At 36.3% G+C, this 72,089-nt stretch overlaps 5 protein-coding genes across 7 annotated transcripts in view; 4 read left to right on the forward strand and 1 right to left on the reverse strand.

Annotated features, from left to right (window-relative positions):
• The first annotated feature begins 14,503 nt into the window (after positions 1 to 14,503).
• LOC114179952 (ras-related protein RABA1f-like) lies at positions 14,504 to 17,933 on the forward strand. Its single transcript, XM_028066470.1, has 2 exons — positions 14,504 to 14,889; positions 17,290 to 17,933. Exons 1-2 carry the CDS (start codon positions 14,669 to 14,671, stop codon positions 17,720 to 17,722), a joined length of 654 nt encoding a protein of 217 aa, XP_027922271.1. The 5' UTR covers positions 14,504 to 14,668; the 3' UTR covers positions 17,723 to 17,933.
• A 10,065-nt stretch (positions 17,934 to 27,998) lies between these two features.
• Positions 27,999 to 28,808, forward strand: LOC114175149. Its single transcript, XM_028059919.1, has one exon. The coding sequence runs from the start codon at positions 27,999 to 28,001 to the stop codon at positions 28,806 to 28,808; it is 810 nt and encodes a 269-aa protein (XP_027915720.1).
• A 2,359-nt stretch (positions 28,809 to 31,167) lies between these two features.
• On the forward strand, positions 31,168 to 31,581 carry LOC114175150. The gene has a single exon (XM_028059920.1). It carries the CDS (start codon positions 31,168 to 31,170, stop codon positions 31,579 to 31,581), a length of 414 nt encoding a protein of 137 aa, XP_027915721.1.
• An 11,988-nt stretch (positions 31,582 to 43,569) lies between these two features.
• On the forward strand, positions 43,570 to 45,641 carry LOC114179086 (transcription elongation factor 1 homolog). The gene is made up of 6 exons (XM_028065301.1): positions 43,570 to 43,661; positions 43,755 to 43,785; positions 44,483 to 44,605; positions 44,783 to 44,853; positions 45,179 to 45,200; positions 45,308 to 45,641. Exons 3-6 carry the CDS (start codon positions 44,493 to 44,495, stop codon positions 45,369 to 45,371), a joined length of 270 nt encoding a protein of 89 aa, XP_027921102.1. The 5' UTR covers positions 43,570 to 43,661; positions 43,755 to 43,785; positions 44,483 to 44,492; the 3' UTR covers positions 45,372 to 45,641.
• Positions 45,642 to 70,532: 24,891 nt separating this feature from the next.
• The window catches only part of LOC114177695 (transcription factor VOZ1-like), a 5,740-nt gene continuing 4,183 nt past the window's right edge, over positions 70,533 to 72,089 (reverse strand). For all 3 annotated transcript variants that reach the window (XM_028063164.1, XM_028063166.1, XM_028063165.1), the window contains exons 4-5: positions 71,663 to 72,089; positions 70,533 to 71,537 (exon numbers count right to left, since the gene is read on the reverse strand). The exon at positions 71,663 to 72,089 is cut by the window's right edge and continues 72 nt beyond it. In XM_028063164.1, coding sequence (XP_027918965.1) covers positions 70,984 to 71,537; positions 71,663 to 72,089 — 981 coding nt within the window. In that variant the 3' untranslated portion in view covers positions 70,533 to 70,983. The remainder of the gene's footprint in view (positions 71,538 to 71,662) is intronic.

Genomic DNA, 72,089 nt, shown 5'->3' on the forward strand with positions numbered 1-72,089 from the left:
AAGCCATGATACCCTATGACGACCCCATCTACAGGTTCTCAAGAGAGTAAATGTGAACCAAAGGGTATATAGATCTGCATACGGTATTCCACGAAGGAAACCAAGACAAGATGATACCAATGCGTTAGTTAGTGGTCGAAGCACATACATCCTACAACGTCCTGTTGGGGAGACCACCTCGCTATGAAGTTCACATCAGCATTCGGAGATATCATCACCATTAATGGAGAAAAGTTAGCCAAAGAATGCTATATTGCTTGTTTGCGGCCCCAAGAGCCAACGCTAGTAGCAAGCAACGTTGAACGGGCACCTGACGTAGGAGCCGCCTTGGACCTTCGACTAGGAAATGATTCAAGAATTGAACTTGAGGAGAGAGTAAAAACTTTTCTTTATTCGGGGAGAAAAGCTTGAAAGTCGGATCAACTTTAAGTCCAAAAGGAGAAGCAATAATCAGCCAAACCTTGGTGAAAAATACGAATATTTTCGCTTGGCAGTCATAAACCTACTCGGAGTTGACCCCCTGGTAGCCATTCACAAGCTATCCGTTTTCAAAGAAGCTCGATACTTATCCCAGAAGAAAAGAAAGTTAGGAGAGGAATAGAGACAGACAACTAAGGTCGAGGCTGCCAAACTTATGGATGTCGGATTTATAGGGAAAGCCCACTACACCACCTGGCTTGCAAACATGGCGTTGGTAAAGCAATATAGCGGCAAATGACGAATGTGTGTTGTCTACACAGAACTAAACAAAGCATGCCCTAAGGATGCATAACCCTTTGCAAGACCCACTAAATTTAAATAATTAAATAATTAATTATTTAATTAATGCGAGGGAGAGAAGCCTTTATGACATTAAATGCTAACCTTCATGACGTGGAATAGTACTAGCTCAAATGGTTGAGAGTACTTTAATTGTGTGAGAGGACTTGGGTTCAAGTCCTAAGTATGCCATTTGTAGGATTTAATTCTATTTATTTCTTTTTCTAATTTGTATGTGTGTGAGTAAGAAGATGGCAATTGAGTTATACTAATTGGCATGAAACATGAATTGGCATGATGGTTTGATATTGATTTGGCAATTGCATGGTTATGGGTTCTAGTCTTAGGGAACACCTAAATTAAACTTTATATTTTTTTTATGGTGGATTTGGGTGGAATGGGAAGGGTTAGGGGAAACCCTAACTGATCTAGCAGCCAAGGGAGGCTGAAAAACAATCATGAAGGGGGTCATGAATGGCCATTAACCATTAATTAAGGGAGAACCCATTTTTGCTTGATTAACCTAAATTTAAGCACTACTTAAAAGGAAAAAGTGGAGTATTAGGAAGGGTTTTGCCAAGTCTGAGTCTATACCAGAAAGAGAGCACGAAAGGAGAGTGATTGTGAGTGTTAGGAGAGGTTTGGGTCTGAATTGGTAGAAGAGCAAGGAAGAAGTAGCACATTTAACAAATTGAGCAAGGAATCGAGGTTAGGGGAGTTCCTACTAATTGTTTGATGTTATTTTTATCGAATTTTTATTGAATCTTGATGTTTGAGGGGTTGGGATTGTAATTCATCTGAAAACCATAGCTGAAATCGGGTTTCTGGAAATTTTCCATAAACCGCCTAACGGTCACGCACGACCCGCTAGGCGACACAAGTGATAATACTGGTTTCTGGGATCTTGAATATGAACCGCTTGGCGACAGAGGATGATCCGCCAAGCGACACGAACACGCTTGCACTATGTTTGGTCATTTTTGGTATTTTTGGGGTACCTGTGATGTGGTCGTGATGTCTGTATGCTCGAATGTGAATTTTGATGTTTTAATAAGACAATGCGTATGCTGGTTTTGTTGGAAGGCATGACTGGTTGATCTGAAATTGGGGGGTTAGGATTATGATGGCCTTAGTGATAAACAACATAAATCATGTGAATGCTTGGTGGGGTTGGTTTTGCAGAATTGTGATTAATATATTTGATGTATGAATTCAGGATGATGCTTTGATATAAAATTATGTTTGTATGAAAGGGAAAATTGGGATAGGCAGGTGTGGGTGCGTTTCGGTGCAGGAAAATAATCTGGAGATTTCCAGATATGTATGCACCGCCTGGCGGTGCGTGATCTGTCGCTAGGCGGTTTGGCAGTGCAGTGGGTGATGTACAATTTTAAATGGGCGTCATGTCATTGGGGTTTAACCGGCAAGTTATACGTGTGGGATTTAAAGAAAATTTAATAGGAAAGGAAAATTTGAGTTAAATGGGAGTCAGGGGGAGATTGAGATAAATGAAGATGTGAGGTATGATATAAATAGTAATGTTCTTTTAAACGTGTGGGCGTATGTGGTAAGACAGACTCAGATGGAATGTTAATTTGAATGAGATGGGGTATATGAAATGGTATGATTGGTGTAATCTTTCCTTAGGCATGTTTTGTGGTTGTGAACTATTGGTATGGTACATATGGATTAAAGTGTGGTGTCATGCTTTATATAAATTCCAGAATGTATGATTTTATGATTGGGAGTATGCGGAATGTATGAGACATATTTAAAAGGGGTAAACGGAGATGAGTATGGATGCATGATAATATTGGATTGGTTGGCATGTCTAAATGAGTGTGATGTAATTTGGTATAGATATATGACTGGTAAATCATAATTATGTTATACTTGGGTGATTGGTATGTTTGGAGATCCTTTGGGATTTGTTTAGGTGCTAAAAAACCAGTAGCATTGTGCTATTGGTATAGCGCCTGGTGGTGTGAGCGAGCCGCCAGGCGGACGAGAAAATAAATCAGTGACAGTGGTCACAGCGGGAGCAGAGCGCCAGGCGGTGGGCGATGGATGCGCCAGGTGGTGACGACGAGGCAAGGCGCCTGGCAGTGTGGTGGTGTCCGCCAGGCGGTGGCGGTACTATGAGGGTATTGTGGGCGCGTGGCGGTGTGTGATGTCCGCCAGGCGGTCTGGAGCTAAGTTCCGCCTAGCGGCGTGTGATGCTCGCCAGGCGGTTTTGGTTCAGTGATAGTGCGCGAGGAAAGGTTTCTACACAGCTTTAGGTGAGGTACATGATGCGAGGCTTTGGCTGGGGGTCCAGTTACGAGTGTATCTTGTATTGGGGTAACACGTGACCACTATAGGTTGTAGCCTGGTGGTTTAGGAAGTCCAGTGGAGTGTGCGAGTTGTTGCTCGTACGGCGAGGTTCGGGTGATTTCCCTTTTCAGAGTGATTCTAATAGAGTTTTGGTAGTCTAGAACAGCTACAAACTTTATGTTTGTTTCGGGGAGCTCCACTTGGTGTCACGGTGAGATGCTGTGACAATGTTATTCCCACGTGTGAACTATCAGGTGGTGGCCTGTAGTCGGAGGGGCGAGTGGACACTCGTGCAGCGAAGATCGGTCATTGTTCTCACTTAAAGGGTATAGAATTGATAGACGTCTAAAGGCAAGTGTTGGAAGTGAAGTTGTGAAAGGAAAAGGGGGAAAGTGTACTAACCTGGGTTTATATTTGTTAACATGGTATTTAATATTATATTGTTGTTTTTATTTAAATGAGCTCACCCTATCTGTGTGTGTGTGGCGATGATCATGTAACTTGTTACATGGGAGCAGATATTGATGCAGGTGAGCCAGCAGATGCTTAGAGACGGAGTGGGGATATCTTTGGGATTTTATTACTAGTTACTAAGTTGCACTATGGATTTAATTATAATAATTTTTAGACACTTTTGTTGGTAATATGAATGATGCGACTCGTCTTTTTATTATTTGTAATGGCGCGTTGGATTTCTAAACTAAATTTTTCCCGCATTTTTGGGAACTGATGATAAATAAATGAGGTTGCTATTTTATTTATATTTTTATTTATTTTAGTAAGTAATTTCCGGCTAGGACGTTACACCCTTGCCCAACATATATAGACTAGTTGATGAAGTAGCAGGAAACTGCGTCCTTAGTTTCCTGGAGGCTTATTCTAAACATAATAAGATTCTTATGGCACCAACCGACATGGTCAAGACCTCTTTCATAATAGAAGAGGCAAATTATTACTATAAGGTCATGCCCTTTGGCTTAAAAAATGTTGGGACAACTTACCAAAGACTGATGGATAAAGTTTTCAGCCATTTGATATGCAAAATCGTTGAAGTATATGTAGATGATATAATGGTGAAATCCGCAAACCCAGGGCAACATTTAGCGAACTTAACTGAAGTGTCCTTAGCTATAAGAAAATTTAATCTATGGTTGAATTCGGAAAAGTGTGTTTTTAGGATAGATGGTGATAAATTCCTAGGGTTCATGCTAACGAAGAGGGGGATATATTTAACCTACAAAATTGCAAGGTCATCATCGATATGTGAAGCCCCAACAATGCCTAGGAGATACAATAATTGATAGGGAGGTTAACGGCGATATCACGATTTTTGCCTTGATTGGCTGACAAGACCAGAGCCATGATTCAGCTTCTAAAAAAATTGACAAAGTTCAACTAGGGAGATGAATGTCAGAACATGCTCGAACAACTAAATGAAATATTATCCTCTGCTCCAATCCTACGAAAACCAGAGTACCCAACCCCTGCTTGTCTATAGCAACAACATAGTACACGGTAAGCGCAACGCTGGAACAAGAGATTGATGGAAAGCAACAACTAGTTTATTTCGTTAACTAGACCCTACAAGATCCAAAGACACGATACCGAATGGTTTAAAAGATAACCCTATTCTTGGTAACCACGCCAAAGAGACTCAAACTCTACTTACAAAATCACTACATAATTGTAAAGACCGATTACCCCATCCAAAAGATACTGCAAAAACATGATCTAGCAGGAAGAATGTCATCTTCGGCGATAAAGTTGTCTGAGTTCAACATTTGCTACGAACCCCGCAAACTTATAAAGGCCCAGTGCCTGACTGACTTTGCCAATGACTTATAAGTGGTACACATGCCCAACAAAGAATGGCAGTCGCTGTATGTTGATGTGTGGGTAAGAAAAGCAGCGTGATACACACTAATAGGGGGAGAACTATACAAAGGGGTTATAGCCAACCGATGCTACAATGTGTCACGAAAGACCAAACAAAATACATAATAAAGGAGATACATGAAGGGATTTGCAGATATCATTCTAGATCACACAACATGAAAAAATACATCTTGTATTTTTTGTCAAAAATGGAGGAAGATTGTCATGATTTTGTTAAAAACTGTATACCTTGTCAGAAGCACGACAACATCACTCATATCAAACAAGAAGAGCTCCATCATGTTTACTCCCCTTGGCCATTTGCCAAATAGGAATGTACTAGGACCATTAACTACTAGAAAAGGACAGGTCAAATTTCTCATAGTAGGTATTGACTACTTCACAAAGTAGATTGAAGCTCAACCACTAGCCATAATCACAACACAACAAATACAACAATTTGTATGGAAGAACATTATATGCCAATATGGGGTACCGCATACCATCATTACATATGATGTTTGGTAATTAATTAATAAGGAAATAGCTAAATTTTATATAGGCTTGGGCGTAAAGCACATCACTAGTTTTGTGGAGCTGTAATGTAACAATCAAGTTGGGGCCGCCAACAAAGTAATTCTATTGGATATAAAAAAGCGATTGGATTCCTCGAAGGGGGGGGGGCTGAAGAATTGTTAGAAATCTTGTGGACATATAGATGTTCCTCCCAATCCTCGATCAACGAATCTCCATTCAGCTTGGTATATGACACAGATGTCAGGATCATGGTTGAAATTGGTGAGTTGTCATTGCAAAGGTAAAATTACCATGAATTTGAAACCAAGAAAGTCTCAATACCAGCCTAGATCTTTTGGTTGAGTTGAAGGAGAAAGCACAAATTAGGAACATGGTGGTCAAATAGAGGGTGACGTGCAAATATAATTCCAAACTCTAGCCACGAACATTCGTGAAAGGGGATATTGTATGGTGGATGACGAGCAACATAAGGAAAAAGGATGGCAAGTTTTTTTGCTAATTGGGAAGGACCATTTAGAGTATGTTGGAGGCAGAGCATATAGGTTTGAACAATTATCTGGTGAGCCTATACCAAATACATTAATTGTAACACACCTGAAATTTTATTTTAGTTGAACATTCATTAAGAAACTATAAAGACAACACCAAATGTAACCTTGGGTGTACTCTTTTTCCTATCAAGTCTTTTTTCCCTAAGGAGGATTTTGGCCAAAGTGTTTTTAACGAGGCACCCCATCAATAAACAAGTGGTTTTTGTAACATCCCAACCGGATATTACGGATTTAAATAATAAAATAAAGAAGAAAAAAATAAAACTTAATTTATTATAACTGATATTCCCAAAACGCGGGAAAATTAAAACTTTTATTACTTTCAACAATAGTAAATTGACCTTTAAGGCATCACCAAAGCTTTGTAGATCACGGACATCAAGAATAAGAACACCAATACCGTTGCAGTACAATCGCCTGACAGGGGACACGTATCACCAGGCGGTGCCCGCTTTCAGACCGCTTGGAGGTATGATGAGTCGAACCTTTGCTCACATTTAATAATTAAATTTTGGGAACTTAATATTATTTTTACGCTTAAAAAATTGTATTTATTTGCATACTATATTATTAGACATCCTTAAATTTAATAATGCAACTGTAATTTAATTTAGGTCCTTAAGAGTGTAAATAGTGAATATTTTAACTCGTAATTTAAGTCCCAAAATCAAAATTTTGGAGAGGAATAGTTCAGGTACTAAATGCACCCCCAATTTCCATGTTTATAACCCCCTTTTCCAATTCAATTATCTATTTCTGAAAAAACAATATTTCTGGAGTTAATTGCACCCCCTATTTTCAGGTTTACACCCCCTTCTATAATTGGACTTTCTATTTCTGTTCTGCACCCCTAATGTCACTTAAACTTCAGTCCACTAGATTTTGCCACGTGGCAATCCTTCACTTAGTAGATTAACCAATGAAAATAAGCCACGTCCGCAATCTCCCACTCACTAAAATAACCAACTAAAATAGGACACCTCATCACACTCTCTCTCTCCTTCACACAACCAAAACCCTAACCTTAAACTCCTCTCTCTCTCTCTCTCTTCCCCACCAACCCACTCCGCAGTCGCCACGACCACGTCCGGCCACCGTTGCACACTCCAAAAAGCAGCCGCCCGTCGCGCCCTCATCGGAAACCGCAGCCACCGCTACTGCACCGTTGGAGTTCGCGAGATTGCATCGTCTCTCCGAGCATCCCGCGGCCACCACCGTGCTCGTGCCTGCATATGCTGTGACTGCACTCGTCGGGACAACAACCACCATCTTCTCCGATGCCTCCCGTTGCCACCAACACTGCACCAAGCTCGAACCAGCCTCGCCGCCAGTCACTATGTCGACCACGTTCACTCCTGCGCCATCGTCGACGTGCATCGCTTCCACGACAGCCACCACATCGCACTCGCGCCTCCTTCTTCCTCCACCATTCCGCAGCTAGACCTGCATTACTGAATCTCTCAAACTCGCACAACTTCATGTTCCGCACCCGCAACTTGCCAGAACGGCCCTAGACTACTAGTAGTCCCACACCAATGCGTACCACCACACTCTCGCATGAAACCTGCACCCACGTTGTTGGGAAACCATCATTTTTGCTGCAGTGCATACCTCGCACCATCCGCACCGCAACAACAATAAACGAGACACCAAACAGGTCCTCTATCGGAGAACTAGTGGCCCCAATCAGAATCTGCGAAATGCCCCTTGCAACAACCCTCACAACAGCCAAACCCTAATTGCGGGAAGAGAATTCTGGCTTAAGAGAGATGCTTTGATACGTGGCAGCCTCTCATTGGTCAGTCAACGAGTCAACACTGGTCAACCAGTCAACTCTGGGTAAGGGCGGTCAATGTTGGTCAAACAGGCTATTTTTACATTATTTTTGGCAGGTGGTTCCTTTACAGGAATCCTAAATGGACTAGAAAGGAAAGGATCGTTTGGCAGCAGTTCATCGCCAACCAGACTGTTTCTGGAAATTTCCCAAAACAATAAATTAAAAGGAAATAAAATATCAAGCATGATCATACCAAATTCAGCATACCAATCAGACTTAAATTAATCAACGCATGAAATTACCCTATTTAGCATGTCATTCCAATTTAAAATAAAGGTAATGCGTAAGGTTACTCTATTTAGCATGTGAATTAGGTTTAAAATACAGTTAACGCATAAGGTTACTCTATTTAGCATGCGAATCAGATTTAAAATAAAGTTAAAAGCTCCCCTAACATGGTTTCCTTGCTTAAAACGCAAATGCTAGAGCTCCCCTTTGATCACCAAAGGTATCCTTAGCACCACCTCAATTTAACTCCTCTAATTCACTTACTAATCACTTACTATTCTCTCACAATTTGTCTTTAACGAAAATGACATTAAGACTAATTTTAATTCTCATTCAAAGTCTCTTATGGACTGTTTTCCCAGCCTCCTTTGGCTGCTCATTCATCTAGGGTTTTCTCCACCCTTTCACCTTCATGCCAAAACTAATTTTAGCAAAAAGGAAGTTTAATTTAGAATTACGAAGGTTCGAACCCATGACCATGCTAATGTTAAATCAATGCACAACCATTTAACCAATTCATGTTTCATGATATTTAATATAATTCTATGATTATATTATCACTCAACATGATCAAGCATATTATTAAAAATAATAATAAATTAAATAACACATAATTGGCATACATAGGACTTGAACCCAAGTCCTTTCACACAATCAAGTACTTTCAACTATTTAAGCTAGTACTTTTCCACATCATATAAATCAATAATTAATCCCTTAAAAGTTCCCACTATCCGCATTTATTAATTAATTAATTATTTAATAATTTAATTTTCATGGGTCTTACATTTTTTCTTTCAAGATCATCTTCAGAATATAAGTTGCAATTGAGTGTTCCCTACCGCCTACCAAGGCAGTCTTGGTTGAACAAAATTTTACCTCGTGCTCTTTGTTGCCTACCTAGGCGGTCCTGGTTGAATAAAATTTTACCTCGCGCTCCCTGGCGCCTACCTAGGCGGTCTTGGTTGAACAAAATTTTTCTCGCATTCCCTACCGCCTACCTAGACAGTCCTGATTGAACAAAATTTACCTCTCGTTTCTTGTCGCCTTCCTAGGCGGTTTCGATTGAACAAATTTTTATGTTGTGTTCCCTGCCGCTTACCTAGGCGATCTTGGTTAAACAGATCATTATCTCGAGTTCATTACCGCCTACCTAGGCGATTCTAGTTGAACAAATTTCTATCTAGCCTACCTAAGCAGCTATAGAACCTTTATATTTACGACCTTAGTTAAATTATTTACTGATATCTGCACAGACGATATAAACTAAATTATTCAATTATCGACACCTTCATAAGCAACTCTCAAATTGACTATATCATACAAAAAATTCACGGAAAGAAAAGCTATTATATTCAGAATGTTTGATAAGAAACAAAAACACAAAAAGTACAAGTCATTATAGAGTTTCGCCCCTAAAGGTCATTGCTAAAAACAAAAATATTATTACAAGTCCACAACAAAATACAATTTGTTAAATGCAAAATAAGCAAAAAAGGCCCACTATCGGCCAAGCAAAAGACATCGACATGACCAAAAGGATGTGATCACACATTAGCAACTTCCTCTTCTTCGTTAGCCGCGTCCGTCTCCATACCTAAACCACCATCATTCCCGACAAGAAGACCAACAATAGTTGTCTCTGGGTCATATGGGTCCTCTGTGGCCTTCAAAACCTCGGTTTCATCTTCATCAAGAAGGCGTTTATCGTAAACATCTTTGTTCACATCAAAGTGAACTTACTCTACTATATAACAACACTGCCTACCGTAAGCCTTTTAGAAAACAATTAATATGTTCCAGCACCACATACTTCTTGAGATCCTTTAATTATGCCTCTATCCCCTCATACTTCTCCTTCCATTCATCAATGTCAGCCTCTAAATACTTCATTCTCTCTTTCGCCTTTTTCTTTGAATCTAGGCACCTTACCTTCCAGGTAGCTAGATGTTTCTTCTTAGCTTCCAGCACCTCCTCCTTCTTAGCCTAGGTTGCCTTATCCTCGTCATATTTGGCCTACAGCAACAATAGATACTCAACAATCTTTGCCTTCTCACCATCTTTCAGCTCCTTCTGTAACATACCACCAACTTTACGACTGAACACCAAACTCGAATAACAACATTTGGCTCCATGTCATATGATGAATTCATCACTTCTTCATTCAAATTAATCTCTATATCTCTTTGAACGCTGGTCTCTAACCTCTCCAACAGCCCGACCTCTGCCCTCTTGTTTCCAACAGAAAAGCTATAGCCAAAAGGTTTAGGTCTGAGTTTCTTCATCTCCTTCCCTACCTTTTTTTGTGCAGTCACCATAACGTTCCTTTTTCTGCCATTTGGTGCATGGACATCCACCAACGCACCCTTCAAATTGGGCACCTGAGGCTCCCTAAATTTCTTGGCCTCCCCCGCCAACTCATTTCTTAAACTCCTAAACATATTCAAAGTCTTCTTACCTTGTTACACCATATGACATGCATCAAAACAGTGACATAATCATAAACGTGCACATAAAAAACAACAAAATAAACTAAGTAAGATACCTTCCAAATCAACAAGGGGATGAGTGGACAAATAAACCTAACTAGACCCTTAGTAGGCAACTTGTGGGAAAAAAATTTCAAGCATTCCTATCCTCTGTTGACAACTCATCTTTCTGCATATCCTTAAACTGCCAGGGGTTATCGGTCCAATAAAAAGGAACCTTAGTGTTACCACTATCATCTAAAAAAAGCGCATGACCAACCGACTTCAAGACAACCCTGAAAAAGCCTTCTTTGAAGTGTTTAAAAGATTGTGAGTATGCGTCTAAATTACTTATAGTAGGCCAACTGACTAATGACAACCAAGTGACATGATCTTTAGGATGGGTATCATATAAATACAAAAAGCACTTTGGTGACGGACACAAATACAATGACCGACATAGGATCCTGAAGCCTGCAAATATCCCCAACTATTGGGATGTAATTGGGTTACTGCAATGTTTAGCAAACGAAGAACCCCCATAATGAAGTCATTAAAGGGTAGTCGGATATGCAATTGCACAAAATGACACATGTACATGTAAAAGAAACTCTCCTCATATTATTCTTGACCATCATTAGTGCATTTTGGGTTTTCTAACTTGGGGTTTATGCCTGAGTTGTAGTAGAAACGAGGCATATAAACATGCGGTGGCAAACTTGTAATTATCGTAATGTTATATGCCTCGGTTACAGGTAACCGAGGCAAAAAATTCACATAGGCCTCGATTGTAGAACAACCTAGGCATAAAGCCTCCATAAATTTTCAATTTCCTGCTTTTTTCAATTCACATAGAACCTAAGGCAGGATATACGCCTTATGCCTCAGTTGTGAAGAACCCGAGGCAGAATATATGCCTCGTGCCTTAGTTGTTAAGACTTGAGGTAGATAAGTTGTTGTAACTAGAAAGACTTTTTTTTTTCTTTATCTTTTGTGCCCTCTATGGCCTCAGTTGTCATGGAATCGAGGCAATAGGGAGTTTATACCTCGATTTTCTATTGAACCTAGGCATAAGGTTGGTTTAAAATCCAAATTCACGAACGTTTTCTTCTTCATTTATGTGCGAACCACATTTTGTTTTCCTCTTCTCCATTTCTGCGCAAACCACCATGACGACGAACTCAATGTCGACTCCTCCGCTTGTTGTCAGCATTGCCTTCGACGACGAGCTGGTTAAAGTCAGAACCTCATCTTCTCTGTTGTGCGAACCACAACTTATGTTCTCTTCCATTTCTGCTGCGCGAACGAACACCACAAACTCCTCATCACCGTCTCCGCCTTCTCCGCCTGTTATTGGCGTTGCCTCCAACGACGAGTTGTTGCGCCTCCGACGACCAGAACACCAGCTACACAACCACTTTCATCTGCGCATTGTGGTATTTTTTGCGATTTGAATCCATTTTTTTGTGTGTATTTGTTTTGTTGCATTTTTGTTAGCAGTGTACTGAGGATATTATTTTTTCTTTACCATCACGTATTGTGCAACTTCTCCTGTTGGTTTTACCTACACAACACTAATTGAATGATCTACAACAGAGGAGAAGCAAATTGAAGAGATAGAAAAGCGATTTGAAGAGGTCATGGAAAGGAAGAAGGAGGTTGTGATGGTTGATGAATTTGTTACAGTGGAAAAGATGAGCCTTTTGCGGAAAGGTTTTGAAGGAGAAAAGGTTCAACAAATGCAGGTTGATCTTCCATTTTTACTCAGGCAAGGAAGACATGGATTACTCAAGCTTCTCAAGTGGAACAAAGCGTGTTGTGAAGACTTTGAAAGTTAGTGTTGTTCTGCATTATATATAGTTTGTGAAGCTTTTTGATGCAAAAAAAGACAACATTTTGTCTTCGATTAATTTTCAATATGAACTAAAAATTTAAGTATTGTATATCTATAATGCTTTCTATATTGTGTTATGCCTGTATAATTTTGTTTTGGAGATTTTGATGGTTGTGAGATGTTTGTTTGAAAGGTGCATTAGGTGTCCCTGAAGATAGTATTATGAATGTTGAACTTCTTAAAAGGCTTTATTTGGAGATAAGGGAAAAGGATGCAGACAACATGACTCAAGATAAATAATCTATTTTTGTTTTACTAAAGATTTGCTGATTATATCATATACACTTCTTGTTCCTTCCTTATTGTCGAGCCCAAGAATTTGTCCGATGTTTGAGACTTTATCTCTAATATTGTCTTTAGTCTAAATTCCCATCAACTATGCGTGCTCCAACAAAAAATAATGTCAAAATCAACAAAAAATTTTGAAATGTGGTTTTGGCTAACGTAAATGCAAACACACTATTAGTCCTATGTGGTTTTGGCTAAATCACTTAACCATTTGGTCTTAAGTAAACATGATAGTTTGTGTACTGGAAATCTGAATATATGTTTTTTCTATTTGATTGAAACATAATTTTGTATATTCTTCTCTCATTTTTTGCATTATTTTATTATGTTCTTAGTGAAATTTTTGTTTTTGATAGAGAGCATTGATGTATTCACGAATTGAAAACTAGCAAGGAAGACATCTCCCATAAGTTTAAGCTTGTGGATGGTGGCAACATGAGATTATTCAATTAGTGTTTTGTAGGTAAAACCAACAGGAGATTTAAATGTCACTTTCTGCCTCGGTTGGACCAGAGGCGGGTAGAAAGTCCATTTCATTTTCTTTTTTTTTCTTGATCTCCATTAGGCCTCAGTTGTGGAGGGAACCGAGGCAATAATCCTCGAATATGCCTCAGTTCATAACCAAGGCATAAAGGCCAAAAGGCTGTATATGCCTCGGGTGTGAACCCGAAGCCAAAAGGCCAAAATAACCGCAACCATTTCCTTTCCTTGCATTGGTGCATGATAAATGTTTTCTTTGGCGTTCACTCTCTCTAATGACACTATGTCTGATGACGTACCCCTTTCGAACACGCACACACACTTCGTAGCCATGAATCCAACAATCTGGACCATCTATAAAAAGAAAAGTACCTTGTGACCGTTGATGACACCCAATCATAACTATCCTTTCGTGATATGTTAGTTTCAACTAGCTCTTAAGTCGGATCCTCCCTAACATCCAAGATTGTCTCCATAACTACTCCCTTTGTTCTAGACATCGAGCCACTCGATGAATCAGTTAGGTAATGACTACCCTCACTACCCGAACCTTTTGAGGACCTCTCTCTAGAACTACTATAAGATATACCTTACGGAAGAAGTAGTTACCGACACTTAAAACACTTTGCACTCAAACACTTTCACCAATTTAATCTAATAAAAAGTTCTTTTTAAAACCACACAATACAAAACTCTCACTCACTAGCAAAGGAAAAGAGAAATATAAAAGGATTTCACCAAAGAAAAACTAAAAGTATTCATATCTTGATATGGTCAATCCAAAAGCTCAAAGAAAATGTAAAAGATTAGAAATTAAAAATTTAGAAATTTAAAATTTTATAATAAATAAAGAATACAAAATTTTTAATTTATTTATTTTTATTTTAAAATATATGTCTCGTCTATATTTAATATAAATTTATTATCTAAACTCGAATAAAGTGACTCCTACAATAGTTATTAAAATTGAACAAAATAGACAACAAGGAATTAGACCAGTAAAAAGGTTTAGTTCCTCCAAAATTTTCATGAAATATAATATGAAAAAATCAGTCTGATTTAATAAAACCAAAGATGATGAATGAGTTGCCTCTTCACATCTCAATATTGTTTGGGAATCAGCACCAAACAAATATGGTTTACTTAAGGCAAATTACTAATTGCATTTTCGTTGCTATTTACTTAATTACTTAATTTTGGAGGCATGGTTGTAACTACTTGTATTTTTCTTTTTTTTATGGAACTAGTTGTAAATTTGTTAACATTACAAAAGTGAAGTTCGCTTTCGTATCACCCTTCATCTAAATCTGGGATTTTTCTTTTCAGTTCCAATTGCAACATTTTCTCTCTCTCTCTCTCTCTCTCTCTCTCTCTCTCTCACTTTTCTCTTTTCACTCTCTCCAAATCCATACATACACAGTAAAAGGAGGAACAACAAATGGGGGCTTACCGAGCCGATGACGATTATGATTACTTGTTCAAGGTGGTTCTGATCGGCGACTCCGGCGTCGGCAAATCGAACCTTCTTACTCGCTTCACGCGAAACGAGTTCAGCCTTGAATCCAAGTCCACCATTGGCGTTGAGTTCGCCACCAGAAGCATTCGCGTCGATGACAAGGTTGTCAAGGCTCAGATTTGGGACACTGCTGGCCAAGAAAGGTAACAGGAAAACGCTATTTTATTCTCTTTATCCCTATCTTAATTATTTTTATCACCATCCTCTTTATTTATATGTGGGTGTGTGAATCGATGTTTGTGATTTGATTTTTGCATTTTGGGCAAGTGGTATGAAAATGAGAATGCATGCTTTATGTGGTCGTTTGAGGTTTTACGTTATTGTTTTTTTCATGCACCCTTTTTGTGTTGACGATGTAATTAGATTGAGGATGTAGTAAAATTGGAAACATTTATCATGCTTTTGTGGTTTTTTTTAACGGAAGTCGTTGTATTGGATGTCTTCTTATGTTATTATTATAAGTGCGCCTTTTTCTTTCTAATGAAACGTAAAATCGTGGCATTTTTGCTTTGAGCTTATTGGTGAAATGAGCTGGATTGTTTTATTTGTCAGTTGTTACTTTCGGTGAGCTTTAAGGTTGAGTTTGTTGTGCTAACATTATCATGTTGTGGTTTTCATTCTCGTAGCTTCTTTAAAAAGATGGAGTTGCTGGTTACTTTGTAGGAGATATTTTTTCTGAGTAATGAAAGAATTATGAATATAATAGTGTATTGTATACCACGATGGTTACCAATGTGTGTAGTTGTTAATGACAAGATAGTGAGAAAGAAAGTTGATATGATATGTTTCTGACTAACTGATTAGGGTTATGCGGGGAATTGGATGGTGGGCAGCTTTTGATGAATTTTAATTGGTTTCTACTAATGAAACATGAATTTGGAGGAAATGTTATAAGTTGGTATTTCAGATTGGTAACTAAAGTCAGGTTCAATCTATTTTCGATTTTAATAGAATTGTTGTATATTATGTTATGTTTAGCTAGCACATCAGTTGGTGCCAATCTCAACATGAATCCATTTTGGTTTCATTTGAACGTGTCTGTTTTTCTAAACTGTTGTGCATCCAGAAACCATTCATAATTTCCAAATTGTCGTTTTGGATTTTTTTTGTTGTTGTTTCGAAATGGCAGAAGAGAATATGTTCCCTTCTGTTGTTCTTTGCGAAACAAAGTTGGAACTCAGGCTTCTTTTGTAACTTCATCTCAGTCTATCTTAGCTACCAGTTATTTGTGGAACTGGCTATTCTTTGTTTGCTCCTAAAGTAAATTACATATATAATAAATGTATTTATAGGTTGAAGGCATGAGAAAGTGTGGGAAAGAAAATTAAAACGTGTGACATGTCACTGCTAAGATGTGAAGATTTTCTTCCCTACTATTTAAGATTAATATGTTAACATGCTAATGTTATGGTTATAGCTGTTGATAATACCGGTAATTATGTTGGGGAATTATATTAACCAACGAATGATGAAAGAAATTAAAACAACTGGACCAGTGTTATTATGATGAAAGCTTGAAGTTTTTGGTAATATGATGGCTGAACAGAAATTCAATGCTGTAGTTTGATAGTAAACTAGTTACCTGAACAATTATAGTCGCAACAGAAGTAGCCATTGAGAAGCTCCTCCAATTGGTTCCCTTCTAATGAAACATTAATTTGGTTGGAAACTGTAGGCGGGACTTGAGGCCTGTTTGAGTTTCTTCTCACTTTTTGGTTTTATAAGTTCTTCTATTTTCATCTTGTTTAGCCCCTCCACCAACTCCACACACTGCAAATCTTGTTTTCAAACTGTAAGCAGTTTTGGAATATAAAAATCAAATCATATAGTAGTCAACCACACACAATGATGTTGCTGGCAAATATGTGGGCTTGCATCTACTCCTCTATTTGCGTCATAGCTGGACCTGCTCTTCAACCTGTGAGGCAAAATGGTTGGGTGAAGAGGTGTGGTGGCTGTGGGATAAAGAAGCTAGTTTTTTTCTTTTTTTATTTCCGGTTAGTGGAAGTGAGGGCTGATGGAGAAACTGGAAAGACGCTATGTTTTTTGGGTGAGCTCTTTTCTATACTGCTTCAGCACAACTGGGTTGAAAATCACATGACACTTTTCTAACAAACTGCTATCTTTCTAAGGACACTGATCCTAGTTGTCTAGTCCTGGAGACAAAAAATATAAGCAGAGAGATAACCATCATGCTTGAAGAAGGATAATTTAAAAGGAGTTTCTCATAAAGTTTTAGATATGATGAAATTGAAAGATCTAAAGCTAGTCTTCCTTTCTGGGTGAACTACGTTGATCATGCATCATCATTTAGCTTCCTAATTAGGCTGCACTACAATCAATTGCCAGAATATTGTGCGTGTTACTTTATGAAAACGTGTTTAAATGTAAGCAAGCTAGTAGTGTTTATACTCATGTCGGTTGGGAAATTCTAACAAGAATTATCTGTAGTAACATCATCTAATTCTAGTTTCCATGTAAATAATGATCTACCGATTTTTGTATTTATAAACCGATTTAGTTCTTTTTTCTGTATACTGAAGGTACCGAGCAATTACAAGTGCGTATTATCGTGGAGCTGTTGGTGCTTTACTAGTCTATGATGTTACGCGTCATGTTACTTTTGAAAATGTGGAGAGATGGCTGAAAGAGCTGAGAGATCACACAGATGCCAACATTGTGGTGATGCTTGTAGGGAACAAAGCAGACCTGCGTCATCTGCGTGCAGTTTCCACCGAGGATGCTACAAGTTTCGCCCAGCGAGAGAGGACTTTTTTTATGGAAACATCTGCCCTCGAATCGTTGAACGTTGAAAGTGCCTTTACGGAAGTGCTGACCCAGATCTATCATGTTGTAAGCAAGAAGGCCCTTGAGATTGGAGACGATCCAGCAGCTTTACCGAAAGGGCAGACGATTAGTGTTGGTTCCCGTGATGATGTATCAGCTGTGAAGCAAGGTGGATGTTGTTCTGCTTGAGTGTGTAGTAAAAGTCAGTCTCTGTATTTTTACTTTAAAACACATGCCTTGTTTATACCATGTAGAGATTCACCTCACAACATGAATATGATTGTTTAAAAAGCATCAAACAGTTTCTGCTATGGTTTGTAGAGAATTATGTTCAATGTTAGCCAGCTATTTTTTTAGGAAACAAGCACATTCGTTTTGGCAGCTTTCCCATTTTTGTGCATTTTAAGATATTTAGTTATTTAATGTCCAATTTATCAGTGTCTTCGTTCCTTTCTAATCTTATCACTTCTATTTGTTCTAACTGCATTTGTGAAGCAGATGATATATCAGGTTCTTTCCTCAGCTTTTCTCTTCCTTTCATAGTGAACTATTGCAAACTTGAATATTTTGTTTTCTCCTCCTTTTGGAGCATATTAGCAACTTGATATCGTTATAGTAATTTTTAAAACTGTAATTTAGGAAAAGATTAGATTTTGTTCCTAGGAGCAGTTCCAGGAAGCGATACTTTTTATAAAGAAACAACCAGCAAATAGGCTCTCTTTAGAGCACACCAGGGAGAATTTGAATAAGCATCCACAACAACTACGTGAACGTATAGGATTAGAAGAGAAAAATTGCATGGGTTATAGAGTTATGTTACTTGCATACACCTTTCACTTGTTCAAGTTTTTATTATTTTCTCTTCACCAGTTTAATTGAAGAAATTTCAGAGATGTCATTTACATGTTACGTGTGTGTATATGCAACATTACTCACTCGTATTAATCTGTGCCTATCAGCATTAACAAATGTCCCAAGCATAAAGCCTTTACAAACTACTGTTCATTAGTGGAGTATAATCATAACTCATTTTTTTAACTCACATCCTCTTTGAGCTAATCGCACCAACTCAGATGTGAAGATTCCTACTCGGAAGCACGACTTCATCAACAGATCGAACCTCCAAATATGACTTTATTTTTATTAAAAGATCGTGCCACACAACACAACTTTGTCTTCTATTAAGTGTACATGTAGAAGTCATGCATGCATATACGATTTCAGGTTTATTATACTTTTAACATTTAAAGAGAAGACATGCATAGTCTAAATCTAGAGTTGATATTTCTTTTTTTATTGAAAATGAAATGAGTTTTACTAGAAAAGTGCATTGATATCTACAGGTGAAAAAGGTGATTTGCCTTTCAAGCCGAGTTGTGTTTTTGAAGATTGACCACTGAGTTTGATGAAGAAAACGATGGAAGATCCACTTTGATAAAAGTTCATCTTGTTAATTTTAAGAGGCAAGGTGTTTAAGTTACTGTATGATTAAGAAAGTGTAATGAAGATTTTCACTAGACATTAAGATAACTAAGTTATTTAGATATGAATGTTCACTTTAAAAAACTCAAGGGAAAAACTGATAAAATGGATTCAATATAACCAAAAGAAAGAACACAAAATAACAAAGACAACATAAATTGAAAAAACATAAAATGAACAAAAGAACATAAAGGTAAAAGAAAAAAAAGAAGATAGAAAGACAAGATGGGGAAGAGCAAAAAAGATGGTCATGCCACTTGGGGTACTAAGCCAACCAAAATAAGTGGTAGTGCTGCCAGTTGAACCTTGGTTCAAGATAAGAATTAGAAGCTCAAGAACTTTCAAGAAGAGACTCTCTCAACTCCTTGTAGAAATGGTTGAACGTATACTCTAAAAATATTCACCCCCTACAAATGATGGAAACACTCTCTTAAATAGGAAAAAAGTGGTTTCTTAGTAATTATAAAGAAAGTTAACATCCTAGAAACTAGGGCAACCAAAATATGAGATACTCTCCAAATCTTTATGTGACCCATATAATCTTCAAAAGGTGTTTTTCAAAAAGGTGTTTTTCTCTCTCCCCATGCATATGCAATCCAAAATCTTTGGTGTGCCTCATCAAATCTTTAAAAATGTGCGTTTCTCTTTCTTCATGCAAATGTAGTCCTCCATGTAGTGTCCCTTTTTTCAAGATGTTCTCTTTTCCACTCCAAGGGTATCCTTTTAGCAAAAGTAGGGGCGCGGTGAGTACACACCCTTGGTTAGGCCTTTCTCAAAATTAGGAGACTAGCAAACCTACAAAATACACAAACAAAGTTAGAAACTAACAATAAAGAGAAATGGTAAATAAACTCAAAGGTGAGGAAGAGGTATCCCTTTTAGTTAATGATCCTCTTAGAAAGAGCCTTTTTAACCTCATGAGGAGTCATGAACTCATCATCCTCCTCCTTTTGGAGAGAATGCAACCACACATTTGCAACACCTATATGAAAAGGAGAAAGGTCACCAATATTAAAAGTAGGACTCATGTTATATCTTGGAGGTAACTCTAACTCGTAGGAATTGTTATTGATCATTCTCACAACTTGGAAGGGGCTATCTCCTCTTGAGTAGGGAACTGATAAGTGTCAAAAATGGGTAATTTTCATATGAAATGTTGGCACTTCTGTTTGTAATTTGTGTTTATATCATGATTGATTCTCCCTAAATCTAGAAAAGAATGAGTTTCAATCACATGCTTCCAAGTTTTGACTTAAAGAAATCATTTGATCCCTATTTTGTGTAATTTTTAGGTAAATTATACTAGAAGGAGGAAAGAACACAAGAAGAGTGAAAGGAAAAATGAAGAAACAGAAAAGAAACTATGCAGGGTTGCTCAAACCAAAGCAATCTCACCCAAGCGAGAGCTTAGGCCGCCAATCTCGCCTAAGCGAGAGCTTGTGCAGTGGAGATCATCTTTTGCCGCCATTCTCGCCCAAGCAATATTTGATGCTGCCAATCTCGCCTAAGCGAGAGTTCGTGAAGGGGCCTCTACAGTTATGTGATTCTCGCTCAAGCTAGAATTGGGTCGCCTAAGCGAGACCCTTTCTTCATGCTGAAGTACTCTATCTCGCCCAAGCGAGATTCAGTAGCCCAAGCGAGAGTTCGTGCTGTATATATATTGTGGAAGTTCAGAACTACATATCAGTTGGGGAATTTGGAGAAGAACCGCATCCTTGTTGCAGAGCTGCAACCACGAGCAAACACAATCATATTTTCTTCTTATTCTTTAGTTCTTAGGATTTGATAGCTACCATGAGTGGCTAATTTTCCTCTGTGGGATTGAATGTAATCTACTCGAACTTGGATGTAATCTAGTGATATTTATGTATAGCATTTTTGTTTTTACTCAATATTAGTATTATTGTTCTATTCTTAATGCTTAGTTCTATTTGATCAATAAATGTTTTGATTTTGATTTTTATATCTGACTGGAAAGTATTTCTGAAAATTTGATTTGAACAATGATACTTGATATACTGTGATGCTAGGAATAGATCTCAATATATCAATTGCTTTTAACACTCAATCGTAATGCTGGATAGTTTGCTGAATATGTGAGGAATCAATATTCAGGGAACTAATCTTATGAATTTTATACGCGAGGGATCGGTATAAATGATTTTTGAGTGTGCATCAATATTGGTATTTTCAGATGTTATGTATTATATTCACCCAGATTACAGACAAGGGAGATAGATGAAATCCAATCCCAGTTTCTTTTACTGAATTTTTATAAACTTTTCCGCTTTTACTGTATTATGTTTATGCAAATTAGTTTAACTACCAATGATCCATCATATTAAAACTTCTGTATATACATATATGCCGATCGAGATAATTATTTATTTTAACAGAATCTATTCCTCGTGGGTTCGACACTCTACTTAAAAATCATTATACTACAGTTGACTTTTGGTACGCTTGCCAAGAGACCAACAAGTATTTTTGGCGTCGTTGCCGGGGAACGGTGTTCTTTTGAAATTTTTAGTTATCTCATCTAGCTTTGTGTATAGTTTCTTAATTAGATAGTTTATTCAATTCTCTCTTTTGTATGGCTCCTAGTTTCAGGTTTTTAGTGATCATAAAAGCCTGAAATATCTGTTTGATCAGAAGGAGTTGAATTTGAGACAACGGCGCTGGATGGAATATCTCAAGGATTACGATTTCAAGTTGCTTTACCATCCTGGTAAAGCTAATGTTGTTGCGGACGCCTTGAGTCGGAAAAGGATGCATATCTCAGCCATGATGGTGAAGGAGTTGGAGTTGATTGAGAAGCTTAGGGATATGAACCTGGGTATACAGTTGAGTGAGGATTCCATCAGATGTAGTGTTCTTACACTAACTAGTGATGTATTGGAGACCATCTGTGATTAGCAAACGAATGATGCTGAGTTACAATAGTTTGTGAGCTGGATAGGGACTGAGAAAGGAAAGGATTACAAGATGGGGTCCGATGGTATCTTACGGTTCAGAGATAGAGTCTGTGTGCAAAGAAATTGGAGATTGAGGAAACAGATCATGGAAGAAGGGCATAAAAGTCGTCTTAGCATACACCCAGGTATGACTAAGATGTATCAGGATCTGAAACAGTCCTTCTGGTGGAATGGGATGAAAACTGATATTGTCGACTTTGTAGCATCGTGCCTGGTATGCCAAAAGGCTAAGATTGAACATCAACGACCAGGGGGTACGTTAGAGCCGTTGGACATTCCTCAGTGGAAATGGGATAGTATTGCCATGGACTTCGTAACTCATTTGTCGAGGTCTGCTAAAGGGCACGACTCAATCTGGGTAATAGTGGACAGGTTGAGAAAGTGTGCCCATTTCCTTGCCATTAATCAGAAGTGGTCATTGGATAAATTGGTTGAGTTGTATGTGTGTGAAGTGGTCAGGTTGCATGGTGTGCCTGCTAGCATAGTATCAGACAGAGACCCGAGATTCATATATCAGTTTTTGCAGTCTTTACAGGCAGCGTTGGGGACCTAGTTGAGGATGAGTTCTGCATACCATCCACAGACCGATGGGCAGTCAGAGCGTACGATCCAGTTCTTGGAGAATCTCTTAAGGGCTTGTGTGCTGGATCATATGGGAAGTTGGAGTGAGATGCTTCCATTGGTGGAATTCACGTACACCAATAGCTATCACTCCAGTATTGGTATGGCTCCTTATGAGGCATTGTATGGGCGACGGTGTAGAACACCGTTGTGTTGGAATCAGGATGGAGAGTCGTTGGTGTTGGGTCCCAAGTTTCTATAGTAAACTTCTAAGAAGGTTAGGGCGATTCAGGAGAGAATGAGGGCTACTCAGAGTAGACAGAAGTCATACGCAGATAAGAGGAGACGACCTCTAGAGTTCGAGGCTGGGGATCATGTATTCCTCAGAGTGACACCGACAACAGGTATTGGGAGGGTCATCAAATCAAGGAAGTTAACTCCGAAATTTGTTGGGCCTTATCAGATTTTGAGAAGAATTGGCGTGACAACTTATGAGATCGCTCTGCCGCCACATTTGGCGAATCTGCACAATGTGTTTCATGTCTCTCAGTTGAGGAAATACATAGCAGATCCATCTCACGTACTAGAGTCAGACGATATCAAGATCAGGGAGGATTTGACTGTGAACACTGGACCGGTGCAGATTCTAGACTCGTAAGTGAAAAAGTTGCGAGGAAAGGACAGTCCTTAAGTCCACAACCCACATTACTTTATACTTTTTATTTCTACTATCCGACCACCCCCCAAGTCGTGTTATTCGTGTTCTACATCGTCTAAGGATTACTTCAAGGTGACTTGCTGCCATACCTATCGGCCACAATCGATAGAGCACGTGCGGGAAAACATGCTACGGATCATACACCGCAACGCCAGGTAGAGTTCCCATATACGAACATAGTCCATATCGTCCCAAGACTACCAAACTCGTCAGCCAACAACTAAGGAGGGCAATCTATCTGGACCCATCCGTACTGGCCACAACCAGCACACTCACACCGGCAACACTCGTCAACCCGAGCCACAACTCAAGGGTTTCTCGTGTTCATCCACCATCCCGAGCCACAACTCAAGAGATGCTATTCCGAGCCACAACTCAAAGAATACCACGTGCTTAACCCCTATCCCGAGCCACAACTCAAGGGATACGTTCCGAGCCACAACTCAAGGAACACCAGCAACCCCACCTTTAAAGCACCACTAGACGCCTTGTAGATCACAAATACAAAATCAAAGTTTCAAAGCTGCAGCAGTACTATTCGCCTGGCGGGGGACACGTGCCGCCAGGCGCTGCCAGCTTCCAGACCACCTGGCGGGGGACACGTACCGCCAAGCGCCTCAAAACTTGTAAAGTCTACAACCACCGCTTGGTGGGACCGTTCACATTGCCAGGCGGACGCTGCTCCAGAAGCCACTGTTCTTGTCGCTATTGCCTGGCGGGTATTTTCCCCTCTGCCAGGCGCCACTAATTTGCAGCCCCCTCTGTTTAACACTATCGCCTGGCGGTTCTCACATTACCGCCAGGCGCTATGACAGTATTTTCAAAACAACCATTATGTTCTGGTTCAGGGACCATTTACAATGTCTATACCCCATTTCCCCTTATTCAGAGTCTCTCTAATTGGTAATCTTTGCTACCTATAATGTCTCCAGTCCAAGTAATATCAGAATTGTATTTCACGCTTTAATTGTAACCATGAAGATAGTTCCAACACTCACAATCATCCTGTCATGAATAGTTTCCCTATTATCCCATTAGTGGCAGCACTACCACCAGATTTCACAACCTTGTTACTCACTTGCTCTACATTCCTTAGATTTCCAATTGGCGAAGTTAATCTATCCAACCATTTAAGCTATTATTTAGACTTAAAGGTAACCCAAATCAACATCATACCCTTCTGTTTTAACCCAGTCATACCACTCTTAAAATCATCAGATTCTACTTCATCCTAGAGTCCTCAACTTATTTTATTTATCAATCCCCACCATTACTAATACCGCCACACTCATGACAAAATTACTTTCACCTATAATCATCAAACATGTAATATAACCCTAGTTTTTTCCAAAAAAATCCCAAAACCTCAAACTTTCCGCAGCCATACACACCCAAGGTTCTGCGACAGCGCCTGGCGGCAGATCCTGTGCCGCCAAGCGGTTCATGAAGTTTTGGCAATTTTCCAGAATTCCCGCACCAATGACTCCATCCAATCCCCGCTTTTCTGACCCAATCTGATTCACTACCCAATGGATGCACTCAGGTATTCATAATCTGGGTCTATTTCCTCAGGTTCATAACACACCATCTCAACAACACTTACTCATTAACACATGACGAATCGAAATGATCCTACACCATCGCCCCTAGTATATATATATATATATATATATATATATATATATATATATAGATAGATATGGCACTGTTCCATTCAATTTAACCATCCATCCCGTGGAATTCAAGGACTAAACCACATCAAATCTTTCTCCTATGAGTAACCCCAGTTTTTTTTTTCCTTATCAAAACGACCCCTGGTACCCTGACATCGTCAAATCCGAACCAAAAGGGGTCTGCATCGCTTGGCGGTTCGATAGTCACCGCTAGGTCCTTCATAAAACCTAGAAAAAACCGAGTATCGCCATGTGTCGCCTAGCAGCCAAGGAAGGTGCCGCCAGGCGGTTCCTTTTCAGGAACCCACAACAGGTAAGGAAATGCATGTGTCGCCTGGCGCTATGAACAGCCCGCCAGGCGGTTTCTGGAAATTTTCCAGAATTGCGAGAATGCACAAACAGCAAAGGTTCAAGGATACAACTATATACATTTTGCATACCAGTCATGATTAACATAAAATTTAGCACGAGTAAACTCCCCTAACCTAGAATTCCTTTGCTTAAATTGACTTGTTTGAGATACTCCAACGATCACCACGTCTCCCCCTTCTTGGTGTGCTCACTCAACTTCACTAGAACCTCACTTAATCCTCACTACTCTCTCTGATTCTCGTGCCCTAACTCAGGTTACTATTTCAGCTTGCCAAAACCTTCCCTATGACCACTTTTACCCCTTTTAAACTTGGCTTTTAGTAGAGTTTAATTACCCAAAACGAAAATTTACTTATTGGTACTGTTAATTACCTTTTAATTGACCTTTATGATCTATTTTTCAGCTACCCAAAGCTGCCTCTCAACTATCTAGGGTTTTTCCCAACCTTTCATATTCAATTCAAAGCCAAAAATGCTAAAAATAAATTTTTTAGTTTGATTCTCCAAGGATTGAACCCATAACCATGCACTTACCAAATCAATATCACACCATCATGCCAATACATGTTTCATGCTTAACAATTCCAATTGAGACATCATATCATACCAGAACATGATTTCATAGATTAAATAATAAAACAATAGCACAAAAGTTAGCATACATAAGACTCGAACCCAAGTCCTCTCACACATTTAAGTACTCTCAACCACTTGAGCTAGTACTTTTCCACATCATACCAACCATAATTTAATGTCATAATTATTTCCCCTCCCGCATTTATTAATTAATTAATTATTTAATTAATTAAATCCTACGGGTCTTACAAGTATGATGAGAGGAGGATTGAAAATATTCCTGAACTGTGGTATTTTGATGGTGAACGGAGTGCCTTGGTAAGGTGTGATGATTAGCATTGTTAGAGGAATGAAAGAGAGTACCTAAATGTGTTTAGATTGGGTACAGGAGCTATACGTGGGAAGGTATAGGGCTGGAAACTAACAAACTCTGAAGAAACAAGAGTGCAATCTATCCTAGAGTATTCTAGAATTGCAAAACCAACCAATTTGAGTGCCAAAACCAGTAGTAGGGAGTTACTGTTATGGCGCCTGGCGGTCTGCTGGTGCCGCCAAGCGATAGGAATAACTAGAGAGACTCCTGCATTGCATGGCGCCTGGCGGTAAGGTGTGCTTCGCCAGGCGGTGACTGGAAAACAGTGGCGCTGGAAGGGCGTTGGCGCCTGGCGGTGAGCTGGTACCGCCAGGCGGTGAGCTGGTACCGCCAGGCGGTTTGGACCAATTTCGCCTAGCGACGTGTGGACTGGGCCAGGCGAAATGTTGTTGTTCCCGTTTTGTTTTGTGTGTTGTTTGAGCACTGATACTACACTTGGATCGGGAGATGTTGTGCCATGAGCGGGTAGGTTCATGGATGGTGGTTAACATGTGATGATATGAGCGGGGAGGTTCATATCCAGTTACTCTCACATGGGGATACGAACGAGGTAGGTTCGTATGTTCCGTGCTCACGTTTGAGAGATACCACGTGCGGGGCAGGTACGGGGCTGGTGGATCACATGTGTTGGACTACGGGCGGGTAGGTCCGTAGAGCAGGACTACGAGCTGGGAGGTTCGTAGAGGCAGGACCATGAGCGGGCAGGTTCATGCTAGTATCATATTCTCGAGTCCAAGGCTAACCTTTGTGTGAATTGAAGGCTATACAGTCTTGGGGTTAAGGTCTTGGCCAAGAACTAAGTAGATTGAATAAGATGGGTGTATGATTTATCTTGCCTATTTTATATATGTTATTTTATTTTTCTCAGCTCACCCTTTTTGTTTGTGTATGGCGATGATCGTGTGATTCGTTACACGGGAGCAGATGTTGATACAGGTGATGCTGAGGACGCTCAGGCGACGGAGTGAGGGCTAACTTGGGGATTAGAGCTAGGAAATTTTCATATGTATTTTATCATGTTTTCGGTTATTAATAAGAATTTTGGAACTTGTAACACGTTTATTATTTATGTTATAAGTTTTGGCGCGTGTTTTCATAATTTAAATTTTTTCCACGTTTGGGAATAATAATATTGCGACTTTGATATTCAATATTTTTCTTTTACTAATTATTTTAGGTAATATTCCTTAAGGATATTACACCGTTGCTGGGGGAACGATGTTCTTTTGAAATTTTAAGTTATCTCATCCAGCTTTGTGTATAGTTTCTTAATTAGATAGTTTATTCAATTCTCTCCTTTGTACTAATCCTTGCTTGAGTTGTTTTGATTTGTGCTCTTATGAGGTCAGGTTCCTGAAGATCGATTAGTATTTGACCCGGAGATATTAATCCCAAAATGTGAAACAATTATCAGATCAGCAGGCATGCCAATTTTCAGCCAACACATAGACTAATCCCAAGGAGCATTGTAAATCAATTACCACCAGAAGTGGTAAAATTGTGGGAAGAGGGATTGAAGACAACCAGGTTGTAGAGGAGGAGGTGTTGGAGGAAAAAGAGAGAGAGAGAACAGGAGAGGAAGAACAAAATAAAAGAGAGGTTGTAAATAAAAGAGAAGAAAAAGAAGAAAAAAATACTTCAGTTGAAGAGTGAGAAACAGGTACCTCAGTTGAAGAGCCTAGCATACCCTCAAAATCCTTCCAAAAAAGACAAGAAAAGGTAGTTTGCAAGATTCATGGACATTTTCAAGCGACTACAGATTAATATTCCTTTTGTTGAGGCTATGGAGCAAATGCCGACATATCCAAAATTCCTGAAAGAGCTCCTAACAAAACAGAGAAGATTTTTTGAAGAGACAATGGAGCTTGAAGCCGGGTGCAATGCTATAATTCAGAAATCATTACCTCAGAAATCAAAAGACCCTGGGAGCTTCACTATTCCAGTTACAATTGAAACATTGGCAGTGGGAAAAGCAGTGCTTAATTTGGGTGCCAGTATAAATTTGATGCCTTTGTCTATGCTACGAAGAATAGGAGATCTGGAAGTAAGGCTTACACGGATGACATTACAGTTAGCTGAAAGATCTATGAAGTATCCCTATGGTGTGGCAGAGGATGTCTTAGTTAAGGTTGACAAATTCATGTTCCCAATTGATTTTGTGGTGATGGATATTGAGGAAGACACTGAAGTTCCTCTAATACTGGGAAGACCTTTCAAGAAGACGGCCAAGGTCATTATTGACGTTGATGATGGCAAACTGAAGGTTAGGGTGCAAGATGATGAAGTCAACTTTAATGTATTTGAAGCAATGCAACACCTGAAGGACAAGCAACAATGCTTCAAGATGGATGTGATAGATGAAATTTTTTTGTCATCCAGGAAGCAATTGACAAAGGAAAGCCCATTGGAAAAAGCTTTGATTGGTGCTTGTGATGATCTGGAGGATGATGAAGAAAAGAAAGTTGATAAATACTTGGCACATCTGAATTCAGCAAAAGAAATTGCATCAAATGATATACAACTGAAAGTCAAAAGCTGGAGCTAAAGGTATTACCTTCTCATTTAAAATATGTTTTTCTTGCATATGGAGGTAATAAACCAATGGTGATCAGTAGTGCTTTAACGGCTTCTGAAGAAGAAAAACTGATTTCAGTTCTTAAAGCCAATGAGGGTGCAATAGGTTGGACTTTTTCTGATCTCAAAGGAATTAGTCCATCCTACTATATGCACAAAATTCACATAGAGCAAGATTACAAGCCTGTAGCACAGCCTCAGCGGTGATTGAATCCAACCATGAAAGAGGTGGTCATGAAAGAAGTAATGAAATTGCTTGATGCAAGTATGATTTATCCAATCTCCGATAGTGCCTAGGTCAGCCCGGTCCAGGTAGTTCCAAAAAAGGGAGGTATGATTATTGTTTGTAATGATAAAAATGAATTAATTCCTACTAGAACAGTCACAGGTTGGAGAATGTGTATAGATTATAGAAAATTAAATCAGGCCACTAGGAAAGATCATTTTCCTTTGCCTTTCATGGATCAAATGCTAGAAAGGTTAGTAGGGCAAGCTTTCTATTGTTTTCTGGATGGATATTCTGGATATAATCAAATTGCAATAGATCCAAAAGACAAAGAAAAAACTGCTTTTACTCGTCCTTTTGATGTGTTTGCTTACAGGAAAATGTTGTTTGGATTGTGTAACGCACCAGCAACCTTTCAACGATGCATGCTTGCAATTTTTTCTAACTTGGTGGAAAATGCATAGAAAACTTTATTGATGACTTCTCTGTATTTGGTGCTTCATTTGATCAATGCTTGGAAAACTTAAACACCGTACTGAAGCGGTGTGTTGATACCAATATGGTGTTGAACTGGGAAAAGTGCCATTTTATAGTAACTGAAGGTGTGGTGCTGGGCCACAAAATCTTTGCTAAAGGTATTGAAGTCGACAAAGCTAAAGTGAAGATCATTGAAAAGCTGCCACCAGCCAAAAATGTGAAGGGTATCAGGAGTTTTCTAGGCCATGCTGGGTTCTACAGACGATTCATCAAAGATTTCTTCAGAATTGCCAAACCACTCAGCAATATGCTCAACAAGGATACACCTTTTAATTTTGATGTTGAATGTTTGCATGCTTTTGAATTGTTAAAACAGAAATTGATTTCAGGTCCTATGATAATTGCTCATGATTGGAATTTAGGTTTTGAGTTAATGTGTGATGCAAGTGACTATACCATAGGAGCAGTTTTAGGACAGAGAAAATCCAAGGTTTTCCAAGCTATACACTATGCTAGCAAAGTCCTTAATGAAGCTCAAATTAATTATGCAACAACTGAAAAGGAATTGCTAGTTATAGTTTATGCATTGGAAAAATTTAGAGCATATTTGATTGGTTCATCTCTCACTGTATATACTGATCATGTTGCAATTAAATATTTGTTAACCAAATCTGATTCAAAACCAAGACTAATTAGATGGATCTTATTGTTGCAGGAATTTGATTTGGTGATCAAGGACAAAAAGGGAAGTGAAAACTTTGTAGCTGATCATTTGTCTAGATTGGTGAATACTGAGGTGACCAACACTGAATCAGAGGTGCAGGAGGAGTTTCCTGATGAAAAATTGATGATGGTGCAAGAAAGGCCATGGTTTGCTAACATGGCCAATTTCAAAGTTGCAGGGGTCATACCTGAAGATTTTAATTGGCATCAAAAGAAGAAATTCCTAAGAGATGCATACCAATATGTGTGGGATGATCCTCATTTGTTTAAAATTGGAGTTGATCAACGATTAAGAAGGTGTGTATCCAATGAAGAGGCAAAGAGCATTATGTGGCATTATCACAGTTCCCTATATGGAGGGCATTTTAATGGAGAGAGGATAACTGCAAAAGTCCTCCAATCTGGATTTTACTAGCCTATCTTATTCAAAGACGCACACAAATATGTGCAACACTGCAATAGCTGTCAGAGAATAGGGGGGATCTCAAAAAGACATGAAATGCCACTGAATATCATTTTAGAGGTTGAAGCCTTTGATTGTTGGGGAATCGACTTTGTGGGACCACTGTCATCTTCTTTCTCAAATGAATACATTTTGGTGACAGTTGATTATGTGACAAAGTGGGTTGAAGCAATGGCAGCTCCTAAGGCTGATGCCAAAACCGTAATCAAATTCCTCAAGCAGAACATCTTTTGCAAGTTTGGTACTCCAAGAGTGTTGATTAGTGATGGTGGTTCACACTTTTGCAATGCTCAACTTCAAAAATATTTGGAACATTATGGAGTGCGGCATAAAATTGCATCACATTATCATCCATAGACAAATAGAAAAGCGAAGGTGTAAAATAGGGAAATCAAGCATATTCTAGAGAAGACACTGGCATCTTTAAGAAAAGATTGGTCAATGAAGTTGGATGATGCACTCTGGGCCTACAGAACTGCTTATAAGGCTCCCACAGGTTTATCCCCATTCCAGCTGGTATATGGCAAGTCATGTCACTTACCGGTCGAATTGGAACAAAAGGCATTATGGGCCTTGAAATTCTTGAATTTTGATCCAAAGGTAGCAAGAGAAAAGAGAAAATTACAGTTGCAAGAATTAGAAGAAATGAGACTCAACGCTTATGAGTCCTCTAAGCTCTACAAGGAAAAGATGAAAGCTTATCATGACAAGAAAATTCTCAAAAGAGAATTTTATCCTGGCCAATCAGTGTTGTTGTTCAACTCCAGGTTGAGATTATTCATTCGAAAGCTAAAATCAAAGTGGTCAGGACCATTTCTTGTCAAAAATGTGAAACCCTATGGAGCCTTGAGTTAGAGGATCCTAAATAAAAAAGGAGTTGGGTTGTAAATGGGCTCAACTGGACGGACCTTAATGAAACAGGCGTCAAGCTCGTGACGTTAAACAAGCACTTCCTGGAAGGCAACCCAGTGTTTTAATTATGTTCTTGCACTTCAATTTCATCTTGTGTTATTAAATGTGTTTGTATATGTAATTATGTGTTTGTGTTTATAGTTCTATGTTTGTGTGTAAAAAGGTGATTTTTATCATCCAATTATCTCAATAAGGCAAACCATGCACTTTTGGTGTTTTCAAACAAAACTGGTGTGTTTTAAGCATGAGAATGAGTTTTGGTGCCAGAATTGAGTTCATCAAATGCTAAAAATTGCCTTGTTTTGGCCAAATTGTGAAATTTGAGTTTAAAAGCTTGATTTTGAGTTTGTTGATGTGAAACCTTTTGGAATGATAGAGAATTGATTGAAGTATGGTTTGATGTGTGTTTCTGAGTTATTTGAACTGAAATGATCATGAATTGAGTGAGTGAAAGTTGAACAAAATCTTGGAAAGTGGCAAAATCAGTGTGTTCCAAAATTGTACGAAAATCTTGCCCAAGCTAAACATGTCTCGCCTGGGCGAGATATGTAGAACCTGAGCCATCCCTCTTTGTTGATATACTCGCTTAAGCGAGTAGTGGCTCGCCTGGGCGAGAATGCCCTTTCTTCATGTGGGCATGAAGGGGCCTCTGCAGTTATGTGATTCTTGCTCAAGCTAGAATTGGGTCGCCTAAGCGAGACCCTTTCTTCATGCTGAAGTACTTATCTTGCCCAAGCGAGATTCAGTAGCCAAGTGAGAGTTCTTGTTGTATATATATTGTGGAAGTTCAGAACTACAGATCAGTTGGGGAATTTGGAGAAGAACTGCATCCTTGCTGTAGAGCTGCAACCACGAGCACCACGAGCAAACATAGTCATATTTTCTTAGGATTTGATAGCTATCATGAGTGGCTAATTTTCCTCTATGGGATTGAATGTAATCTACTCGAACTTGGATGTAATCTAATGATATTTATGTATAGCTTTTCTGTTTTTACTCAATATTGGTATTATTGTTCTATTATTAATGCTTAGTTCTATTTGATCAATAAATGTTTTGATTTTGATTTTTATATTTGACTGGAAAGTATTTCTGAAAATTTGATTTGAACAATGATACTTGATATACTGTGATGCTAGGAATAGATCTCAATATATCAATTGCTTTTAACACTCAATCGTAATGCTGGATAGTTTGCTGAATATGTGAGGAATCAATATTCAGGGAACTAATCTTATGAATTTTATACACGAGGGATCGGTATAAATGATTTTTGAGTGTGCATCAATATTGGTATTTTTAGATGTTATGTATTATATTCACCCAGATTACAGACAAGGGAGATAGATGAAATCCAATCCTAGTTTCTTTTACTGAATTTTTATAAACTTTTCCGCTTTTACTGTATTCTGTTTATGCAAATTAGTTTAACTACCAATGATCCATCATATTAAAACTTCTGTATATACATATATGCCGATCGAGATAATTATTTATTTTAACAGAATCTATTCCTCGTGGGTTCGACACTCTACTTAAAAATCACTATACTACAGTTCACTTTTGGTACGCTTGCCAAGAGACCAACAAGTATTTTTGGCGTCGTTGCCGGGGAACGGTGTTCTTTTGAAATTTTTAGTTATCTCATCTAGCTTTGTGTATAGTTTCTTAATTAGATAGTTTATTCAATTCTCTCCTTTGTATTAATCCTTACTTGAGCTGTTTTGATTTATGCTCTTACGAGATTAGGTTCCTGAAGATCGATTAGCATTTGACCCGGAGATAGAAAAGACAACGAGAAGAAACAAAGGCAAAAACAAAAAGAAGCAAGGAAAGACAAGGGAAGAATCTTCCAGTACTTCCATCACACCTCAATTTGAAAACATGGAGAATCAAAGACCAGCTCCAACCAGAATGACACTTGGAGACTATGCTATGCAATAAGGGCTAAGATATTTTTCTAGCATAGCAATACCACCCACCATCAAAACTTTGGAGATGAGGCCAACTTTTCTCAGCTTAATTAGTTCTCATCAATTCACTGGAATGGATAATGAAGATCCATATACTCATCTCTCTACATTCTATGAATTGATAGGAACCATGGGCTTTCAAGAAGGAGATCTTGAGCATGTATACATGCGATTGTTTCCTTTTTCTTTGGCAGGTAAAGCAAAGGAATGGCTTAAGCACAACCATAAAGATGGAGTCCTTCCTTATCTTTGTCCTTGGGAGCCTAAGCACAAAAATGCATTCAAATATCAACCCAAGGCATAGAGGGAATAAGAAGAGGAGTATAGAGTCCATGAGGGTGGGTTCTAGTCTTGGCTTTCTTGCATGCTATGCAATTCTCACAATGCTTTTCTAGTGGTTTTCTCATGTGAGGACAAAAAAAGTGTTCTTTCAAGACTTCTAGAGTCTTAGAGGCCCCAAAATGCCCTAGTAATCACCCTTCTTGCACCTCTCTTAAAGAACCTTGAGGTACACAAAGTCTCTTACCTTTGAAATGATAGTCATTGTGAAGGTAAAAGTTCTTATGTCCCCCTAAGTGGCACTCACCATGAATTATGGAGAAGTCAACATCATTTGGATACAACTCCTTCATATGAAAGAGTGGCACTTAGAGAATGAATCTACCACCACAATACTCTACCTATGTTTGTGTTTATTCACATAAGGGAATTGTTCAATGAACTCTATCCACCTTGCATGTCTCTTGTTTAGGTTACCTTGGCCTTTCAAAAATTTGAGGGATTCACGATCAATATGGATCACAAACTCTTTAGGAGGAAGGTGTAACATCCCGGTCGGATATGACTAATTAAAATGAAAAAAATAGAAATATCAATAAAACCTCATTTAATATAATGTCCTTTCCCAAAATGCGGGAAAAGTTAAAACCTTTATTAACTCGTCCAGATATTAAATTCAAGTTCCATTACCAATATTACAATTCAAAAACCAATAAAACACTGTTCTCCAATACATAAGAGTAAAATTCAGTAAATTCCATAAAATAATTCTCCCAAGCTAGACCCTTTCAAGCTCTATGCCTCACCAGTACCACTTGCAATATCATCTGCTCCCGTGTAACGCATTACACGATCATTGTCAAACACAAGTAGATAAGGTGAGCTGAACAAAATAAAAGTGCACTACAAAATATAAGAAATAACCATTCAATATTCCAAACATTTCTAATACTCCCAAGTCTCACACCCCAGTCTTCAACACTTCCTTTGGACGCCTCTTGATTCTACACCCTTTGATGATTACATTGATCGATCTTTGTTGCCACGAGTGTCTACTCGCCCCTTTGACTACAGACCACCACCTATAGTCCACACGTGGGAATAATCTTGTTGCAGCAATAACCCGCAACACAAAGTGGAGTTCCCTAATACGAACCGTAGTCCGTATTTGTCCCTGAGACTACAAAACTCGTCGGATAATGTAAGACCCGTGAAAATTAATTAATTAAATAAAGAATTAATTAATAAATGCGGGTAGTGGGAGCCTTTATGGCATTAAATATTGATTGATGTGACGTGGAAAAGTACTAGCTCAAGTGGTTAAGAGTACTTTGATTATGTGAGAGGACTTGGGCTCGAGTCCTAAGTATACCATTTGTGTATTATTTAATTATTATTATTTTGATAATATGCTGGATCATGAGGATTGATAATATAATCACAGAATTATATAAATTATCACAAAACATGAATTGAATGGTTGTGCATTGAGTTAAACTTTATTTTTGCCAAAATTTCCTTTGCCATGAAGGTGAAAGGGCAAGGAAACCCTAGCAGCCAAGGGAGGGATAGAAAACCATCATAAGACAACAATTGAATGGCATTAACCTTAGTTAATGGTATTTTCCTTTTACATAATTAAACCCACATTAAGACACCAATTAATGGCCAATTAAGGGAAAAAGAGAGAGGTTTTGTGGCTGGTCTTGTTGCATAATCAGAGGAATACGAAAATTTGAGTGTACCGTGAGGATTGAGTGAAGCAAGGAGCTGCATTGAGATAGGAGCAGAGGAGGGTCATTAGTGATCAAGGGAGAATTTTCAAGCATCCAAGCTTAAGTTAAGGAATTCAGGTTAGGGGAGTTAGACACGTTAAATTTTATGCTAAGCATGAATTGTATAATATATGTATGTGTTTAGTTTCCACGAACCTCTACTGTCTGATAGTTTCTGGATGTGTGTAGACTGTGAACTATTATAATTATAAGTGAGTTTGCATGATAATTAGTGGAGATTCGCAAGAAAGGGAAAATTGGGAAAAGGTTGAGATTCGTAGGTGCAAAAATTCTAGGAATTTCCTAGAAATTTGATGCATCGCCTGACGGCACAGGGCTTGTCGCCAGGCACCAGCGTAGGGACAGTGACTCTGCGTGGCTGCGAGGTGAGGTTCTGGTTCTAGGTGTTGTGGTGCACATTGGTGGCTGGAATAATTCATCTAGGTCATGCAGAGTATAATTTTAAGAGTGAAGGATGTTTAGGGGATTGCTTTTGTGGGGAACTTGGGGTAAATATTACTAAAGTCTAATTAGGATGTATTAGAAATTGGATGACCAGAGTGACAAGAAGCATAATCCAGTAGGAAATTAGTTTGATGATGCTGAGAAAGAATGGTAGTGGATTGGTGTGATAAGCAGTAGGAGTTCATGAACATGTGCATGTAAGAGTTCAATGGATAAACTTAGGTTTATTAACAATAGAATAGGACAATCCATTGAGACAAATGGGACCAATTAAGAAGTGATATGGTATCAGTAGTGTTACAATTGACTGTGATAAGGATTTCATATCAATGGTATAAGCCATGGCATTCACTTAAAATGAAGGACTTTAAGAATAATAATATGATTGGAGCAAGAACTCTTGACATAGTAATTATGATGGACGCAAAACATTGTGGGTGCTGTTATGGAGTTATGATATGACTATTGGACTTGGTTGAGGAACAGATGGTGCCTGAATCCAAACTAGTATCAGTACTGCACAAGTACTGGTGTGGCGCCTGGCAGCAATATGGGAGCTGCTAGGTGATAGCGATGTTACAGTGGTAACAAGGAAGGGTAGCGCTTGGCGGTGAAGGCAATTCTGTCAGGAGATACCTATAGAGATAGTGGTGCAAAGGCACTTGGCGCTTGGCGGTATGCGATCTGGAAGTGGCAGCGCCATACGTGACCTATGCCAAGCAATTTTGCTACAGCAGCATCGGGTTGCTGGCATTGTGTGCGTGATCTACAAGGCTTCTATGACACCCTAAAGGTCGGCTTGCTGGTGTTCTTGGAGTTGTGGCTCGAAACGTATCCTTTGAGTTGAGCTCGGGATAGGGGTTAAACATGTGGCATTCCTCGAGTTGTGGCTCAGAATGGCATCTCTCGAGTTAAGCTCGGGATGGCGAATGAACACGAGGAACTCTTGAGTTGAGTTCGGGTTGGCGAGTGTTGCCGGTATGAGTGTGCTGGTTGTGGCCAGTACGGATGGGTCCAGATAGACTACCCTCCTCAGTAATTAGCTGACGAGTTTGGTAGTCTTGGGACGTTACGAACTATGTTCGTATTTGAGAACTCCACCTGGCGTTACAGATTATGATCTGTAGCATGGTTTCCCGTACGTGTTCTATCGGTTGTGGCCGATAGGTATGGCAGCAAGGCATCTTAGGGTACTCACTAGAAGACGTAGATCACGGTTAGCATGGTGGTGGCCATGTATAATTGAATCAAAGGATGGAATTCCTGTGTCATGTTGTATGCATATGTGTATATCTTATATATATGTTTATTCTGTTAGCTCACCCTATCTCCTTGTGTTTGACAATGATCGGGTACGTGGTACACGGGAGCAAATGATGTTGCAGGTGGATCTGGTGAGGCTTAGCGACGAAGCGGGGATAACTTGGGAGTTTTTATCATTTATGATTTTGGAATAAAATTGTAAACACTTATGGGATGTTTTTATATTATTTCTAGTTTGATAATTTATGGATTTTGGATTATTCATTAATCTAATAAAGTTTTAAATTTCACGCGTTTTGGGAAATGACAGATTTATAAATGAGGTTTATTAATTATTTACTTATTTTATAAATCCGTAATATCCGGTCGGGATGTTACAGATAACACCAAGGAGGAAAACCTTTTGGAACCCATCCATACGAGCCACGATCTTGCACACTCCACTGGAATTCCAAAACAACCAGGCTACAACCTCGAGTGACTTTATGTTACCCCAATACAAGAGGCACTTGTAACTAGGATCCCAAAAAAGCATCACATCAAGACTGTAACATCATAGTCGAATATTACTAATTTTAAATAATATAAAATAAAATAAATACTAAAGTCACATTTATTTAAATGCCTTTCCCAAAACACGGGAAATTAAAAACATTTATTAAACTCATCCAATTAAACCACATTGTTCCAATAATCCATACTAGTTCATATTCCAGTAAAAATGCGGTTTACAAAAATGTGAAATTAAAATGATAGTAAACTTCCATAATAAGCTTTCCCACACTAGCCCCTCTTCTGCTCTATGCCTCACCAGCATCACCTGGAACGTCATCTGCTTCCGTGTGACAAGTCACACGATCATCGCCATACACACATACAAAAAGGGTGAGCTCATAAACAATTAACATATAAATTAATAAAATCAAGATACACCCAACTATTTTATTCTAGTTAATTATTGACTAAAACCTTATTACCCCAAGGTTTTTAAACCTGCAAGTCACACAAATAATTGACCATGGACTTAGGATATATGATGCTTTCACGAACCTAGTCGCTCGTGGTCCTGCCTCTACGAACCTCCCCGCTCGTAGTCCAACTCTACGAACCTCCCCGCCCATAGCCCAACACACGTGATCCACCAGCTACAAACCTACCCACTCATAGCATCTATCAAGTGTGAGCACGAAACATATGAACCTCCCAACTCGTATCCCCACACGAGAGTATCAAGATATGAACCTCCTCGCTCATATCATCACGTGTTCACCATCATCCATGAACCTACCCGCTCATGGCACAATATCTCCAGATCCAAGTCTTACATCACAACATCAAAACAAAATTAAGAAAAGCACACTACACTATACAAGGTACATACTCAAGCTGGTCTTAGGGATTCCAATGTTTCCACAAACTTGCTCGTTCGTGGTCCAACTCTATGAACCTCCCCGCTCGTAGTCCAACACACGTGATCCACCAGCTACGAACCTCCACACACGAGAGTATTAGGATATGAACCTCCTCGCTCATATCATCACGTGCTCATCACCAGTCATGAACCTACTCGCTCATGACAATATCAAGCATATCCCAGACCAGGAAAAACACAACAAGCCATGCAAAACATATCACAAACACACCTTGCCACTGCATCATCGTCTGACGTAGCCTAAGCACCGTTAGGGGAAATGGTAGTGCAGACCGTCTGGTGGTTCCACATCTGCACCGCTAGGCGCTACACTAGTAATGTGACACTACTGATTTTAGGCCCTCTAATTCAGCTCCTAACATCCAACCATTTAGTTCTCAACATCCAGAGATCAAAATATACATTCATATACTCTAATATACAACATCACAACACATATGCATCTTTCAAGTATAAGCACACATTCCTCTCTTTTATAATTCATATATACTCACATCTTAAATGAATGCCAACATTCAACCCTAGAGTAAACCATGCTCATATGAAATTATGAAATAATAAGGCAATAGACACATAACTCATTTATTCATACAAGCATAAGTTTTACCTCAATCAGTAACTATAGGAACCCCTTTTTCTTAACCAATTCTTTATGTAAAGTTAAGATTAACATCAACACTTAGTCATTTAAACTCACATCACATCAAATCATCCCATACATATACACATATAGTTCACATAAATACATAAGTGTACAGGCATTCACCATAACATGACATACATGCAACACAAAACAATGTTCATCCCACACGAGTGAGTGCCAACACTTAAGTACCTGCAATGCCATGGACAACCATAATTCTTACACCAAAATTTCTAAGAAAATTTATCATCATAAAACCAAAAATACTACAATAATGCATGACATATTTCGCAAACTACAAACCTCAAATCGATGATCCGACCGATCAAAACAAATAATAGCATGTTATGGACAAAATGTCCAAATTTGAGCTTAATCCAATGGTTAAAGAGTCGGGAAAGTCAATTTTACTAAAACTGCACATAATAGAAATAAACGTAGTCGCCCAGCGACCACCGACGCTTCCAGAATACTAAAAACGACGTGAAACAGCATAGTTTTATGAATCCTTAAACCCCTAACTAGGAAATACACCAAATAGCACTGCCAAAAACACATCCACTTCAAACGAATTGGCACCCAAACTTGAACCTTTATTTTAATACTCCTATTTTAGTCTCTTTTGTTTGCATAAAATCCACCAATTGAACTTCTTGAATTTTCTTTTAACTAAACTAAAAAGATATATTGCTAAGCACTTAAGGTGTGTATTGCACCACTCTAGAATGTAAAAAAGTCCCATCAAAAGGAAATATGTGCATCAAATAATATTAAAACAAGAAGTTAAAGTGGATTGCTTGTTTGCATTGCGAAACAAAAAGAAAAGAAATCAAAGCATGTTGTGGGTCTCTCTAATGTACCAAGCCATGAGCCAAACCTAATTTCGAACAACACATTCATGTTATAATAAATTTCGTACATCAAGCAGTGCCAAAAAAACAAAATAAAACATATCTCATAATGTTAATTTTCATACTAGTTTACATACCATATATCTTAAACCATTAATACCTTTATATTAAAAGGACATCCTGCACTTTAACTAGGACATATAGATTATTCCATATCAACAAGCAGATGCATCACCTTACTAAAATATTATATTCTTATAAAAGTTATACGTATTATAATTCTTTTTTTAATTCTTTTGCTTAACACCATATTAACTTTAACTTGAAAAAAAAATACTAGTTACCCAATATATTATTATTCCGTAAACCACTGCATAAACATCCATTGATCATACTTAATATATAAATGCATACGTGATTTATATTTCTTCATAATGAATATATAAATTCACACACTCATTTTTTTTTTATATTTTTATATGAATACCTATAGTATATCTACGTGAAATCCATAATTTCAGTTCACCTTCAATTATCTAATTTCGTTTTTAACCCATGTTCACACAATTTTCCTTTAATCCAAATCTCCACACGTATTCACTCATGAAAACACCTCTAGCCCCCAAAAAGAAAAATAGACAAAAGACCCTAAATTTTCTTTATTCGTTTTGCATCAACAATTCACCAAGAAATCTCACACTTTAACATCTTCGTGAGTCTTATAAGACAATAATATGAATCACCACACCATGTATACAAAAAAAATATAGATAACTCCCCTTACCTATATTCCCTGCTCCAATGTGCTTTGAGGATTATTTCTTGCACTAAAGGAATTGCCTTCACTTTGATCCTCACTCGAAAAAAAACTCCCCCACACTCTCTTTACTCACGTTCTGATAATTGGTAATCTCAAAACCCTTTCTCTTCTCCCAATTGGTTTATTAACTCCGCCTTAACTAAGCTTAATGGCAAAGAAAACGAAAATTAATTAAAATGAGTTTAATTGTCATTCAAGAGCTATTACCATATGGTTTCCCAGCCCTTCCATTTGCTCCTCAAGGCGGCTAGGGTTTCTGACTCTTTCCATTCATGCCAAAAAGGAGTTGGGCAAAAAGAAAACCCTAAATGCAATTACCAAACAAATACACAACCATTTAAGCAATTCATATTTCGTGATAATTCCTATACATCTAGGATTATATTATCACGCCTCATGGTCAAGCATATTATTAAAATAATAAAACAAGTAAATAAGTACAACAATGACATACATAAGACTCAAACCCAAATCCTCTCAACACATTCAAGTACTCTCAACCACTTGAGCTAGCATTATTCCTTATCATAATTCTTCGCATTAATTACTATAAAGATTCCTTTAATTGCATTTAAATTAAATAAATATTTCTTTATTTATTTATTTTTCTCGAGTCTTAAAATGTAAACAAAAAAAGGTTAAAATACCTTTTTGGTCACAATTTTCGTCAAGTTTTGTCAAATAAGTCACAATTTTGTTTTTGTGTTCAAATAGGTCCTAATTTTCGTCAATTTTGTTTAATTTGGTCCTTTTTTGCTAACACCGTTTAAATCATTAACGACCATGAACAGTGACTGTCACATGTCACTTTGTATTTTTTTAATTTTTTTTTAATTTTTTGCTCAATTTTTAAATGTCCACGTGTCAACCCAACCATGTGTCACATGTCAGAGTCAATGTTTTATATTAAATTTGGTCCTATATTTGGTAATTTTGTTCAATTTAGTCCAAATTTTTGTTAACATGAACCAATTTTGTTCCTTTTCAAATTGAAACCAAATTTAATTTTTATATTAAAATTCACATTTTTTTATTAAATGGTTTTATATAATATATTAAAATTCACATCATTATAACTTTTATATAAAAATTAAATTTGGTTCCATCTTCGATAAGGACAAAATTGATCAATTTTAAACAAAATTATGACTAAATTGAACAAAAATAACAAATAGAGGAACAAAATTGAATATAAAACATTGACTTTGACACATGACACATTGTTGGGTTGACACGTGTACATTTAAAAAAAATTAAAAATTAAAAAGCAAATTAAAAAAACCACAAAGTAACACGTGGCTGTCACTGTTTATGGCGATTAATGATTTAAATGGTATTAACAAAAAATGATTAAATTGAATAAAAAATACGAAAATTGTGACCTATTTGAAAAAAAAAAATAGGACTTGTTCGAATAAAATTGACAAAAATTGAAACTTATTTGAACACAAAAACAAAATTAGGACTTATTTGACAAAATTTGATAAAAATTGAGACAAAAAAGTAACCAAAAACAAAATAAAAGAAAACACAATTCCAACCCTTGCATCAATGTCGATCATAAACATTATTTGTGTCAAAGAAGGAGAAGAAGAATCAAAATGGAAAAAATACAATATAACAAAAAAAGAAAGTGATGAAATAGTATAGATAAACTAAGTTATCTATTCCTTCTTTGCATCCACGAGCACAAAAGTACTCATAAAGTACACCATAATAAAAAAAAATGACAAAAAATCACTAAAGAACAAATGTTCTATTATAATAATAATAATAATAATAATAATAATAATAATAATAAAAATAATAATAATAATAGTAATAGTAATAATAAATAATAATAATATACATTTTGAGAAAGTAAAAACTTGAAAAAAAACGAGTCTCACCATAACAGAAATCAAATCAACATTTTAAGAATTTTCATAATGCTTCTTTTTATAGTTATACTCATCGTTAATCACGTATTACATTATAAAAGATATCTTATTTATAATTATTTTTTATGAACATTTTTTTAATTTTAATAATTATGATAAGATTTTGGTATAAAAAGAGTGGACCAACCTGCGTAACAAACGTTTATTTTTTAAATATGTATAATATTATATTAATAGATAATAATATTATAATATTATTAAATTAATATATAAATTAAAATTATATTTATTAAAAATAAAATAAAATATATAAGAAAAAAAGTAAAAATAATAAATTTTATAAAAAATTTATAAAAGTAACTGAATTTTTTAAAATTTAATAAATTATTATATTTAAAGATTAAAATTGATATTTTGAAATATAAAATAAAAAAATATATTTTTATATATTGTTATAGATAAAGATATCGATTAATAGTTTTAAAATAAATTTTAATAATTTTTTATTTTTATGAAAAAAAATGTTAGACAGGGAAGGCATAAGAACGTACGTTTTCCAGTGTTACACAAAAATTATAGTCAGGGCGCGAGCAATCTATGCGAAACCTTCGGTATTCTCCATCTAAGTCCTTTACATAATCGGTATCTGCTGCATACAACCCATCCTCTTCTCTCTTCTTCAGCATTTTCAAATTTCTTTATCTTTATCTCTCTTTCTTCATTTTAATCTTGCAGTTCATACTCGGTTCTTCGCTCGGAAAATTCGGTTAGGCCTCTTCGCTTTCCATCTCCGCATACAATTTCATCCCTTCTTTCATTTTCTCTCTATTCGGAACTCTTAGGGTTTCTTTTTATTTGTTTCATTCCCCTTTTTCTTTTCGAGAATGGAGCAAAATTTGGGTAAAAATGCACACTGGCTCCCTCCTGTTTTTCAATTCAATTTTATTAACTGTTTATCTTTAATGTTGCCGGCAAAAAGTTAAAGGCTTTTCGTATTTTCTCTCGTCAATGCGGTTAAGCTATCGCTCTACATGACCTTCGATCCCTAGTTTGTGTCGGTGATTAGGGGCTGGGTTCATCGTGTGTATTTAGAATTGATGTAATCTGTGAAGAGATTTTCTTGTTGGGTAATTGTGCAACAAAGAATAAAGAGATGCCAGTTTCAACCTTTATCGTGTTTTACTATTGTCAAAATAATACAAGTATTGTTGTCCACGATCTAGACAATGTTATTTAAATTGTGTTTTTCCTTTTACCTTTGTAGCATTCACTTTCATATTAGTAGGCTTGGAATCTTGATTTTCGTTGACAATTAGAATATTTAGCACTGAAAATTGCGAAATTGGTTATCTGCTTGAATTTACTGCTCCAGGGATTTATTTGCCGTGCTGCGTGTAGTTGCATAGGTTTTTTTTTTTTTTTTTACCCTTTTCACTGAATTTTTGTTTGGAATTGAAAATCAGGATTTGAGTAATGGGTAAGAGAAAATCAAGCGCAAAGGCCCCTCCAAAGAAACGGATGGATAAGCTTGACACTGTCTTTAGCTGTCCTTTCTGCAATCATGGGACCAGTGTTGAATGCCGCATGTAAGCATTTCTTTAATTATTTGTAAAGGGACATAAGATGTAGGCATTTTGTTTCCTTGCTTTATGCATTCAAAGGCATTTAGGCATGTTTTCTCGAAAATCATTAAGTAACATAACACGTCTATTTTATTTCAAGTTAGAGGTGAATACTATTCATTTCGATGCTCATTTTGACAGTGATATGAAGAACTTGATTGGGGAAGCTTCATGCAGGATATGTCAAGAGAGCTTTAGCACTACCGTCACAGGTTTGTTCTTATGGGCTGTACTTGTTTTATTTTACTCTGTAAAAAGAACTTTTTTCCACGGGTAAGATATTCATGCTGTTATTTTACGAACTAGGTGGTAAACGGTCAATTACCAAGATGGCATAGAAAAATATTCTGTCATGTCAACAAAATTGAACTTGATTATGATAATCCTTGAGACTTGTCCATGATGATATTTTTAAATTTTAATGTGTATGTTTGCCATTTTGAAATCAGGAAAAAAAAAGGAACTGATTTATTATTAAAGATAGGCTAATAAAGCACTGTAGATTTAGCTAATCATTTCTTTTGTGTTTCTTCACAGCTTTAACTGAGCCAATAGACATGTAAGTACAATCAATATGTTGAAAACATCCTGCTTCATCTCTTTCTTTCTTTCTTTCTCACGTATGCAAAACTATGTGACTCAAGTAGCTTAATTGCAATGATGCAGATACAGTGAATGGATTGATGAATGCGAGCGGGTGAACAACCTAGAAGATGATGGTGCTGAGTGATTGTGAGAATCCACTTCTAATAGTTGCTAAAGGAATAAGTGTCCATCTGTGTGTTTTCTTCAGCTTGTAATTATATAAGATCTTATGAGCACTGGTGCAACATCAAGCTTAATTCCATATACACTCTTTTAGAAGATTGTAATGCGGATGTACTCAAGAGGCTTTATGTGAACCATATTTTAGTTTTTGTTAGACGTATAATAAGTTGGTAGTATATGTAGAAATGGGTTAGATTGACGTGAACTTAAGTGGATTTTGTCAACATGTTTACCCCGTTTCTCCGTTTCAATTTGGTAGATGATATCTTTGTTTGAAAAGAATAACAATAAAACAATAATTAAGCGTAAAATACAATATTTACATTAATATTTCTTATTAGAAAACATGGTATTATTATTATTTTTTTAAATACTTGAAAGGGATTTACATGGTGAAAAAATAATATTGATGTGATGTATTTAAAATAACTATACTTTGATCTTATGAGTGAAATTTGAGAGCCATGTAATACCATGTTAAGCTATCCATGTTTCCAGAAGTAGTGAACCTTAATATAGTTTGAGATATTATATGAAAACTACTATAGCTTGGAAGAAATTGTGTTACAGTTTTATTGAACTGAAACGATTGTAGGAACATCGGACTGAGATTATTGATTAGTTTAGAAATTCGGTTTACAAAAATGTATTTCATTAATTTATTAGTTTATGATATTTTTTTCAGATAGTTTTTATAATTTATTATTTTTATTTTCACACTGGTGTAATGAACTTAAAAAAATTATGAGTTATTTAAAAAAAAGCCTGAGTTTAAAACTGTGAGCCCCTTTGAACTTAACAAAATTATGAGTGATTAAAAAAAAAAGCGAGTTTAAAACTATGAGTCCCCTTTTCTTTTATTATTTCATCTTGTGTGCCTAAGTAAGAAGGCTCAAGTAACTTTTCCTTTAAAACACCCTTCACTGCCACACTGCTTTCTATTTGTTCTCTCTCCAACATTTTGCTCCTCTTGTTTTCCGTTTGTAACCTTTTCATTTCTTGCAATCAGATTCTGGAGATGAGGCCCCTATAAAGCCCTCTGTTGATTGCACTCTTCACTTCCATCCTTCGAGTAAGTCAACACTTCCGTTTTCGATCTCCTTTCTGTTTTCAGTTCTAAGATTTTGCCTCTATTCTAAGATTGATAAGAGACACATTCTTTCCCCGTGTCTTGGTATTACATTTTTCGTAGGTTGAGTTGGGGTTTCTATGCCCCTTTCCGTTTGGGGTTGCTTTGCACCAAGCCTAGTTTCAGTAGAAGTAAGGGAACCAAACTGATTTCTTTAAATTTGCAAAGGAACTACTTTTGCTGGTCTTGATTGATTATTGGTATGTTGGGTTGATGCTTGAATTGTATGTGAACGTTTGTGAATGAGGTTTATGCTAGTTTTTTCTGGGTTGCATGTGGGAGCAAGTTGAGAATTTGTTGTTCTCGTCCAAGCGAGCAACTCTCGTCTGAGTGAGAATAGCAGAAACTCACCTTTGCCTCGTGCTCGAGTTGTCGCCCAGGCGAGGACTTGTCGCTTGAGCGAGAGCAGTCTCATATAAGCGAGAAAGTCTAGCCCAAGCGAGAACTCGCAGATTTTCCAATTGCTCTATGTTTTTAGCCTCGCTCAGGCGAGAATGGCCCGCCCAAACGAGAGATGTTGTTGATGAGAGAATTTCAAGGAGAAATTCTAAAGGTTATGATTTTAGTGTATGAAAGGGCTAAGGACTTGTTATTGGTGGTATCCTGAAACTCCAATAATCATTCACGCTCAGATAGAGCAGAATGAATTATGTCGTAAGGAGTAGTAGGAGGTCCTAGTCACTGGACTTTATCAGGTCCTAGACGTGAAAGGGGCTTACCTTGTGAGTGGTTGGGTGATGACCCATTGAGTCCAGACTCTGCAAAGTTTAGAAACCACACACATGTACAAACCATCAAGAGGTCTGATGCCACTTGTATATATCCGGATAATTGAGTCTAGCGTCGGCTATCTATTGTTGTTGGATTGATTTTATTATTATGTTGTGATATGAAGATGATAACATGATTATGAATTAATTATATGAACCCTTTTATTCACATTAGCTTACCCTTTTGTTGTTTTGTGTGCTTGTGTTTGGTTATTTCTTTTGCAATGATCACTTAATTGTGTGAGTAGAGGAAGATGTAGGTGAGGATACTCCTCTCATGGATAGCAGTGAGACAACAAAGTAGGGTCTGTTGGTTTTTAATGTTGCCTTATGTTTTGATTAGAGTGAAAAATCTTTTAACACTATTTTAGGTGGTTTTGTAAATATAGTTTTTATTATTATGGTTGTTTTGGGATGATTGTATTAATATTCTATATTAACCTCCTTCTAATATATGTTTTGCATTATCACTATATGATATTTTGTTTAGTAGTATAACAGTTATTAAATGAGATGTTACAAAAACCATAATTAAAAAAGGAACTAAATTATTTGGATATAATTTTTACTAGTTAGGCTTTTGGAGACCTACAACCATCTTAAAAAAGAAGACCTAACTTCTAAACATGAAGTCTGGATTATACCAGCCTAACTCAAGTTTATGAATATATTCAGTTGGCATTATCTTTTTGTTATGTTGTTATTATCTTATATTATTCTTACATTAGAAGATGCTAAAGAAATGAAGAGTCAAATACATTCAAACACTTACATTCATACACGTCCTAAGATTGGAAAATGAGTCTAAATCGTAGATCACACTATATATGGACAGATGATTGGATCATTATTACATTTCATTGCATCAAGATCTAATTATATCATCAAGGCAAAAAAATATTTGCATGTGTGCACGATTTCAATATGATCCAAGAGAAGTGCATTTAAGTGCTAAGAGAATTTTTAGATTTCTAAAAGGCACTACTAATCTTGGTCTTTGCTATAAGAAGCGAGAAAGTTAATTGTTGCAAGGATATTGTGATACAGACTATGCATATGATAAAATTGAAAGCAAGAGCACTAGCAAAAGATGACATTTCATCACATGGAATTTAGTCTCATGGCATAATAAAAATCATGGCATAATAGTGCTGCATTACAATGCACTCTAAGGAAAAACACGTTGAAATTAAACATCATTATGTTTAGAAGAGTGTAATTTATTTAAAATTTATGTTAATATATTACATATATAATTACAAAACCTCTTATTGAGGAAAGATTTAATCATTTGATAACCCTACTAGGCATGACTCTTATAAATGAATGACTATAATACAATGTGTTAAACATTTGACACATCTAAGCATTAGACACATAAGATGCATTACTCATACATTAGACGCTCACGTGCATTTTGTTTACCACATGCATATTTAATTGGAATTTCAACAAATTCACACAATGCATATAGACATATATATTATGGATTCTGAATGATTTTGATTTACATTATCCTCTTGAGTGAATATAAAATCGACATAATATATATGTTTCTGATTTTGAATACATTTCTACAAAGCATATTTTACCATATTATGAAACTTATTTTTGTAAAGAGTTAAATAGAGAATAAAAAAAATTAAGTAGATCATGATGGATTTCAAGAATTTGGATTTTTGGGTTCTTTGTTTTTCATTTATAATTTTATGGAACAATACTTTTTTAGTACTTTTATTTTATTGTTATTTGCTTTCTAAAAAATGGTTATTTTCAATGATTTGTAATTAAAATTTCGCTGTGGATTAATCTAATATTTATACTCTGATATCATGATTATGATTCTATTATTCTTTGATACCATAATTATAATTTTATTATAATTATGAATTCAAAAGAATTGTCTTATTACTACTCTTATTCAATAATCATGATTTTACATTACCATTTTTACTCTGATACTATAATATGATATTGTGCTATTAATTCAAATAAATTGATTAAACATTTGTTCTGATAGTTGATATTGAATATTCAACATTATTGATTATCATTGTATGGTGGAAATATACTTGAAGTGTCTAACAAATATGTTTTGCAGATCAAAATATGTATTATCGACAAGTGTTTATTAATGTTCAATCATTGTGATTTAAGTTTTATAAGTTTTTATATAAGTTGGAAGTTTAACACACACATTAGATGAGTCTTGGCATTAGACGATTCTACACATTAGACAAGTCAAAACCCATGGTCATGGTTGACTAGATGAGTCTCATCAAGAAGGCCACTAGAAGACTAAGGCACTAGATGATGGCCAAGCCACCAGAAGAATCAAATAATGATGAATCAAATGAACTCAGTTGAGGAGTGCGTTGGCCAATGGATTCAACACAACACAAAAATGCACTAGACGACTTCACACGTTAGATGAGTCTAAAAGAGCTATGTCATTTTTCTATCATTTATATTCTCACATCATTGAGTGATTATTTGAATTAATATTTCTATATGATTATTTGAAATCAAAATTTATTTAAATGAGTTTCAATGTTAAGATGTATCTTTTGATAAATATACTATGAAAAAAGAATGTTGATATGAATATATGGAAACAATCTATTTGACTAAAGATCGAATTGTTGATTGATTGCAATTAGAAAATATCATTACTTTAACAATAAAATTGCATAATTATGTTGCACAAAGTTTCCTTAATAAAATAAATTTTGAACATTGAAGAAAGAAAAAGAATTCAAATAAAGCTCGTGCTCATTCAAGAAAGGAAAATGATATTTCAAAAATCAAATTGAAGAAATTATCAAGTCATTTCTTATATAGAGAAATCAAGAAGATTATGATGAAACTATGCAATTCAAATCCTCAGCAGCTAGCAATTCAGTATTTATATAAAGGATGCAAAGCGGAATGTGAAAGAATAAGAGAACATATACATGATACAAAAGTGTTGAAATTGTGAAAATTATATCTATATTGAATTCTAAGAATTGGGTTGAGAGCATAACTTTTTTAATATGCTTCATAAAGTGAAGTTGTAACCTGTGTGAGATAAATTGTACTCTCTTACTTCGATAGTGCTTTTTTTTATTTTCAGTTGTGAGTTATTAGTCTTAGGGGGAGTTTGAGAAGGTCACACCTAGAAAGGTGTATACTTGGTGTAACCTGGTGATAAATCCCTAATCTCTAGAGTTTTTCTTTGTCAATTGCAATGTTTTGGGTAGGTTTAAGTGGTTAATTAGGAGTAATTAGATTAGAATTAGTTTTGTTAGGTTTTTAGTCTAGTTTTGCAAAAGTAGCTTAATTAGGTGCTTTTAATGCATTTTTAGTGTAATCATTAGAAGTTTTATTAGTTTGGTCCAGTTTTAGCATGCATTTTAGGTTCATAAATCCATAGTGGCTTGTTAGTTATGTCCTAGTTTGATAGATAGGTTTAGAAGTAGAATTTGATCTAGTTTTAGGAGTCTCTAGAAGTAGTTTGGTTTGATTAACATTGCCTTCTTATATTTTTGAGTGAAATGCATAAGAAAGACCTAAAATCGTATCTCAGAGTTCAAAGAAGCCACGAGGAGAAAGTTGATCCATCCATTTTGGTTAAAGGTAGCATAGTTGACTTTTTGGTGCAAATGTTGACTAAAGTTTGACCCATAGTGAACTTTTTGCTTTTCAATTCCAAATGAGAGATGGCAACCTTTGGGAAAGCTTTAAGACATTGAAATACACTTTTTCTGACTTTGAGATGGCTGAAATATGTCCAATTATGCATAGCACTTTTAAATCTCGTTTGTGCATGTTTATATCTTTTAGGTGCATTGTAGGCATAATCTAATTTGGTTTTGTGAATGCTAACATGTTCTTTTAGTGTAAGTATAGCCAGAGGGTTAGATTGGAGTTTTTGGATTCGAATTAAACGTGAGAATATGCTGCTATGATGAAAGGTGATATGGAGCTAAAGCCATGCAAGACTAAGTTGAAGAAAAGCCTTTTGAATGAGGAGTTTAGAGTTGCTATGAGCCAGCTGGACTCACTCACTTACTGCAGCAGGTCATGGATGTGGAAGAATCACTAAACAAGAGCAAATGACTTGGAGTAGGCTATCACAATTCTTGGGAAACCTGCCACCTAGGTTTCAAGTGGATTTTCAAAGTAGTTAGGCAAAAATGTGGTAGTGGATTTTCAAGTGGAGTTTCAAAGTAGTTGGCATTTTCAAGTGACCTTTAGAACTAGTAGCAAGTTTTGTTTTGTTATCTTGGCACCACACACTCAATTCGAACCAATTCCACTCCACACATAGAACACACCATTCATCACCATTCTTTTCCTCCATCGTGATTCCATTCTCTCTTCTCCTCCACATCACACATTGTTGTTCTGGACCATAACTCTGCATAATTCTGCATTTTTCTGCCACTAATACTTGTTGATTTGGATTTTTTTGTAAGCCATACTTTCATCCTATTTATTTGAATTGTTGTAAACATATTATGTGCTATGAATTTGTTGTTTTCTTTCTGTTTTGTCCGATTAAACATTGTGATTTCCATCATTCATGGTTGAAGTGAAATCATGATTCAATTTGGAGTGATTGAGTGATGTTTATCTATAACAATACTGGAATCAACTTGGAAACAAGTTGAATTTGAAGAGGATGCATAATAATCCTACTTAGATATCAAAGTTCGTTTGATTATGATCAACCATACATAAATCACCAAATTGAATCATGATTCTTAGTTTTACTGCATTCAATCATTATTCCAGTCACTTTTGATTTTCGTTTTCGATTACTTCGCGGTTCTTAAGTTCGATTCTCAGTTGAATTTGCATCATGAGCTCACACACATTTATTCTGCATCATTTCCACATCCAATTCATCATTCATTGCGTTCAATTTTAGGATTGTTCATAAGTTCGTTAAAATCGTTAATTATGCTTCATCTTTTAGGATCTCGAGTTTTACCAAACATTTTTTAGTGATTCTTGCTCCTATCATCAATAAAGACCATTTCTAGGTGATTCGCATTATTACATTTGCATTCCATGCATTGAGCAATGATTTTGAGGGTTACCCTATGTCTATGTACATCAACTTCTCTCGGGATTTTTCCAGAAGTTCGTTTTCTGCATAATTGCACTTTCAACTGGTTTTGTTGATTCAATTATGTTCCATTTAGGTAGAATAAGTGTTCTGTAAGCTCAAGTCGATTTTAGGATCATGGCATTGCATATTCAGAAATTCATAGCCTTAATTAGTCCTAGAATTTTGTCAAACACCTTAGGTGCATTAGATTTCATTTAGGCATTTCATTAAATAGTTTTCAATTCTGCATTTGCATAGTCTTTTAAGTTTGTTTCAGTTTTAATTCAAGTATATTTTGATAGATTTCCTCTTTTCCACATGATGAGTTCACTAAATCAATCATTAGCCTTTGCCTATCCGTCGGATTGATCCTTAGTTGATCACTATGCTATATTAAGTAATATTAGTGAGGAAATCGAGTTTCATTGAATCTCTAGGTGACAAGAAGTTTATCACCTGGAAAGGATGATACTCATTGTAACTTGGAGATCTTATAACCTGGAGAGCTTGATACTCATTGTAACCTGAAGATGGTGATACTCATTATAGTCAAGGAAACTCATTAGCAAAGAATCTTTGTAAGACCCGGAAAAATTAAATAAAAGAATAAATATTTCATTTACAATAATTGTGGATTGGAGGTGCACCTAAATAAATTGATTTGTTTAGCCATAGCAAGGAGTAATGGTAGCTCAAGTGGTTGAGCGTGTTAGGTGTTCTTGACAAGTCTTGGGTTAGAATCTTGTGTATGCCATTATTTTGCATGTATGCATGATCGGTGGTATGGTAATGATGACTGTTTTACAATAACCATTTCCCAGCAAGTGTACTGGTACGTAGTAGTATCAACAAGTGTCGTATCCACATGGATTTAACAAGTATATTGGTAGTTTGATTTTTGGATTTTTGGTTGATAGAGTGCAAGTAAATAAAAATAGTAGTTATTAGATAGATTGAGTGGAGTAGGGGCTATGAATTGATTTCATCTCATCTTCTTCTACTACACCACTACCATCTTGTTTACTTACTTTGCAAGTCATTCAATCTCCTAGCAGTACTCTTTCTATGTAGATATAGGATCATCTTTGATACGCTAGAACCTAAGGACTCCAAACCTCAGTATGATCTCTCAACTCCTGGTAGAATGAGTCCTTGCTTTAAAGTGCAAAACTCTCTCCTCTAGCATCCACTCTAGTATGCCATGAAGCATCCAGTACATGTATGATGATTTGATTGGACCACAATTTGAGATCGATTTCTCAACTCAAAATCCAAACCAGTTAAGTAGATGAGTGATTAAGTAATCATTAAGCATAAATCAAACCACAAACAACTGAATGAAAGCAAAGATAAATACCCAAGAAGTAGAAGTGAATAAAATCAGAATTGATTACATCAAACCAGGACACAAGGGAGTTCAGCTACTCATAGAATATTACAATGCAATTCCAACAGCATGTACACATAAGATTTACACTAAGACCATATTCTGTCCTAAGACTACATTGTGGAGTCTTCACTCAATGCCATAAATGAAGACCCAGGCTCTTTATTTATAAGAATTTTTGGGCGGTGCTCAGCCTAACTTTTGGTGCTCAGCCAAAGGGGTTACTTCACAAGTGGGTTTCCTTCTCATCTCAACAACCCCTTGTCCTAGTGCTTAGCACGTGACCTTTCCTTCTTGGAAGGGTTTTCTCACGAGGCTCAGCTGCATTTCTTGTGCTCAGCCAGAAAGTCCAAATATGATGTCCTGTCTTTTCTACTTCCATGACTCAACTCCAGTATTGTGGCTCGGCAACATACTTGATATTTTCTTTTATTTTTACTACAAAACAGCAAAATATCATTATAATTTATGAAACTTTATTTCTAAATATCTCATTTTGTATCTTAAGCTAAGGAGGTTGGTTTTATACATAAATAGCATCATTTGATACATGATAAGTGTCAATTTCAAATGGAAAATTTACTTATTCTTGACACTTATCAGGTAATTATAATTGTATGTGGGCATGAAATGTCATGAAACATGTAAGGGCTTGTTTGTTATGCATATGTTTGGTTATTGGGTGGATGACAATTCAAACCCTGGCTAGTGCTAAATAGTGTATTTTTACAATTTTTCCACTTTCGTTTTTCTAAATTCGCGTTTTTAGGTTTCTTCCCAGAAACCATCTGGCGGTGTTCTTGGCCCGCTAGGCGACGCATGCGGAGTGAGCCATTTTCTAGGTTCTGCCCAAAAACAGGCAATCATGGCCCGCCAAGTGACTCATATCGTTTTCTATGTTTTTGTTGGATTCTGTGGCAATGTTGATCTCATAGATAAATTTTTTTCGTTCTCGTTGAGTGAGTTTTGATATAAAATGTTGATGCAATCTGAATGTTGCTATTGTGAATTGTACTATGAGCATGAAGGATTCCTTGGTATTTGCATGTATTGAGATGAGTCAAAATGATGAATGCATGTGATATATGAATGTGTAATTGAGGCATGAAAATAAGTGGATATATGTTGTTGTATTCTGGATTCTAGATGTGTGCTTTGGATGTTGGTGTATTAGAACTTATTTTGTGGTGCAAAAAACCAACAATTTACACTACTGGTGTAGTGCCTAGCGGTATTGTTGGACCAACAGGCGATAGGTGAACTAGGAAAAGGCCTAGAAGGTGTGGCACCCGACGGTGCTCCTAACTTGCCAAGCGATCTGTAGCACGACATCGTCCGAAAAAACTTAAGCTACATCAGACGATGGTTTAGTGGCAGTTTGTGCGTTTTGTATGTTTTGCACGTGTAGATGTGATGACCTTGGGTCTAGGATATGCTTGAAAGTATTACGAGCGGGGAGGTTCCTATTGGTGATAATCTTGTATGGGGATATGAGCGGAGAGGTTCGTATGTTTCGTGCTCACACTTGAGGGTTTTACGAATGGGGAGGTTCGTAATTGAATGTGTTCACGCATGTTCGACTACGAGCGAGGAGATTCGTATATGTTGGACTACGATCGGGCAGGTTCGTAGAGGTTGGACTACTAGCGAGAAAGTTCGTAGAAGCATATGATATCCTTAAGGCCATGGTCGAGTATGTGCACGATGTGGTTGGATTTGCTAGTCTCATATAGGTTATGAGACTATGATTTCATATTTAGCTTGTGTTATAAGGTCTCTAAGTGTGGGAGTGTTGACAAGCAAAGTCAGTTCTGTTGGGTGAGGTATTCATATTATATATGCATGTTTTATGCTGTTTGAGCTCACCCTTTCTGTTATTGATTGGCGATGATTGTGTGACTTGTCACACAGGAGCAGATGTTATTTCAGGTGATGAGGGCTAGCTTGAAGGAATTTTAATAAAAGAACTATAGTTTGGAATGTTTTATTATTTTATTTTAATTTGGTTTGGGATTTTTAACTTGTAATAGTTGAATTGCAAATTATGTATTATTATTTTAAGGGAGTCGTTAAAGTTTTAAATTTTCCCACGTTTGGAAATGGTATCAGAGGAATATCTTTTATTATATTTTACTTTACCAAGTAATATCCGCCTAGGGTGTTACAATCTTGATTTTCATCGTTAAGGTTTTCTTTGCTAAATAATGTATCAAACTCACTTCTTTGTTTCATTTGATGTATCTGTAGATTTGAAATTACTTTCTTAGCCAAAAGGGGGGGTAGGGGGTTGAATTGGCTATGTACTCAAAACATAAGTTAATTGTTGTAGGACCACATATTTCAATCGGTTAAAAGACAAAAACAACAAGTTGATTTGATTAAACAATGAGCACCAAGACAGACTAGTATGATTCAATAGATTAAAATATAAAATCAACAAACTAATATACTTGGGAATTCTACAGAAAAATGCAAATCACGAAAATCACTCAAACAACATGCATGACCAAACAAGATTGATTCCAATTGATATATCAAACTTAGTTGCACCACCATATTGTATTAAATCACTTGAAAACCTTAAAAAGATTGATTAAACCAATTTTCTTGAAGTTTAAATGAAGAACAAGGTAAGGGAAAGAGAATCATACAAAGGTTTTTCTACTAGTTCACTCAAATCTAAGATACATTCATTTTGTCAAGGCAACATGAGCTTGACAATGCACTACTTTAATAAAATTACATAATCCCACAAAGATTACACTTTTGAATCAAACAAAAACACCAATATTCTTGAATCCCACAAGAATCTCAAACCCAACATAATAAGATCCCACTTTTGACCAGGAATCACACCAGGAAACACCCATAAGAAAAGGAACAACCAAACCTTGGTTGTGCCTCTCCCTAGCCAACAAAATATTTTCTTCAATGCTTCAAAACTAAGCGAAAATTGCTCCAAGATACAAAGATCTTCAATCACGAGTTGCACACTATGTAATCTAGAGAGAGAGCATTCCAAATTGGTTTCATGTTTTCACTCTAAAAAAATCATAGAACTCTTCTCACTCTCTCAAAAAACAACTTATATAGTCCATGTTGATTTCACTTAACTTAAGTGAAATCAGCCGATTGCATAGCAATTCAACTGATTGAATATACAAGTCTTTTTATTTGTTTTCTATTGTCATTTTTTGTTTTCATTTAAAAACAATTCAAAAATATTTGTGTGGTTTTATTCAAAAGTAGTAGAGGAACACTTTAGTTATGAATGACAAGGTTCTTAAGCTTGTCCATTTATGACTCACCCTATTTTGAGATTCTACTTAGTAAATACTCAACAATGGTTCTCTCTAAAATACTTCTATAAAAATAAAAATAAAAAAAGAAATTCTATTTTTCAAACACGTTTTTTATTGGAATTATGGACTTGTTTTAGATATTGAGATTATCATAGTTCTTGAAAGATTGGAGCCTTGATTTGTGTTGAATGTATTATTTCCAAAATTTTCTAATTGGGTTGGTTTAAGAATTATTTGTTTGAATCTTTTTTTTATAGAGTTTTAGCCTTGTGAGATTTTGGGCCTATTTTTTGGATGGATCATTGTGTCATTCCTATTCTATTCTTTTATTGTGATTTTATTGATGTCTTGTTTATAGTCTAATAATTACCTTGATTCTTTGTTTTGTAACTTTGTTTTACATGAATAAATTCAAATGACTTAGGCATTGCACGTTTTTATGTTATTGGCTATATTAGCCTACCTTAATGATAATTCACTTATAGCCCATTTGAAGCCTTTGGATCCATCATGTTTCTAAGCTCATTAAGAAATCTTAAAAGAAAAAAGACAATTCTTCCTTAGCTAAATGAGCTTTAATTAGGATTATCTTGGAAATGGATGTTAAATAAAGTGTGAGAGTGGTGATCTCTCCCATATAAAAAAAATGGCAAAAGGGAGAGAAAAAAATTAGTTAAAAGAAAAAAAAAGAGAAGGGAAAAAATGTGAAAGGAAAGAAAAGTTATTTTCAAGTATTTGCTCCTTGATTCTTTACTTTATCCTTTTTATTGTATTCATCTACCTTTAGCCTGGCTTTATTACACCCTTGTGAAGTCCTCTGAATCATAGATTGTATGTGTTCATTGATTGTGGATCTTAGAGTCTTGCTCAATAATGGCAGTGTTTGTTTACATGAGTATCTTGAGTGTAAACACAAACCTAGACACTTGAGAATCTAACTAGAGATTCTATCATGTTGAAACCAGATGGAAACTTGAATAAATCATCTATTTGTTGAGTTTTAATGATATTCTATAATTGTATAAATTATTCTTCGATATTCTAAGGTGTGCTTTAGGTACTATAACATCCCGGTCAGATATTACTTAATTAAATTAATTAAAGAATATAATGAATAAAAACTTCCACATTTATTCAGTATTTTCCCAAAACGTGAGAAATTTGAAAACTTTAATTGCAGCATAATTCAAATACTCGCAATTACTTTATTACAAACCCAACAAAATTTCAACATAATTATAAATTACATCAAAATCCTTTAAATGAAAATCCTTTCAAAAGCTCTCAAGTAGACCCTGCACTCCGCCTCTAAGCATCACCTGGCTCACCTGCATCATCATCTGCTCCCGGATAACAAGTTATCCGATCATTGCCACACACAAACAGATAGGGTGAGCTATGTACAACAGACAATTAAATATGAATAAACCCACCCAAAATAAATTCCATAATATTTATCTTTAAATCTCTCATTCCCCATGAACTCATACCCTTTATGATTTGTATGCAAACGCATCTTAGTCTCGGGACTTGTTGTGCTTCCACGAACCTCCTCACTCATGGTCCATCCTACGAGCTTATCTCACTTGTAATCCTACCCTACGGACTCCCTCATCCATAGTCCAACCATCTGAACCTTCACTCGTTCGAACCATGACACGCATGCAATCACCATACTATGGACTCCCTCGCCCAAAGTAGCCTCTAGTGGACGCATCCACCTTCGCCCATCATGCGATCCCACAATGTCATGAACTCCCTCGCTCATGACTCACTACCAAGCACATCCTGGACCCCCTATGGACTTAGTCCTTCAAGTCCAAAGGCCAACACAACCAAACTGTCGCAACAGAAACCGCCTGGCGCTGCCTAAGCGCCGCCAAGCGAAACAACACAGACTGGCTGTCTGGTGCCACTCCTCACGCCGCCAGTCACCAACCTACTAGAACCAGTCCAGTTCAAGTATCACGAACACTGCCTGGCGAAACCCCTCTCGAAAAATTGCTCCATAGTTCCCATGATGGCTTATCACCTGGTGGTTTACTCCGTGCTGCCAAGCGCCACACCAGTAGCGTGAAGGTTACTGGTTTTACACCCCAACACATGTTCTAATGAACTAAACATCCAATTATCATAGTATGACTCAAAATGCATCAACACACATCATACGTATCAATCATATACGCCTATACTTTCACATGTATTCGCATAAAACCATCAACGATAAGTGTTGTACCCAACACACAATCCTAGACAATCCAACAAATATACAGTCCAGGACGTATGCATAATTATTGCCCTAAAAAGTCGCACAGGCAATAATGATAATAAAATCGATATATAAAACAATAATGATAAAACAACAATAATAAATAACAAAATAAAACAAAACAATAATATTAATAAAATAGTAATAATAATGATTAATAACATAAAATAAATAATAAAAATAAAAATAAAATAATAATAATAAAACAATAAAAGATAAAATAATAATAATAATTTATCATATATTAATATAGATTATAATATATATATATATATATATATATATATATATATATATATATATATATATATAAATAAACGAATATATAAAATGAATATATATATATATATATATATATATATATATAAATGTATATAAAGAATATATATAACTAATTTATATATATTTATGTTACGTATCAACCTTTGTAAGGTCCACTATTTGTACTGTCCTAATTTTAAGGGGCTGCCCCAAATCAGTTGGGCCTAGGGCTGATTCATAGGGTCTCCAAAGCCCCTAAGGCAGCTTAACCCCTCTCATTTCTGCCACACTTTGTAAAGACAGTGCTTTTACCCTCTCTTTTCCTCCCAATAGAAGCTTTGTTAGGGTTTGGACATATCTCTCTTTGAGCTCGCTCAACTCCATTGTTTATGCTCAAGTAAGTTGATTTCCCTTTCGTGACTTCTTCGTTTTCAGCTCTGTAGTCGTGAGTCTAACTAGGGTTCACTTTGGTAACTCATTTTGAATGGTTCCACTATTTTCCAGCTCCTTGAAATGTTCTTGGAGCTGCTGTGCTCACTACTGTGGTGTCGAAGTCCTCTGCTAAATCCTTTCCAGTTAAGGGAAGCTAAGGTTTGGAGTTTTAAATTATTTTTGGCTCGTTTTTTAGTTTGCATGGTGTTTGTATGGACTTTATGTTGCTGTGAACATGTGGGATGCCTTGTGTTGTTATTTGGATATGGAAATGTGGTTGTGCAGGGAGAATAGTGGCGAGATCTGATACTCTCACAGAAGCGAGCCTGTCTCGCCTAGGCGAGACTTGCAGAAGCAGGCTAGGTTCGCACTCGAGCTCTCGCTAAGGCGGAGAGCTCTTGTTTGAGCGAGGTGACATCTCGCTCAAGCGAGAGGGGCTCGCCTAAGCGAGAATGCGTGGGAGCCTAGCATGTCGCTGCACTTTTAGTCTGGGCGAGGGGTGGTCTCGCTCAAGCGAGATGGCCTCGCCTAAGCGAGCATGCGAAAAACCTCCCAGGGCCTCTGTCGCGATCTCGCCTAAGCGAGAGTCTGCAGCTTGAGCAAGAGGACTCCTCTCACCTAAGTGAGGGCTTCTGGCTTGAGCGAGATCTGTTGCAGGCTACGATGTTTCTTCGCTTGGTTGTTATGGATGGTTTTGGATTGATTGATTTACTCTATTTAAAGTATGAGGCTTGTGAATTTGCATGGAATATATGTGGTTATGAATTGAATTGATGGGTTGGTGTGATCTTGGCATGTAAAACAAATGAGATGGCGGTAATTAAAGTGGCATGGTATTGGTATGAGATACGATTCTATCTTAATGGATGAAACATGATGTTGGCATGTTTAGGGCGTAATTCCATGAGTCTCTAGGTGAGATCTCATGGTGGTGCCTTAGTGGTCGGGACGTAATTCCATGACCCTTGTTAGTGGGAGTTCATGGTGGTGCCTCATCTATATAATTTAGTAAGGATTCAAGGTAAGGTTGCATCCTTACGCTCTAAGGAGTCAGTTAGTCTCACATAGAGCAGACTGACTCTTGTGGTGAGAGTAGTAGGAGGCCTGAAACCCATTAAGGGCTAACCTTATGTGTGGGGGTTGAGACATTGTAACACTTAGCTTGGGAGAGAGCAGCTCGGTAGAGCAAGGAATGTCCATCACAAGTGCAAGCATCCACTGAATCCGACTAATTATATGTATCCGGATGATTGGTTGGCTTATGCATCTTGAATTATGAAAAAATTGCTTGTAATAGTATGATCAACTGTTTTCTACTCTAGCTTACCCTTTTGCTTGTTTGATTGCTTTGTGTGTGGTCTTTCTCCTTTTGCGATGATCATCAATTTATTTATGTAAGGAGATGCGAGAGGTACTCGAGGTCAACAGGGAAGGGATGATTCTGCTACTTAGCTCCTTTGGGATGGTCTCCGTTTCTTCGAGTTTTATTTAGGGCCATAGGCCATGTATTACCTCGTTTTTTGAGTATTAAGCGTTTACTTCAATTCTTGAACTTGGTTTTGTATTGATATCTTCGTGTGACTCGGTTTCCTCTGAGTACTTTTGGATAATTATGTGGAGTGACGTCATACTTCGAATCTTCGCTCAATATATTATATTGTGTGACATTTTCATTTAATTAAGTTTAATTATTAAATGAGATGTTATAACATTAATATATATATATATATATATATAAGTTAAATATAGTTTTTGAATGAAAGTGGAGGTAAATAAAGATGTGAAGAGTAAAATTGGTTTATAACTTCCATAACAAAAGCACCTGATGTATAGTTGGAGAAAAGGAAAGAAAATAAGGTGGCCCTACATTCCATTAATACAAAGGTACGTTAAAATTACCTAGCAACAAATTAGTCGAGTGAATTGATGGAGCAAAAAGGCATTATGCGGACTATAGACAATGTGAGGCACACCTACAAATTAAAGTTTCTGTGTGGTTGTCCAATCACACCTAAACATTGCTTTAATAACTTAATAAAATAAAAGCTAAGGCTTAGCTCTTTCTCTACACCACGTGAAGTAAGAAGGAAATAAGTATGGTGTGGGTCCATGGCCTTTTAGCAAGTCGACTAATATGGTAAGGATTATTAAAAGGGCAACCACGTGTTGTGAATAAGAAAAGGGATCAAAATGCCACCACCAATGCTAACGTCAATCACCATCACGATTTCAAGTTGAAAGAAAGAAAGGTATATGCCAACAAGGAGAACAAAATGTGACTACAGCATACCATTATATACATGCATTTTTCCACAAGCATCGCAATTTGACAAAAACTAAACAAAACACCCAATAATCGAAAAGGAACTGTGCCCCTAAATTAGACATGTGTCTGCACCGTAAAAAGAGGGATCTCTTCTATGCATGCTATGGTTTTCATAAACAGAACCAGTACACACATCAGAGTAGACAACACGAACCAAGCAACTGATCAGCTCTCCCCTTCACTCTCTCAAGTTTTCATAAACCATTCCATGTTTCTTGTTATAACTCGCATGTTATTAAAACTAATTATATCCCACACATTCAACACACATGAAAGTAAATAATAATTAAATTTCACACAATTAGCATAAGTAGGACTTGAACCCAAGTCCTCTCACACAACCATAGTACTCTCAACCACTTGAGCTTGTATTTTTCCACATCATAATCTTCTAACTAATGTTATTAAATGCTCTTTCCAATTTCCCATATTAAAATTAAATATTTAATTATATTTAATTTTTACCGGATCTTACAGGTACCTAAAGTGAAATGAAACTCATACCTTGTTTACATAAGATATATGATTAAAATATCTAATGTTCTGATGGAATTGTAACCAATTTAGATTGTTCCTAATGATAAATGTAAGATCTGAGAAATTTAAATAATTAAATAAATAATTATTTAATAAATGCGGGTAGTGGGAACCTTTATGGTATTTAATGCAGGCATTTATGATGTAGAAAAGTATTGACTCAAATGGTTGAGAGTACTTGATTGTGTTAAGAGGACTTGGGTTCGAGTCTTAAGTATGTCAATTGTTTGTTAATTTAATTGTGTTATTGTTTGTTTTTTTGTGAATGCTTGAGACTAGAGTAAGAATATAAAATCATAGAGAAGTAGGAATTACCAAGAAACATGAATTAGTTTGATGGTTGTGTATGTACTTGGTAATTGGGAGGTCATGGGTTCAAACCTTGGTTAGAGTAAAATCATATCATTTTTTTATGAACCAAGGAAGTTTAGGACCCTAAAAGTTGAAGTTGACATTTTTTTCTTCTCTTATCTCTTATATCGGTTGGATGAGATTTTGAAGGGTGTTTTTAAATCTATGAGTGTTGTTCATGTGACTATTTTTGGAAGCTAGATATGTTTACTTTTCTTTATCTTTTGATGATTGATGAAGAAATCTGAATTGTGTTTGTTCTATGGGGTCTGCAATCGAGATTGATGAATACTCTACTCTTTCTTTTTTATTCTGGGAAGCTGGTTCATGGGATCTACAATTAATTTCGCTGAGATCACATGTTGGCTAGGTGCAACGCATAGAGTGGAAGTATGGTGTAGTTCATTCTCTCTTATTTAATTTTATATCATATTTCCATGTTGGGGCACATTCAGTTTGATTAACTCCTTTCTTTATCGTGCTACAATGTTGGGTTTAGACATGGAGTGTATGCCTTTATTCAATATATTAGTATATTGGTTTTTATTCCATGATTGAGTGTTAGTAGAATACCATGGGACCCACGAGTTGCTAAAGTCCCTGGACCATTTCAATGTTGATGCATAAACATATATTTTCCTTGCAGTTTTTTTAGTATATGTAGCATTGGATTGGATGAGAAACCAAGGAGGGTGTCAATGGAATAGGACCCACTCGTTACCTACTTGTGCACGTGAAGTTCCCCTTTTTACATCTATCATCAACCTTTGCAGCTAGTTCCACCTTTGGAACAAGGGAATAATGAGATGACCAATCGTGTGGGTTTGGGAACGTTGTTGTTGAATCAATATGGTGGAACTGAAGTCCTAGTCCACAATAATATTTTGTATTCATTCTGAAGATAACAAACCCTTAGTAAATCAATACGATCATAGCTTATATATGGATAACTTTGGATGAATAATTGGTGCTTGATTATGTGGTTGTGCAATTGAGTGCCTTTAAATTGACCAAAGTATGTGTAATTACGTTGTTTCTCAGATTTTTCCCGTAGCAAGGACTGTCAGGCGGTGGTTTCCTGCCACTAGGCGCTAGGTCACTGGTCTTGTTTCGCTGGGCAGCAAGATCAAGTCGCTAGGCGACTACAATTTTTCTGGTTCATGCAGTTTTTGTAAAACTGTGTTTTTTGGTGCATTTTTCGGTTTATTAACCGTTTGATTTAGCTAAATTTTTTACATAGGTTTCATAACATGTTGCTCTTTAGTTTGAACGGTGTGATCTTAGCTTGAATGTCTATAGCTGGAGATATATGATACGCATGGTTGCTGGATTGGAAGTCTTTAAAGTGCATAGTGATGATAAATTGTGGGCTTGGCATAATGCATTTGGAAAGAATAGAATATTGTAGAAACTGTTTTGGAGTTAAATTCAATATGGCATGATTTATTGATAAAATAAAATGTGTAAGGGATTATTGTGAAACCTTAAATGATGGTGTAATGAATTCATGATGTATGTGATTGTGTTGGATTGTGATCCAGTCATGTGATTATGACTGAATAAGCATATTTGATGTTATTGATTGTATGTTGAGTGCTTAGGGTTCTTTGGAACTTGCTCCAAAGTTCCAAAAAATCAGTAGCAGTGACACTACTAGTGTGACGCCTGTTGGCATGGGGTGTGCCGCCCGACAATAAGGGAAAACCAGAAAAAGCCTGCAATGCGTGGAGTTGGCAGAAAGGGTGATTCCACCAAGTGGAGAAGATCGGACAGAGGCTCTAGGAAAGTGCATGGTGTCAGGCGGCGTGAGGTGTCTGCAAGGCGGTCTAGAACAAGACAGCGCCAAGCCACGTGTGTGATACGCCAGGCAGTTTCGGGTGCTGATTGGAATGCGAGGATAATTCTACACGGCTTGGATGGAGGTCTTGATGTGATGCTTTGTTGGGGGCCCAATTACGAGTGTAACTTGTATTAGGGTAACATGTGGCCACTCGAGGTTGTAGCCTAGTGGTTTTGAAAGTCTAGTGGAGTGTGCAAGATCGTGGCTCGTACGACGGGATTCCGGAAGATTGCCCTCTTCAGTGTAACTGATTGAGTTTGGTAGTCTAGGGACAACTACGAACTGCGGTTCGTTTTGGGAAACTCCACTTGGTGTCACAAATTGTGGTCGTGGCAATTTATTCCTGCGTGTAGACTATTAGGTGGTGGCCTGTAGTCGGAGGGGTGAGTAGACACTCGTGCAGCAAAGATCGATCAGTTTACTCATCAAAGGGTGTAGAATCAAGAGGCGTCCAGAGGAAGATATGAAAGTTTGAGTCTGAGATTTGAGTGTAGTAGAAATGTTAAGGGTTTTTAATTGTTATTATAAGTACCTTGTAATGCGCTTTTTATTTTGAGTTCACCCTATCTGCTTGTGTTTGGCGATGATCATATAACTCGTTACATGGGAACAGATGTTGATGCAGGTGAGCATGTGGATACTTAGAGCCGAAGTGGGGTCAACATTGGAATTTTTACATGGAATTATTTTATGGATTTTATGCATTATTTTTGTAATCAGTTACTATAAATTGTTTTATATTTGTAGGCGTTGAACACATTTATTGAATAAAGTTTGAAATCTTCCCGCATTTTCGGAAAGAGCTTTGGTTATTAAATGTGTTTTATTTTAGCTTCATTTTATTTTATTTAAAATAGTAATATCTGACCGGGTTACAAGGAATGTTAAGGTCCTGAGCTTAATCTTAAGTGAGTTAGAAGACTGTAAAATATTATTCAAAATAAGAAGGAGAGTGTTAGACGCATCTAATTTGTGTTTCGCCTAAATCATTTGATGCATTGTCTAATACTTGTATTGCCTAGTCAGTACATTTCCAAATTCAACTAATAGTTGTATCATCAGATCAATTCACTTTACTTATCTCACCCAACGAATTGCACTCATTTATAAGACACACTTGTTCGATGTACTTGATGGACTTGTCTAGCATGACTTGTCGTCTGATGAATGCTACTTATATAGTCTGGAAACCTTGTCTGCCACATCGTTGGAAGCAATTAAGGGCCCATTGAAACTAGTTGTTTTGTTAGTATTCTCTATGGGATAAAGTTGTTTTTATGGTTTTTTCTAAGGTTCAAGTGACATTTAGATATAAGATAACATTGGAGATAAACATTGTGTTCAACAAACTTAATCTTATCTTTGTGCCCTTAAATATCTACATAGAATCTCCACAATATCTACAAAGAAACCAACTCCTTCTTATGTGTTCTTAGTTAGCTTTACAACTAAATATGGTTATCGTGCAACCATCAAACATGAAGCATGGGCAGTTCGAGTCAAGAGCGACAATAGAATTCATCCAGAGTAATTATAAATAGATAGCATTAGAGAGCTTCAAAATAATCAATTGATCACTTCATCCATCTACCACCCCACCACTCCATGTCTGAGTGGTCTTCCACATGAAAGACTAATCCCTCTTGGTTGATCCTCTTGTAATTTCATGGTGAATTTTGAGGTTATATGCAGTTATTGTTCTTCTGATTTATTCAAGTATAGTCTATTTTCATCTTCTTCTTTTTTGTTTTAGTTCTCATTTTTTGTGTTAAAATTGTCTTAGAGTGTGTGTCAATAATTCAATCTTAATATTTAATCAGAATTATTATTAGTTTTATAATCCTTTATGTGATTGAAATAGTAAATCTTCACATATATACGTGTTAAAAGATGTGTAGCGCAATAGAATACTTAACTTGTATATGTGTTGGAACAAGAGAATTTATCACTTGTATACGCATGGAACATGTGAGAAACTAAATGAATTAATTGACACTATCTTAGTTAATTCAGATTTCAATATTGGTTTAGTTAATAAAAAGATAAAAAATATATATATATTAGGACTTTAGTCATATACGCGCTGGAATGAATAAAGTATAACTAAAGTCTTAGTCATATATGTGTTGAAATAAATGAGATTGAAATCTAGATCTAGCACACACACCAAGTTTAATCAACACAAATATCTTCAGGTCTTCACATCTTCATCAATTTAACATCACTTCATCATGTCATTATTCATTTATCTTCATCAAATCTTCAAGCATCAAATAATTTGTGCTAACAGAGAATTTCGCTCAATGGCATATCATTTCACAATAGATGAATTTTATACAGTTGACTGAACTCAGACTTCATTAATTTCTCAAATTGGTATTCCTCTCTTAGTGCTTTGGTTCAAAACAGTTTTGCACATGAAAAAAGTATTAATTCGTTCAATTGATCAAATTCTAAGTTTTCCAATCCATATAAAATCTCACCAGATGATTCGAGCATCAATTCACATATATAACATACCAATTCACATCAAAATATACACATCAACTCAGATTCATCAAACGGTCCATATTTTTTCAACATGCAAAACATCAAATTTATCAAACTCAGTCACATAAAAAACTAGTTTCCCTTACTTGACCATGTAGCTCTCAAGACCCAAACAGTTATAAGAACTCCAAACTACCTCAAACTATACAGGATGTTCTATCTACTCATAGAAATATGAAAAAAAAAAAATCAGGACTTGCTATTACGATCACTAATCAACATAGATTCATATAGAAGATTAAAAAGACACATGCAAGCGGAAAAAACCTCACATGTAAATTGAAGAGCTCGCCGCAAGGATCACTCCTATGATCTCAATCAAACAAACAAAGGACATTAGAAAAGTGGTTTATGAAAATATGATGTGTTTTAAAATAATGAAACTTGTTTATATATATTAAAACATTTTAATATTAATATAATCAAGTTTCACTATTTTTAAACCACTACCAATTCTAAAAAGTCATTTTCTAGGTTTTACAAACATTCTTATGAGAAAAGTTCTTTTCTGAATTGAAATAAAAATTGTTTATTATTATTAAAATATTAAATATGGTGATAAATTAATGATTTTAATAAATTTTTAGAAAATATAAGCAAATATTTTCAGTAATATATTTTACTAACTATGCAAATTTTAGGTATTTATAATAATTGTGACTCTCAGGTATAAAATGTTTCGTTCTTACCGAATAGCTTTAATGATTAAGTACAAGCTATTTATTAGAATCATTACACAAAAAAGAATATAAAGAATTAAGACGAGAAGAATTAGTTCAGAAATATCATAATATCTCGTCGATTAAAAATGTATTAAAAAAGTTGTATCATTTTAGACATCAGTTCAAATTCAATAACTTTCGAATTCTCGATTAAATTTACAGTTTAATCATCAATTACGAATTCATTTGATTAATTATTCTTTTATGAAACATATTATATCACTCATAATTATAGTTATTTAATTTAACCAATAGTCTTAGAAATTTTGAATACGCAAACTACATATGGAAAAAATTTAGTATTCAAGTTGATTTGATTAGACTGAAAAATTACCTTACTATTTGATAACTAGTGAATAAAAATATTTGGGTTTATTGCACAATATTCTCACTACTAAGAACTAATATTTCTTAAATATACCGTATAAAAAGATTAATAAAATAAAGATAAAATTACACAGCTACCCCTGCATTTTACTCATGTTGCACCCATATCCCCTTCGTTTTTGACATTGAAAAATGCTTCTTAATTGTTTGTGTCTCGTTGCAAACTTCTCTTTTGTGCTAAAACATCATTACATGAGTCATGTTATTGCACATGACATTTAAATGCTTTTCGTTTTTCCAAAATGCCCCATTCCCAACAGTTGTAGTTGCTGAAGGAAAAAAGCACTGGAAGCTTTTGGCGAAATTGGAGGAGCACTTTTCTATAAGCACGAGTGAATGTAAGATTCTTTTAGGTTCTTAACCATTAAATTTTAAGAACTGATGAGAATAACAAATAACTAATAACTAATAACAATTATTTTTGGAGTAACTTGATTTCTCCTATGTATTTTTCACCTGTCATTTCATGAAATTAGTCTTCCGTACGACGTGATAAACGTGTAACATACAAAAATAAAAAATATGTTAAAATACTTTTTTTTTTAATTTTTGTAAAGTTTTCTCAAATCAATTTTAATTTTGTATTTGTGTTAAAAAAAATCAAATTTTTTGTTTAATTTGATTTTTCTTAACACCATTTCAATTATTAACAACCTTGAATAGTTAATTTTTTTCTTTTAATTTTTTTTATTTTTTTTAACTTTTTTTATTTTTTAAGATGTTTACATGTCAATCTAATAGTGTGTTATATGTCAGAGTCAATGTTTTATATTCAATTTGATTTCTATATTCATTATTTTTGTTCAATTTAATTTTAATTTTTGTTAACATAAACTAATTTTGTCGTTATACATATTGAAACCAAATTTAATTTTTATATTAAAATTCACATTTTTATTAAATATTTTTATATAATATATTAAAACTCACATCATTGTAACTTTTATGTAAAAAATTAAATTTAGTCTCATCTTCGACAGAGACAAAATTAGGACTAAATTAAACAAAAATAATAAATATAGAGATAAATTGAATTTAAAATATTAACTTTGACAAGTAACACATTAATAATTTAAACGGTATTAGCAAAAAAAAGACCAAAATGAACAAAATTGACAAAAATTATGACATTTTTTAGCACAAAAATAAAATTATGATTAATTTAACAAAAATTGAAACAAAAATGTATTTTAACATAAAAAATAAAAGCGAACTAATTGAATATAGACACATTCAGACAATGAGATACTGAAATAATTCGCTAAAAAGAATATAAGCACGCAAGTTAAGAACGAAAAAAGAAATAAAAAGGAAAAAGACCAATCTAAAACTAAAGTTATGCTTGGCCATAAAAAACAGATGGCAAGGGTAGTGGTCGTATCAAACTAGGCTACCAAATATGTATGCAGTTATGATCGTAGGCTTAATGCAACAAAAGTGGGAAAATCCTTGTAAGACGATGACGTTTTTATATATTTGCACGTTGTCACCCTAGACTAGAATCTAGACTCGTAAACATGAACGACTTTACTAGTCTAATAAGTTAACTAGCATTTTCACAACCGCAATTAGGACTATTGGTAAATATAAAGCCGAAGCTGTCTAGCATTATCCATCTAACAAGAAACAAGAATAGTCTGCAACTGCATAATTTCGCTAAGGATCCCACAATCTTAATCCTCAAATAGTATGACGAATATTGCCATTCAATAAGATGGATCATTCAAAGTTACTTTCTCTTGGGTTATAGAGAAATTACACAGAATGGAACTAAAACAATTTTATTACTGAGCCAGTATAATGTATCCTTCGAAGGTTTGTCCACAGCACCTAATACCAGAAAATACTGTAATAATCAACATACATTAGCATGATTTGGAAAATAGAGTCAGCTGAATCACAGCAATCTTTAGCCTAAACGATAGTTCAATTCGGGTGTGATGCTAATGAGATTCTAGCATTCACCAAATTGCTCGTCATATATACTATACAGCAAATTTTGCAGTTAGAATTCAGCATCCAGCAGCTTCTAATGCTGCACTCCAGTGAGAATGAGCTATTCACAAAATATCTCAAGGCAAAAAATGACCTTGATTTCGGGTAACTTAGAAAAATGATAAAATACCCAAACATCGGGCAGGCAAAATAAAATCCAGCACAAAATAATGTATAACCAAGTCGAGTGCAGCATATTGCCGATCATTCAAAATAGATCATGTCCCATAGTAGTCGCCCATGTTCTCAACAAGATATTCATATGGTGCAGCCAACCCATACTCGTACGCTCCATTCAGTGTGGTCACTCTATGTGAAGTTGAATAGACACCACCGATGCCAACTTTTGCATTAACTTTGGCTCTGCCTTTGGCAGCCCTTTTGTTGTCATGTGGAAACTCAGCAGAGAGCCTTCCCATCTGCTTCTGCAGATCAGCAACTGAATCATTAGCTAACTTTGTCTTGGAGTTCTTCTTACCATCAACAAGTTTCAGTTCCAATCGGTACAAGGCACATGCATCACACTTGCTAATCTCGTATTCATAAAGGTGCCACTCAAAATGGTTCAGTGGTTGTGGATCCATATAATAGGATCTCTTCAGCCCTCCAAACTCATTCATGACTTGCTTTCTAGATTCATGCCAACCACGTCCACTATAATCTGGCAATGACCTTTGTTTTCTGTTTCCACTCTCAAATGCTCTACGAGGCTTATCAAAGAAGAGCCACTCCCTAATTGTCTCACCCTCAAGAACAGACAGATCAAAGAGCTCTGCAATCAAATAAATGAATTGATTCAAAAGAAAGAACAATCTTGTAAACCCTTGTACCAGATACATCTGTAAAAAGTAACCTAACCCGTCAACCAAAGAAAAGGGACTAAAAGATCAAAAGTACCAGGCGCATTCCATGGAGACTTTGCAGTTGCTGCTCCCTCACATTCTGGGATGCCAACATCTTTTCCTTGTGCCTTTGCACTAAGGGCAGCAAAAAGTAAATTATCCTTCAAACCAATTCCCCCAGGTCGTAGAACCGGGGCCATGCCTGGTGGCCCTTCATTCAAAGCTAAGGCAGCATGAAAGCTGCTGCAGTAGTCTTGACACCAGTCCAACCCTTGTGCAGGCCTTGGACAGTCCCAAAGTGCACATTTTGGGCCTAAGAAAGCAGAAGGAGGAGGGCAGATACTTGGTAGGTAGCTAGATATATGAGGAATAGCCTCCTCCTCACAATAACCTGTACCATTAAAGCCAGTGTAAAAGCCATGATCATAGTCCTGATGCAAATCAAACTGATGATATTCTAAAGCATGTCCATCTAGGTTGTT

Source organism: Vigna unguiculata, chromosome 3 (genome assembly GCF_004118075.2).
Source record: "Vigna unguiculata cultivar IT97K-499-35 chromosome 3, ASM411807v1, whole genome shotgun sequence".
In the NCBI taxonomy this organism is placed as follows: Eukaryota; Viridiplantae; Streptophyta; class Magnoliopsida; order Fabales; family Fabaceae; genus Vigna; species Vigna unguiculata.

What these genes read in the sequence shown, in the direction of transcription:
- LOC114179952 (XM_028066470.1), top strand. Translation starts at nt 14,669, where the DNA reads ATGGGGGCTTACCGAGCCGATGACGATTATGATTACTTGTTCAAGGTG. An exon ending in GACACTGCTGGCCAAGAAAG is followed by an intron (nt 14,890 to 17,289) that starts GTAACAGGAAAA and finishes TGTATACTGAAG; the next exon opens with GTACCGAGCAATTACAAGTG.
- LOC114175149 (XM_028059919.1), top strand. Translation starts at nt 27,999, where the DNA reads ATGGACATTTTCAAGCGACTACAGATTAATATTCCTTTTGTTGAGGCT.
- LOC114175150 (XM_028059920.1), top strand. Translation starts at nt 31,168, where the DNA reads ATGAAGTTGGATGATGCACTCTGGGCCTACAGAACTGCTTATAAGGCT.
- LOC114179086 (XM_028065301.1), top strand. Translation starts at nt 44,493, where the DNA reads ATGGGTAAGAGAAAATCAAGCGCAAAGGCCCCTCCAAAGAAACGGATG. An exon ending in CTTTAGCACTACCGTCACAG is followed by an intron (nt 44,854 to 45,178) that starts GTTTGTTCTTAT and finishes GTTTCTTCACAG; the next exon opens with CTTTAACTGAGCCAATAGAC. An exon ending in TTAACTGAGCCAATAGACAT is followed by an intron (nt 45,201 to 45,307) that starts GTAAGTACAATC and finishes GCAATGATGCAG; the next exon opens with ATACAGTGAATGGATTGATG.